This window comes from Oncorhynchus gorbuscha, linkage group LG05 (genome assembly GCF_021184085.1).
Source record: "Oncorhynchus gorbuscha isolate QuinsamMale2020 ecotype Even-year linkage group LG05, OgorEven_v1.0, whole genome shotgun sequence".
Classification (NCBI taxonomy): Eukaryota; Metazoa; Chordata; class Actinopteri; order Salmoniformes; family Salmonidae; genus Oncorhynchus; species Oncorhynchus gorbuscha.
The window spans coordinates 54388286-54460374 of NC_060177.1; the positions used below are offsets into that span (position 1 = coordinate 54388286).

Consider the following 72089-nt stretch of genomic DNA (forward strand, 5'->3'; position numbering starts at 1 on the left):
CTGACCTTCATGTCTTAAAGTAATGGACTGTTGTTTCTCTTTGCTCCCGAGTGGTGCAGTGGTCTAAGGGACTGCATCTCAGTGCAAAAAGCATCACTACAGTCCCTGGTTCTAATCTAGGCTCTATCACATCCGGCAGTGATTGGGAGTCCCATAGGGAGATGCACAATTGGCCCAGCGTCGCCCGGGTTTGGCCGTCATTGTAAATAAGAATTTGTTCTTAACCGACTTGCCAAGTTAAATGTTAAATTATTTGAGCTGTTCATGCCATCGTATGGACTTGGTCTTTTACCAAATAGGGCCATCTTCTGTATACCACCCCTACCTTGTCACAACACAATTGATTGGCTCATATGCATTAACGAAATTCGACAAATGAGCTTTTAACAAGGCACACCTGCTAATTGAAATGAAGCTGGTTGAGAGAATGCCAAGAGTGTGCAAAGCTGTCATCAAGGCAAAGGGTGACTACTTTGAACAATCTCAAATCTCAAATATATTTTGATTTGTTTAACACTCTTTTTGGTTACTACATGATTCCATGTGTTATTTCATAGTTTTGATGCTTTCGCTAATATTCTACAATGTAGAAAAAAGGTAAACCCTTGAAGGAGTAGTTGTGTCCGAACTTTTGACTGGTACTGTATGTGTGTGTGAAATTAGTTTTGATTTAGAATGGACCATAATCATGCACCCGTCTCGAAACAGGGGCAGCGGGAAAAAGATGCGTCATCTATGTACTTAGAGGGAACGGAGGACGCTTTTCACGTGGTTCATTTTCATGCCAGCCAGGTAGGCTATACTCCTGTTGTAAAGAGAAGCAATGTCCTTAATATTAGGCAAGTAGAGAAATAAATACAGTAGGCCTAGCCTATAGAAAGCCAAAGGGGATGCTCTTTTTAATAGAGGCCATGAAGTGTTTGACTAGATTTACCATTGATGTCGGAGTTTAAATTTAATTTTTTATTTATTTAACCTTTATTTAACCAGGTAGGCTAGTTGAGAACAAGTTCTCATTTGCAACCTGACCAAGATAAAGCATAGCAATTCGACACATACAACAACAGTTACACATGGAATAAACAAAACGTAGTGAATAATACAGTAGAACAAAATAAAACAAAAAGTCTATATACAGTGAGTGCAAATGAGGTAAGATAAGGGAGTTAAGGCAGTAAATAGGCCATGGTGGCAAAGTAATTACAATATAGCAATTAAACACTGGAATGGTAGATGTGCAGAAGATGAATGTGCAAGTAGAGATACTGGGGTGCAAAGGAGCAAGATAAATAAATACATACTGTATGGGGATGAGGTAGGTAGATAGATGGGCTGTTTACAGATGGGCTATGTACAGGTGCAGTGATCTGTGAGCTGCTCTGAGAGCTGGTACTTAAAGCTAGTGAGGGAGATCCGAGTCTCCAGCTTCAGAGAATTTTGCAGTTCGTTCCAGTCATTGGCAGCAGAGAACTGGAAGGAAAGACGACCAAAGGAGGAAATGGCTTTGGGGGTGACCAGTGAGATATACCTGCTGGAGCGCGTGCTACGAGTGGGTGCTGCTATGGTGACCAGTAAGCGGAGATAATACGGGGCTTTACCTAGCAGAGACTTGTAGATGACCTGTAGCCAGTGGGTTTGGCGACGAGTATGAAGCGAGGGCCAACCAACGAGAGCGTACAGGTCGCAATGGTGGGTAGTGTATGGGGCTTTGGTGACAAAACGGATGGCACTGTGATAGACTGCATCCAGTTTGTTGAGTAGAGTGTTGGAGCCTATTTTATAATGACATCACCAAAGTCAAGGATCGGTAGGATGGTTCGTTTTACGAGGGTATGTTTGGCAGCATGAGTAAAGGGTGCTTTGTTGAGATATAGGAAGCCAATTCTAGATTTCATTTTGGATTGGAGATGCTTACTGTGAGTCTGGAAGGATAGTTTACAGTCTAACCAGACACCTTGGTATTTATAGTTGTACACATATTCTAAGTCAGAGCCCCCCAGAGTAGTGATGCTGGACGGGCGAGCAGGTGCGGGCAGTGATCGGTCTACGTAACAGCCATTAGCTGATGCCGAAAAATTTAATAATTTGCCTACTTCACCTATTATTTTATTTTGGCATAAAAATGTTTTGTGTCGTTCCAGTAGTTAGCTACCCTGCTGCATGGCAAAAAAAATTATGAACTATTAAAAAGTGTAGATTTTTATTCTGTGTTGGACAAAAGTCTCTTCAGATAAAAATGTCTGCTAATGGGACCAAATACAATTATATTAGATACACCCTGTAACTTACAGGAACATAATGTTGAGTAAGGAACAGGCTGGGAGGTTTATCATACAACCAGTGTTGTGTTCATTAGGGCTCACGACATAAAACGTTTTAGAACTTTTCATAATGTAAAACTAAAATGTGCATTTCTTATAAAAACAAGTCCAGGTAGACCCTCCCTGTTTTAGCTAGTTATTTTTCCAATTCTGTGTCTAATAAACATGACCTAAATGAAGTGGGGAAATGATTAGGTTCACAACGACCATAAATGACCAACGGAGCCTAGCAGAAAAAAACGACAAAAAGATTAACAGATCAACCATTTGAATAAAATAATAATATTGAGTAATTCCATTAATATATAAATAACATAGTACTCTGATAAACTAATCAAATATTAGTTATCTTCAACAATGACCAAGAATACATTTTTGTTCATCCAAAGGGATCAATCAATTTTTATTTCAAATCAAAAGATAAATCATCAATACAACTACAGTAATTGTTCAAAAAGGTACAAACCCACATTGAGAATCTTTATTGGAATACAGTGCTGTATCCACCTCAGTATTCATTCTAGAACCGGATGTATCAACAGGTCTTTCTCAACCACTACAAAGTTGAGTCCCATAGCCTGTTTGTGACAGAGACAGACCGTGGTTACATAGACAGACCGTGGTTACATTTTGCAGCACCAACCATTGTCATGGACTCTGAGGGCGCTTACAACCTGAGTCGTGTTCATCAGAGCACGCGACAGAAAACATTTCAACACGTCATGCAATCTGTTCTCTTCCGTTTGGTGCCTAATGAGCATGACCTTGATGAAACGCATGCCGTTTGCTAAAGTGTCATGGACATGTCTTGAATGTGTGGCGGCTCGCAGGGATACAATAACATTTAAATGAAGTCCACCGAAAACATCTATCATATCGAAATTGTTACATGATCAAGGTCAATACAGTACCAACTCTGCTTGAATGCAATGACATAACCGTGCAATGTTGTGGAATAAAGCCCTGATAGTGCTGCTGTTTGTGAAAGTGCAATGGCCCCATAGTCTCATGTAGCAGTAAGATATGGGTCTTGTTTATTAGGGCACGCAATGAAAACAAAGTGTACCAAAAAAAACAAGTGTTTCCTATTGGACGAGATCAGGTGGTCCCTACCTGTTTAAGTCAGTTTTCTTACGTTTTGTGCCTAATAAACATGACCCCGATTTGATGTAATGTAGTGTGGAATGATTTGTCAGAACCTAAGTGAGTCAAAGGTACCTGTAAAAAAAAAAAATCTCTCACACGCACACACTACCTGAAACATTGATGACAGTTCAGCAACCTCTATTTCCTGTGGCACACAATGGCTGCATGTAGAATGGGGACATGACTTTCGCAACTATCAATTCAAGTGTTTGCACAATCCTGCTGTGTGCGCGCGTTCATGTGCGCATGTACCCTCACTTGGCAGATAGCAAACTTAACCCAGACAGTTTTCACATTATTGAGTGAGCTTTTAAGTTTATTTACAAACACACAGCCGAGAGTTGGTACGTTCATCAGCTTTCACCTGTGCATCGTTAATCTTGACGAGGAGGGGAACACGAAGGGAAACAGATTCACAAGGTTCCTCCTGCAACCTACACTGGAAAAGGGTACAATTATTTTGGCATCGATGCTTTGGTCACAAAATACCGACACATTATTTGTTTTCATTTTTTTTTAGTAAGGCCCAGTTGCTACTGTCGCCCTGACCACACGTCCCAGAACAGGAAAAAGGTAGGTTTGTTGTAGTTCTGTCATCAGACCTCCGACGTAGTCCCTTAAGAGGCACATATTTTCTTATAAATTATGTAACTGAGTGAGCAGGCTGGGGCAGAGGGGTGCCGCCCCCCCACACATCCCCTTCGCGGGATGTCCAGTCACCCTTTTAGCGAGCATGTTCTACAGCACAGTTGCTGCAGCACTTTCCTCTGGCACAGATTGTTCTTTTTTACGAGCACACAGAAACTGCCTTCCGCCCAAGACTCTTCATTTGCTTTCCACAGACCAGGAAGAAGAGACGGGGATGACGACACGCAGAACCGTGGGATTGGTCAGGAGAGAGGTCAGGTGACAGATTTTGATCCATCAGAGATGTGATGTTCATTGGAGGGGAAAGATTGCAGTCCAGCGTCAATGATTGGATCCATGTCAGAAAGTAAAAAATAAAATAAGACATTTTGGGAAAAATAGAAAAACATTTCAATCAATTTCAAACAGGGACAATTTAAAGTGATTTTTCATCAGAGATGACTTTGCACACAAAAAGTGGGTCGCCAGTCTGTTTTAACCTCAATTTGAAATAATGGACATTTAAACTTTTAGTGCGCTCAAAAACAAAGAGCGAGTCTTGAGTTGGTTACAAGCTGAAGTGGTTCATTACCAGAGAGTCAATAAAACACTTTCTCCTGGTCTCAGTGGGTCATGGACAGACTGGGGATGACACTTTGAATACAAATCAGAACATCTTAAGAAAGTTCTTGACCATCGAGATGCCACACATCCTGTTTTATCAACTACAGTACAAAAACACTCCAGTACAGTCGGTAGAGTCGTTTTACGAACCACCAATAAACCCATAAAAGCGGAAGGCAAAAATAGGGGCGGGGCTTTCTTTTCAACTATAGGGTCACGACTCACAAACACCATCATGTCTCGCAGGCAAATGGGCCCTGTTAGGCTAGGGCTGAAAAGGTTAGCTGCGTCACCAGGATGCCAAAAACATTTTAAAATGTGCACAATTTAGACAATAAATTGGGAGATTGGGATAGATTAGTGAATACATGAGCAAAAGATGCCGACTAAAAAAGGGCCGACTAAAAAAGGGCCGACTAAAAAAGGGCCGACTAAAAAAGGGCCGACTAAAAAAGGGCCGACTAAAAAAGGGCCGACTAAAAAAGGGCCTACTAAAAAAGGGCCTACTAAAAAAGGGCCTACTAAAAAAGGGCCTACTAAAAAGGGCCTACTAAAAAGGGCCTACTAAAAAAAAAAAGGGCCGACTAAAAAAGGGCCTACTAAAAAAGGGCCTACTAAAAAAGGGCCTACTAAAAAAGGGCCTACTAAAAAAGGGCCTACTAAAAAAGGGCCTACTAAAAAAGGGCCTACTAAAAAAGGGCCTACTAAAAAAGGGCCTACTAAAAAAGGGCCTACTAAAAAGGGCCTACTAAAAAAGGGCCTACTAAAAAGGGCCTACTAAAAAGGGCCTACTAAAAAGGGCCTACTAAAAAAGGGCCTACTAAAAAGGGGCCTACTAAAAAGGGCCTACTAAAAAAGGGCCTACTAAAAAGTGCCTACTAAAAAGGGCCTACTAAAAAAGGGCCTACTAAAAAGGGCCTACTAAAAAGGGCCTACTAAAAAGGGCCTACTAAAAAGGGCCTACTAAAAAGGGCCTACTAAAAAGGGCCTACTAAAAAGGGCCTACTAAAAAAGGGCCTACTAAAAAAGGGCCTACTAAAAAAGGGCCTACTAAAAAGGGAGGAGAGAATATGGAAAAGAGCGATAAGGAGAGAATGTGACAGATGAGGTGGGGGGAGGGGCAGATAGGAAGAAACCTAGATAACAGGGGAGAGCTAAGAAAGTCTACGGAAGTCTAAGGAAGCTGCGACCTGCGCAGTGACCAGCCACCGCTAGAACGAGCTCCTGAAATAAGAGAGTCTATGACATACATTAGAGGGGATTCTAGTACTCACCATCTTTGCAGATGGTGCTGACCACACACACTCCTGCCTCTAGGTTATAGCCGTTCACACAGGTGCTGCAGTTCGTCTCGCCGGGCCCTGTGCAGGAGTAGCAGCTGTGGTCACACCTGGGGGAGGGGGGCTAGAGCTAAAGTTTGGGCAATAGAAGGCACACTTTCCACAAAGCCTGTGAGTAGAGGTAGAGGATTAAAGGAGGAAACAGCCGGTTTAAGGGATCATAGATATAGGACAGATGTTTGAAAGATTAGAGGCCGGTTTGAGTCAGTTAAACATGCCAGGATAAACATGCCAGGATAAACATGCCAGGATAAACATGCCAGGATAAACATGCCAGGATAAACATGCCAGGATAAACATGCCAGGATAAACATGCCAGGATAAACATGCCAGGTTTGTAGGGAGGTGGTGTCAAAAGAGAGGAGGAAGAGGAAGGTGTGGAATTTGTGCGCGTCAATCCGACTCACTTCCTGCAGGACTTGTTGACGTCGCCATTGTCCAAGGTCTGCTCGGCCATGTAGTATCCCACGCTGCAGGTGGACACACAGCGCCACTCTTCCATTAAGTAGCTCTCTGCACACTTGATACACGCCTCCATCCCCGTGCCTGCGGAGAGACGGTGAGCATTGCAGAGACTTCACTTTGGGGAAAAAGATAGAAATGTACTTTGGGCAACTGAGTAGTAGTAGGCCCCATCTTTACTTTGTGAAAGGAGCGTCACCTGCACAGGTGGCACACACTTGGTGGCACGGCACGCAGGTCCTCCTGTGGCCATTATAGTAGGTCCCAGGGTCACAGGTCATCTGACATCTATTCCCCTGAAGACTGGAGAGAGCAATACACTGAATTACACAATCACACAACGCACCGCTCTAGCAACCAGTCTCTCTTTCTCCTACAATAGTCTGACACGATAAACAAAATCAGACACTATACATAGTCCAGTTGTTTTTATATCCCTCCTCTGGGACCCCCCACACATTTCAAAACATTTTGTTGTAGCCCTGAACTAACTCACCTGATTCGCCTTTTCAAGGGCTTGATGATTAGTTGACAAGTTGAATCAGGTGTGCTAGCTGTGGAATAGTTAAAATACTTGGAACGGCTAGAGAGGATTGTTCAGAAAAGTCTGTTCAAGAACAGCAGGTTCTAAACCTCATTTTGAGAAGTTGCTGTGAGGACATGTTTCTGTGGTGCACTGAGCTGAAAAACAGCTGGACTGGGTTATATTAGTTCCATTTCCCAGAAAGGATTTGGGTTTCTGTCCTCCCTCTTTCCTGTGAATGGTGAAGAGGAGTGACTGTCTGTGGTCTTGCGGCATTCGGAAGGATTACTGCACACGTTACCACCTCTGTCTCAGACAGCACTGAACACTAGCAGAAGCGACCCGAGTCAGGCTGGGTTCAAAGACCACAACGTTCTGAGAGGCTTCAAAGTGTTTTGCCCTCGATCTAACTGGAACGGTAATCAAGATGATCAAAAGCCACCAAAAACTCCACGAGACACGACAAAATGGATCACTGGACTGTTTGTGATTCGACTACTACTAGAAACCAGCAGCGAGGAAGGGGATGTTGAAAAGTGGGTTTGGCTTGGCGTACCTCATCCCTGGTTTGCATTCTGTGCAGATATTAGACGTGACGCACTTCTTGCAGATTTCGTTGCATCTCCTGCACATGTTGGAATCTGTAACACGAGAGAAGACAACGTCTAGTCACATAGGGACCAAAGAGGCATTGGGAGTGTTAGGAGGATTGGTGTGGGGGTCAGAGGTGAGTGAGGGAGTTCAAATCTGGGCCTCAAAGTTCTCAGCTCTGCTGGTTTTCATACTTCCCCTCTTCTCTGGGGCTGGTTCAATCAATCAAAATCAATCAACCGCTTACCAGGGAGAAAAGAAATCTGGAAGTTCTTCAGACTTCAAGGCCTATATTAGAATTGTGTGTGTGTGTGTGTATTAGGTGTGTGTGTGTGGAGACCTGGACTTGCCGTGGTCCAGATAGAAGCCGTCCACACAGCTGGCCACGCAGTTGTTGGAACCCTCGTTAAGGTGGAAGCCTGGCCTGCAGGTGGAGCACTGGTCGCTACGACTACCAACACATGTGTCACACAGAGACGAACACTTCTTACAGCGCTTCCTGTCGTCGCGGAAAAACCCGGAGGGGCACTCCGACACGCACGTCCTGCGGCGGAGAGAGGGAGGAAAGAGAGGAAAGATATGGATGGAGGGAGGGGAGGACACATAGAGGAGAAATATGCGTCGTTATCATTGCGGTTATCGGCTTACGGGAACAGGCTGGAGAAAAGAAACTGAGTGAGAGGCTGGATTTTTGCACTCTGACCACTGTGATAAATCCTCAATCCACACGATTCCAGAATAACAACCCCTCTCCCCCTGGGGGAGCAGACAAAGTTCACGGCCTGAAGTTAAACACATCATATGTTTGTGCGCGTAACGGCTTATATGGCTGAATTTGAGAGTGCGAGTGTGTGCGTTGGGAGTGTGCGTTTCAGTACGGTGAACAGGTGCATTCTTTTAACGCACACCTGCAGAGATGACTCCATAAACCTCCTTTGCAGCCTTCGCTCTCACACTGTTAAAAAAACATACAAAAAAACAAAAGGTGAAACCATGTGCTCCAAAATTTCTCTCCCACGTTGGCTTACCCTCCCCCGCCAAACCCACCCACACCAGTTTAGCGAGGTCATCAAAGAGAAACATAGGGATATAATTATGAGCATTAAAACGACCCCACCCCCTCCGTTCCTAAACCCCCACTCCAGCACTCCGGGGTTGGAAGTAGTGGGAAAACACTGTGTTCTTAAGAGGGCTAATGATGCCGTTTTACAGAACAGAGCAGCCAAGCCCTCACAGGCTGTCTTCCAGGTACCTGCAGGCTTCTTGTTTATTAGTGCACAGTGTTCGGCTGCTCGCAAAGACGACAACAGGTAATTACAGTGGACTTCAATCCCCACCTCCCACGATCACACCACTCAACCTCCCTCCTCCTCACATAGATATTTAGTTTCACAAAACGTTTTGTTTACGGTATGAACACCACCCTCGTCACGACTGCTCTCACTGTGTGTCAATGATCGGGGTCACCACACACTTCAAATCAGTGCAAATGAGTGAGAGAAGGGAGGTGAAACATTCGTAATACTGCAGTCTGACCAATGACTACCGCCTAAATCATGAACATGTTATCCGATGTTGGTGAAATGTTTTAAAGCGGTTTTTAAAATGGGGACAAGAGCGGAAGTCCCTCCCCGTTTCAATCCGTTTTCTTCAGTTGGTGTCTCATGAACATGACTGCAGGAGGAAGCCAGAACACGGACATGCTAACCTGGTGTTGTTCTTGAACTTGAGGAAGTAATGGAGGCAGTTGATGCACTGGTGAGGTCCAGGGCCTTCACAGCCGTTCTCGTTGCACTCACTGTCACAGAGCCCTGGAAAAGAAGATTTGTTAAACAGAGCATTATGGGTACTGTAGTTTCTCACGTTACAAGGGTGGAGACTTTATGAATGAGACAAACACAGACTAAAGGGAGGTGACTGGTATTCCATCCAGTGAGTGTGTAAGGTGTTCATTGTTGTGCTGAAGGCAGGAGAATGTTATGTCTAACGAGCGCATAAAAGTTGGGGGCGTTTATGTTCTGTTGCCATGGCTGTGTGCTGTGGCTTATCAAACAGGCTAATGAGTGTCAGCTGCCTCACTGTAACCTCAAATATGCTCACATTGGGCAGCAGGTAGCCTAGAGGTTAGAGTGTGGGGTCAGTAACCGAAAGGTTGTGCATCCCTAACTGTTCCAGAGTCGCCGTTGACGACAGCGGAGCCTGGCCGTGAACCCACTCTCCGGAGGTTTCTCCAATGCTTCCCACAGTTGTGTCAAAATGGCTGGATGTCCTTTGGGGGAGGGGGGTGGACCATTCTTGACACACACAACTGTTGAGTGTGAAAACCCAGCAGCATTGCGGTTCTTGACACATACCGGTGGCACTTCAATCTTTTGTCTTGCCCATTCACCCTCTGAACGGCACACATACACAATCCATGTGTCAATTGTCTCAAGGCTTAAACATCATTCTCTAACCTGTCGTCTCCTCCCCTTCATCTACACCGACTGAAGTGATTTAACAAGTGACATCAATAAGGGATCATAGCTCTCACCTGGATTCACCTGGTCAGTCTAAGTCATGGAAAGAGAAGGTTTTGTACTCAGTGTATAAGCACCCACCAAATTATTATTAGTATTTTATGAGAGAGGGAACCCACAGAGGTAAAGAGAACAGAGAAGAGGGAGATAACAGAAAGGGGTAGCAAGTGAAGGAGAGAACAGAGAAGAGGGAGATAACAGAAAGGGGTAGCAAGTGAAGGAGAGAACAGAGAAGAGGGAGATAACAGAAAGGGGTAGCAAGTGAAGGAGAGAACAGAGAAGAGGGAGATAACAGAAAGGGGTAGCAAGTGAAGGAGAGAACAGAGAAGAGGGAGATAACAGAAAGGGGTAGCAAGTGAAGGAGAGAACAGAGAAGAGGGAGATAACAGAAAGGGGTAGCAAGTGAAGGAGAGAACAGAGAAGAGGGAGATAACAGAAAGGGGTAGCAAGTGAAGGAGAGAACAGAGAAGAGGGAGATAACAGAAAGGGGTAGCAAGTGATGGAGAGAACAGAGAAGAGGGAGATAACAGAAAGGGGTAGCAAGTGAAGGAGAGAACAGAGAAGAGGGAGATAACAGAAAGGGGTAGCAAGTGATGGAGAGAACAGAGAAGAGGGAGATAACAGAAAGGGGTAGCAAGTGATGGAGAGAACAGAGAAGAGGGAGATAACAGAAAGGGGTAGCAAGTGAAGGAGAGAACAGAGAAGAGGGAGATAACAGAAAGGGGTAGCAAGTGATGGAGAGAACAGAGAAGAGGGAGATAACAGAAAGGGGTAGCAAGTGAAGGAGAGAACAGAGACAGAAAGATCAGATGGGTAGAAAGTAAAGGAGAGAGCAGAGCGAGAGGTGGGGAGAAAACAGAAAAACGTACAGAGATCTGCAAAGGGAAGCGGCTCAAGGTAGTGCGAGAGATGAACAATAAAGAGGTAGCAAACAGAGAGTCAGAGAACAGACAGAGCGGTAGAGAGAATCAAATGTTTATTCTGCATAGGTTCATTTGGTGTAAGTGCCTGGCCCTGATCCTTTTTCCTTCCTACTTAGTCTCTCCTCCGTTTGCTCCCCCCTTATCCTACTAAGTCTCCCTTATAACAGGATTCTGGTATTCTGTCCTCCATCTCTTTTTCCTTACAGTTCCTCCCTCCGCCATCTTCCCCACTCACCGTTGTACTCCTCAGTGAGCTCTTCGTCTGCAGGGGGCTCGGCCGAGCGGGGCTTGTCGCTGCGCATGGCGGAGTACGGGTGCACAGAGGTGCCATAAAGCACCAGGGACCACTCCTTCAGCTTGCCTGGGGGGGGTTGTGTCGGCCAGCACAGCAGACAGACGGACAAAGAGAGAGAGAAAGGACACATCAGTATACTGCGGTTATCTCGAGAATCCTTAAAAGAAAAAAGAGGCAATCCTAAGTCAAAAACAATAAAGTGGTCTCCCTGCCCCTGTTCCGGTAAAAAGCTTAGGGATGGGGCTGGATAAATGTAACCACTCTCAAATTCTAAAGACAGAGCTATGGATGCAAGGCCTGACCATCCATGATATCAAAAATGATAGTTTTAACCATAGTGTTGGTTTACATTTACATTGTTTACAAACATTGGAGGGAAACAAGCTCATATTTGGGGTTCTGTTGTGGTACGACAGTTGAACTAAGCTCATGAGGCAATTATGTTATATTCTTCACAAATCAATGGGCACATTTCATTAATTTCTAAATCCAAAAATGGATGCAGCAACAGCAGATTGCCCCTTTTTTAAAGCATATTTTCCATTGGTACGGTCACTCCTTTAGACAGGGTGGCTTCTCTAGTCTACTGTACCTGGGACTTTCTGGCTGCGGAGCTGCGAGGGAGAGTCATGGATCTCCAGGATCCAGTCCCCAGACGCCTTCTCCCCCCAGCAGTGAGTGGTCATAAACTCCCAGTTCTTAAAACCCTCCATGGAGTGGTCAAACAACCTAGAGGAAAGCACACAGGGACCACACTGTTCGACCACATTCAGACAACACACTGGAAAGACACAGAAGTAGAATGTTTCTTCCTTCCTGGGAAGCCACAGGAGCAGGCAGGCTTTAAAAAAATAATATTCCGGTCCAGTACGAACACACCTAGTTCAACTAATCAGCGGCTTAATGATTGGTCGAGTCAGTTGTGTTAGTGCCAGGACAAAACACTGGTGTGTAGAGTGCGAGAGGGAGCGGAATAGAACTGAAGGGGAGGTTCACCTGTTGGCGAGCAGCTGGGACTTGGTTCCCGAGGGCGAGGTGAGGTTGATAGACAGGTCGCCACGGCGTGGGTGCGTGATGGTGATGCGTACGACCACATGCTCCAGGTAGATGACATGGTGGTTGAAGTTGTCGATGCAGCCGGTGGCCTTGTACACGGAGCGCACCAGGTGCTCTGGGCGGATCGTCCTGCAGGCAGAGGGAAGCAACCAATCAGATGTCAGTGTCGGAGCAGTCACCCAATCAGAATCTAAATCTGACAAGATAGGAAGTGGAACTCAGAGTAAACGAGCCCGGTGCTACTCAGCTATCATGGAGTATTGATTCATCTCAACACTGGGTTATTGAGCACACACAATCAATCAATGTTCAAATATTTACTTTCAGGAGGCTCTAGTCTAGTTAATATTACTTCATTTAATTGGTCTGATTTTAATAGAATTCACAGCTGGGTCCGCAGTATATGGGCCATTAAAGAACAGACAGCAGAGTTCAGATGACCAAGTCAGAGGATGGTAGTGGGGATGGGTGACACCCCGTGTTTGCTGCTAAACACTACACCAGAATCCACACACACGTGTGTGTGTGTGTGTGTGTGTGTGTGTGTGTGTGTGTGTGTGTGTGTGTGTGTGTGTGTGTGTGTGTGTGTGTGTGTGTGTGTGTGTGTGTGTGTGTGTGTGTGTGTGTGTGTGTGTGTGTGTGTGTGTGTGTGTGTGTAGATCTGCATGCAAGCGTGCTTGGGGCAGTGGTGTACCCACAGTTTCAAGGGGGCCTGAGCAAGGTAACCTTCTACAATTCTACACATATTGCCATGTGGTTGAGAGACAAATTAACCGTTTTATAGCTAAATCTCTTGCTATTCTACACATTTTGCCATGACGCCGAGAGAAAATGTTGCCATTTTAAATCTAATTTCCTGTAATTCTACACAGATTGCCATGGGGCAGAGAGGGAGAGAAAAAACAGTTTTATAGCCAATCTCATGCTTTAAAACTGTAATTGCGGGGGCATGAGGTACGCTAGTGGCTTGGGTGGGGGGGCTGGGAGGAGGAGACAAACCCAGATTACGACTTCCCTGGCGGGCTACAGATTCTACATGTTTTTTTCTCCAATGCTCTAAGGAGGAGAAGGCCCAGACATTACCAAACGCAATGGAGGGGCCAGCCAAGGGGTGTCTCAGTGCAGAGACCTGTGGCTGGAAGATGACGACAGGAACAGCTCCAGAGCAAAAACAAACTGCACTGCCAAAAGCACCCTCCGTTCTTCCCGAAAAACCTGAGGGGCCACAGCCGGCGGTCCTCAACTCACATACGACACACACACTCTCTCAAACACACATAGCCAAAATGGGCTTCCCATAAGATTCCTATGGTCTGGCCAGCATGGGGCTGAGAGATAGGGAGCTCGACTGGGGAACTAGCATGAGGCAGATTGGTTCCATTCAAAGCCAGTAAACTAAACTGTGATTGGCTCTTTAATGTGTTCAACAGGAGCCCAATTAAACATCCAGCTGCAAAGGGAGAAAAAAAGCACAACAAAAAAACAAGCAGATCAAATTGTAAGGGAATGTAAAGATGATTGCAGGGTTTATTTAATTCAAACCATTTATTTAAAAAATGTCCTTTTTTTGTTACGACCAGCAAATTAAAGTTGTGAACAGACTCAAACCAAGAAAAAGTACCGGTTTATATCGTTCCTTTCTGTTCTGTTTTAAACCTTAAAATCGTTTAAAAACATTTTTTTTTAGCTCGACATTAAATTCACCAATCAGTGCGGATAGAGCAGTTTGCTGTGGAGCGGGTAAGTGATTTAATCTGTATAGTAAAGTTAAGAGAAAATAGTATTTTGCCATAACAGCATGGTTTAATCCTAATGAAAGACAAAAACACACTGTGCTGCCAGTCAAAGTGCAAGGCGCAAGATGCAACTGACATTTTGAGGGTGAGGAGAGAGGCTGGAGGAAGCTTGGCTTGAAGCGCTGGTCATCTTGTTATGACATGCATTATCTGAATTAGGCCCACATAATTATACATATGGAGGAGCGGCTTCTATAGAGGAACTTTTAATGTCTTTGAACTTCCGAGTTGGTTTAAAGTTGGACCAGAGCAAAAGGTCCGTTGTGTGTGCAGAGCAGACATAGAATTAAAAACACGTCTTACCTTTTCATAGTTAATAAATCCAACGTGAATCCCCAAAAAATCCAACTATAGTATCCTTAACTAGCATTGAAAAAGTAAATCCACTCTTCTCTAATTAAACATCTCTCCCTAATTTCTGAATTACTCTTGTAACCTATGCTTCAGAGGAGAGTGGCAGGGAGCCCTCGCACACACTCACTGGCTAAGATTTCCAGCGAGCAGGCAGATGCTAGACTACGTTTCTGAGTGAGAGCTTTGCATAGGCTTTTTGTTGCGATTTTTGTGGGACTGGAACAAAAAATTCCCAGAATGTAAAAGAAAGTTATTAACCTGTTCCCGTCCTATACTCTTCCGGAACAGAACCGTTATTTTTAAAGATCACTTTAGTTTTCGGTTCAGGTTCTGTTCCTCAAATAATTGTGTTCTCCAGTTTTATGTTCTTCTCGCTGAACCAATTCCAAGCCCTTCGACGATTGTGTGTGTGTTGTGTGTGCATTTTAGGGATGTGACAATTTTTAAAAAAAAGTCTAAACTTTAACAGTAATTTTTTATTCTCTAAACAAAAAGCATAAAATGACATGATTCACAATTCAGATATGGTCCCGCATATGACCACTAGGGGGTAGTTTTTAGAGGGCCCCTCCTCCATGTTCTCAGTTCTCAATATATGTGACTACATGTCCCACTCCTTATCAATGTGATGGTTCGTTGCAGTGACGTATGCCAGCATGTTCATAGATGTTAAACAACCATTGTTAACGCCACATACAGTGTTGGAGAGCTCTTGCTTTGTACTTGCAGAGCAATCAATCATTGTACAATTTCTCCATTAGGGCCGTCACGTTTTTTGACATGGCATCTTGTAGTCTGGTTCTAGATATGCCATTAGGTCATTTAGGCATACATCCTCTACCATTGACAATGGCTGCATATCAACAGCAATCAGTAATCAGCGCTGTGATTCTCACCCCGTCCCTCATTACACTGCTGCCAGCAACTGGTTGGGTCTCAAGGTGCCTCCCTTTCAGCGTTGCACTTGTTCTGTCACTGTAGCTCACTTCCACCTCTCAAAGTTTGCATTTCACCACCTTCTCATTTAACTTAAAGTATTGCCATACAGGACGTTGCTGCTGTCGCTTCCCTTTCTCACTCTGCCATTTTTCCAACTGTTAACGACAATAATAATTTGAAAGATGCATATTGCCTCCTACTACCGCATTGTTGCATTAGTTCATTTTTATTTTTTTGTCTTGATGATGATGGATGATCGGGAGTGGTTGGTAGTTTTGTGGTAACTGCACTGTGATTTTAATTGTAAAAATAAAATTAAAAAACTAACCTTTTCGGTTTCTTTCAAATTAATTCAAACGTCACAGCCCTAGTGTGTGTTCATGCATGCGTTTTGTGTGCGAGTTCATGCATGTGTTTTAATACTTGGCTGGCTCTGCTCAGTGTGCAGGAGGAGCTTTCAGAAATCCCATACATGTGGGTGCATGAAGAGTTTTTGGACAGAAACACACACATGAACACAACCCTTGGTTGCTGTTAAATATAACGTATTTCTCAATAGCTCTGAACAGATTACATTTGATTGGTTGGTTGATTGGGTAAGGACAGGTACACTAGGGAGGTGTTGGCTGTGTCGTACCTGATCTGGCGGTCGGCACTCTCCACACAGATGTGCTGGGCGGGGACCTGTTTCCATCGCTCCGCCTCCTTCACCATAGCCTCCGCGTCCATCAGGCCAAAGCCATACAGGTGGCTGACTGCAAGACACGCCCACCGTCAGTCAATCCACACAGCCAATCATAATTGTTCAAAACCACACATCGCTTCAATACATTTCACAGAACCATATACATTTCTAGTGTCTGTAAGAAGGATCCGCCCCAAAATGCGTTGCCTTAGTCTGAATAGTAAAAAAAAAAAATTCCCTGATCTAAACATCCCACCAAAAACAAAATGGTGACAGTTTACAAAAATGTATAACAACCTGAAATGTTTTCATGAGATAAGTATCCACTGCTCTTTTTATGACAGAGCTCGAGACATTTGTCCCAGAGGAATGGATATATACTTCCAGCAAATATCATAGCCCTGATTCAGGATTCTAGAGAATAAGTGAATGGATATATACTTCCAGAAAATATCATAGCCCTGATTCAGGATTCTAGAGAATTACGTGTTGACACAGAGGAGGAATGGATATATACTTCCAGAAAATATCATAGCCCTGATTCAGGATTCTAGAGAATTAAGTGTTGACACAGAGGAGGAATGGATATATACTTCCAGAAAATATCATAGCCCTGATTCAGGATTCTAGAGAATTAAGTGTTGACACAGAGGAGGAATGGATATATACTTCCAGAAAATATCATAGCCCTGATTCAGGATTCTAGAGAATTAAGTGTTGACACAGAGGAGGAATGGATATATACTTCCAGAAAATATCATAGCCCTGATTCAGGATTCTAGAGAATTAAGTGTTGACACAGAGGAGGAATGGATATATACTTCCAGAAAATATCATAGCCCTGATTCAGGATTCTAGAGAATTAAGTGTTGACACAGAGGAGGAATGGATATATACTTCCAGAAAATATCATAGCCCTGATTCAGGATTCTAGAGAATTAAGTGTTGACACAGAGGAGGAGTGGATATATACTTCCAGAAAATATCATAGCCCTGATTCAGGATTCTAGAGAATTAAGTGTTGACACAGAGGAGGAATGGATATATACTTCCAGAAAATATCATAGCCCTGATTCAGGATTCTAGAGAATTAAGTGTTGACACAGAGGAGGAGGAATGGAAAATATAATAGCTGATTCAGGATTCTAGAAAATATAATAGCCCTGATTCAGGATTCTAGAGAATTAAGTGTTGACACAGAGGAGGAGTGGATACTTATCATTTCAGCATTTTTCCCCCCCGCCTAATTTGAAACCAAAAAAATGTGTTAAGTAATAATTGTGCAAGGGCGTGGATACTTTCTCCGCCAGTTTTTATTCATGCCTTAGAACAGTGGTCACTAACCTTGTCTGAATCAAGATCACTTTTGAGTCAAAATGCAAGCCAAGATCTACCGCTCAGAAATAAATATACACAAATATATTTTTTTACATTATTTAAAAAACGTAAGCCTATGCAACATTAACCAATTAAAAACAGTTCTGTAGCAATGAGGTTTCGGATTGGCCAGCGTTAGTCCTATAGGTGCACTTGATTTGCTCTCTGGCCCTGCTGGGTAGGCAGAGTTCTACCTTCAGACACATGAAATGCTTAAAAATGGGAACACTTTGCCTTCCTGGTTCCAGGGCTGCTGAATCAACTGCACCTACCACCAACAGCACAAATCAAATAAAAACATAGGAACGCAAGGCTTTATTCATTGTTTTTTTTTACAGAAATATTTGGTGATCGACTAGGAATGCCTTCACGATCGACCGGTTGGTGACCACCGCCTTAGAACAACCAATCAAAACAGCCTTCCAACCAAAGCAGTATCACAGCAAAACATCAGTCAGTTAACCCAATCCACACAGCCAATCAAATAGTATTTCCCCATCCCTCCCTCTCTTTAAACCTCCGCTCTCCATTTCCTCTGGGTGAACTCCCCACCTCCTCCCTTTTCTCTCTCACTCGTTTTCCCAATCCTCTTTGAAACAGCCGCTTGGAGAAACTCCAGGACTGCAGTCTCAATCTCACACACTCACACTCCACAAACACACACACACACTTATGAAACGAAGTACTCCGCATGGAATCCCTGACAGGTAGTTGGCAGGCGGTGGGATGGTTTATGGTGAGTGACTGGGCTCAGAGTAAAGTGAAGGGTACGAAAGAGAGAGCGGAAAATGGGGTGAGTAGCTGAGGAAGGAGAGGAGGCGAGCAGTGTTAAGCACCGTTGTATCCAGCAGCGTTGGTCTTCCAGTCAGGGGCGTTGAGGTGGCCAGCTCGAGACGTCTTGACAATGATGTGCTGAACATCCCTCCATGACAACAGAGGACTGGAGGAGAAATCACAAAACACCACAGAAACATACAGGTAACCACCAATATGCACAGACTTAACATTGTGTGTGCGTGTAACGTCCATATGGTGCATGGGTGTTTGCGTGTAACAGAAAGAGAGCGGGAGAGTTCGGTATAGCAGATACAGTATGCCCATCCATCCACCTCCCTCCCAGCTCCAATCTCACGTGATAACCATTACAAGATGGCATCCATGTGTCCTTTGATGTAAAAATGGTGCTTTAAAAAAAATTATATATAAGTAGGTCACCAAGTTTCCTGGGAATCCCTTCATATGCTGTCCAGATGCTCCATTATTTTCTCCCGCTCTCATCTCTCCCTCATCCGCTGAGCACAGCATTTCGGAACATTCCGAGGCTGAAGGTTTTCCTAGACAAGAAACTAGTCCCCAAAGATATAGAGTGGGGTCTGAAATTATTGACACCCTTGATAAAGATGAGCAAAAATGACTGTATAGAATAAATAATTCAAATACTACAGTATATTATAGAAGTTGAACATGTTTGGGAAATTATATTAAAGCAATACAATTGCTCAGAGAAAGATATTTTGTTTAACAAGTAATACAAAAAAATGATCTCAAAAAAGGTAGGGGTCAAAATTATTGACACCCCCTTCCGATACCTCACCTTGTGAAGATAAAGTCACTGGGCCTTTAACTAAAATATTTGATGAGTTGGAGAACACATTGGGATCTTAGACCATTCCTCCATACAAAATCCTTCCAGATTGTTGATATCCTTCGTCCATGCTTATGGACGGCCCTCACAACCGGCCTTAATTGGGAGTCCCACAGGGTGGAGCACAATTGGCCCAGCATCGTCCGGGTTTGGCCGGTGTAGGCCATCATTGTAAATGATCATTTGTTCTCAACTGACTTGCCTAGTTAAATAAAGGTTACATTTTAAAAACCACAGGGTTTCAAGTCTGGAGACTGAGATGGCCACTGCAAAATGTTGATTTTGTGGCCAATTAACCATTTCTTTGTGGATTTTGATGTGTCTAGGGTTACTGCAGCCCTCATCCTCCACATACAACACCCGTTGTTCCAGTCACATTCTGTTAAAGGTCCCGAATGCACACACATCCCTGGGTCGCTCCTCTTTTCAGTTCGCTGCAGCTAACGACTGAAACAAGCTGCAACAAACACTCAAACTGGACAGTTTATCTCAATCTCTTGATTGAAAGACTCAATCATGGACACTTTTACTGACAGTTGTGGCTGCTTTGTGTGATGTATTGTTCTCTACCTTCTTGCCCTTTGTGCTGTTGTCTGTGCCCAGTTATGTTTGCACTGCTACCATGTGGTGTTGCTACCATGTTGTTGTCATGTTGGGTTGCTACCATGCTGTGTTGTAATGTGTTGCTGCCTTGCTATGTTGTTGTCTTAGGTCTCACTTTATGTAGTGTTGTGGTGTCTCTTGTCGTGATGTGTGTTTTGTCATATATATATATATATATAATTTTTTTTTAAAAATATTTTTTTATCCCAGCCCCAGTCCCCGCAGGAGGCCTTTTGGTAGGCATTGTAAATAAGAATTTGTTCTTAAACGAAATGCCTAGTTAAATAATAATAATAAAGTTGCTGGAAGATCCAGTTGTGCTCAAGTTTCAGCCTCCTGGCAGAGGCAACCAGGTTTTTGGATAAAATGTCCTTGTACTGCAGTTCATGAAAGTTCATGAGGCCGTTGACCTTAACTGCTCCAGGATCAGTGGAAATAAAATAGCCTCATAACATCAAAAATCCACCACCTTATTTTACAGTAGGTATGGGATTATTTTCTGTATAGGAATTGTCATTTTGATGCCAAACCCACCACTGATGTGAGAGGCCAAAGAGCTCTATTTTTCATGTCATCTGACCAAAACAACAGTTCCAATGCAAGTGCCAATGCTGTGTCGCTAACTCCAGGCATTTACATTTATACACTTTTTTTCACCTTTATTTGACTAGGCAAGTTAAGAACAAATTCTTATTTTCAATAACGGCCTAGGAACAGTGGGTTAACTGCCTTGTTCAGGGGCAGAATGACATATGTACCTTGTCAGCTCAGGGATTTGAACTTGCAACCTTTCGGTTACTAGTCTAACACTAACCACTAGGCTACGCTGCCGCCCCTGCCAATAAGGTGTCAATTTCAGACCCCACTGTATATACGCTCCCTTCCATATGTATTTTGACAGTAAAGCTAACATTTTAAATGTGGCTTTATATTCCAGCATTTTGGACTTGAGATCAATGTTTCATATGTGGCAACAACAGTACAGAATGTATTGAGGATATTTTCATACATATCCGTTTTACCGTTTAGAAATGAAAGTAATTTATGCATCTAGTCCCCCCCCTACTGAGTAGATAAATGTTTCTGAAAACTTCTAAATGATAAAAATCATGAATGAATCATGAATAATGGTGAGATGTCATTCAGAGGCTACAACAAAACACCATCACCAATAATAGGCGAGGGTAGCATTTTTTTTTTGAGGGAGGGGGGTAATGATCTTTGCGTCTCTAACCTTCCAACTCATCATTACTCACAATTAATTCCTAATTGTACATAATCATAGTAGCATCCACATGAAAGTAACAGTGTTCAGAAATATATACTCTTATTTACAATAAAAGTGACTCCAACATGGCGCAAGACATTTTTCACCATTCAGTTTCCTATTGGGCAAGAAGATCATCCAAAACACAAACCGCAAATGTATCCAACGAGTTTGTATCGTCACAAGCTTTTTGTGCAAGGAATATGGGACCAAATACTAAACTACTTAATACACTAGGTGAATTTGTCCAAATACTGACTTATTCAAAATGGCCAGACGAGACAAAGTGCTTTCATTTCTAAAACGGCAAAAACAGATATGTATGAAAATACCCGGGAAAAAAAAGTGACATTGTGTACTGCCTCCTAAGGAATTTATCATGGAATAGAGAAAACCTTCACGGCTAACCGCTGCCATTTATCATGGAATAGAGAAAACCTTCACGGCTAACCGCTGCCATCAACCTCTTGAACACTAGTGTTTCACTTCCCAGGAGTCATCCCTTCTCCTGCTCGCTGTCCAACACCCACTCGATTCACTACGTTTTCCAAAAAACTAATTGAGGTGAAAACCAGAACCAAAACCAGAAGCTGACGCATGGGCGTCAGTCACGGCATATCAATTCCACAAGGACAAGAGACTAGAAACAGACTCACAGGTCTAAGAAGGTATGTCTTCTGAAGGGAAAAGCAAAAGGTGTACCAACTCCTATTACCATCCGTGAAAACTCTGATTTATTGACAATTAAAACCAACCAATGTTCACCACTCCATCCATAATTCACATTCTATAAATGTTTCATTGTCATTAATGTTGTGCAATAACTAGGCCATCTAAAATCATTTGAACGCTGACGGGTAACTCACGCACACACACACAAACTGTTCCCACAGCTCGTTTGGTCCCCACAGATCCGACATCAAACCCTGCTGATGTCGGAGAGTCTCCTCTCATGTTCTGACTGAAGTGTAATTATGGTATAAACATACGGGTGTAATATGAGGCGGAGGGGGGGGGGGGTGAGATAAGCTGGCTTTCAAATGACAGAGCAGACCTGCTCTCAGCCCCTCTCGAAAATATGTTTATCAAAGTCGGCCAGCTCGCTTTCCTATACCAGATAACCACTGATACCATCAGCAGCGCTCAAAGAGTTGTGGCCAATCTGATCCGCTTGACGAGTGTGTGTGTGTGTGTGTGTGTGTGTGTGTGTGTGTGTGTGTGTGTGTGTGTGTGTGTGTGTGTGTGTGTGTGTGTGTGTGTGTGTGTGTGTGTGTGTGTGTGTGTGTGTGTGTGTGTGTGTGTGTGTGTGTGTGTGTGTGTGTGTGAGTGTGTGTGTGTGCGTGAGTGTGTGTGTGTGCGGGTGAGTGTGTGTGTGCGGGTGAGTGTGTGTGTGTGCGGGAGAGTGTGTGTGTGTGCGGGAGAGTGTGTGTGTGTGCGGGAGAGTGTGTGTGTGTGCGGGAGAGCGAGAGGGTGGAGGGGGTGCAGCAGAGAAAGAAAGAGCGGGAAAAAAAACGGGAGAGAATTGTGATAAGCAATGTGAGCAGTGGGATTGATTGACTGACTGGCTGAACTGAACTAACTGCAGTGCACAGGCAGAGTCGTGTGAATCCCTGAGTTAAGGTTAACGAGCTTACTTAGCCTCCAGGGCCAGTGCGATGATCCCAGCTGCCATAGGAGCAGACGCCGAGGTCCCTGTGTGGCTGTCTGTGCAGCGCTGCCGCAGATCTGTGGTGATCTACAGCGGGAGGGAGAAGAGGGGATGGAAAGAGAGGGGAGGCAGGGTTCAGTCCTGTGGATCAGGGGGAGATTGAGGCACACCTGAGACTGCACACATTCCAGCTTTGATATGCTGCCATGCTAGAGATGACACACACGCACTACCCTGCTGTTCCCGAAGGTACCCAGGAAATAATTTCCCAGTCAGAGGACCACAGGGAGTGGAAAGCAGGGAAATATTTTTTTGCAGGTGCCTCCTGAGTGGCGCAGCGATCTAAGTGTGTTGCGGCGTCACTACAGCCTGGGGTGTCATTACCGTCCGTGACCGGGAGTCCCATTGGGTTATCGCAGAATTGGCCCAGCGTCGTACAGGTTATGGGAGGGTTTGGCTGGGGGGAGAGGGGGGGCAGGCCAGGCGCCTGCAGGCTGACTTCGGTCATTAGTTGAACAGTGTTTCTTCCGACACATTGGTGCAGCTGGCTTCTGGGTCATTTTTTATTTCACCTTTATTTAACAAAGTAGGCTAGTTGAGAACAAGTTCTCATTTGCAACTGCGACCTGGCCAAGATAAAGCATAGCAATTCGACACATACAACAACACAGAGTTACACATGGAATAAACAAAACATAGTAAAATATACAGTAGAACAAAATAAAACAAAGTGCAAATGAGGTAAGATAAGGGAGTGAGGGCAATAAATAGGCCATGGTAGCGAAGTAATTACAATATAGCAATTAAACACTGGAATGGTAGATGCACAGAAGATGAATGTGCAAGTAGAGATACTGGGGTGCAAAGGAGCAAGATAAATAAATACATACTGTATGGGGATGAGGTAGGTAGATAGATGGGCTGTTTACAGATGGGCTATGTACAGGTGCAGTGATCTGTGAGCTTGTCTGACAGCTGGTGCTTAAAGCTAGTGAGGGAGATATGAGTCTCCAGCTTCAGAGAATTTTGCCGTTTGTTCCAGTCATTTGCAGCAAAGAACTGGAAGGAAAGACGAGCAAAGGAGGAATTGGCTTTGGGGGTGACCAGTGAGATATACCTGCTGGAGCACGTTCTACGAGTGTGTGCTGCTATGGTGACCAGTGAGCTGAGATAAGGCAGGGCTTTACCTAGCAGAGACTTGTAGATGACCTGTAGCCAGTGGGTTTGGCGACGAGTATGAAGCGAGGGCCAACCAACGAGAGCATACAGGCCGCAATGGTTGGTAAGTGTATGGGGCTTTGGTGAAAAAACGGATGGCACTGTGATAGACTGCATCCAGTCTGTTGAGTAGAGTGTTGGAGGCTATTTTATAGATGACATCGCCGAAGTCGAGGATCGGTAGGATGGTCAGTTTTACGAGGGTATGTTTGGCAGCATGAGTGAAGGTTGCTTTGTTGCGATATAGGAAGCCGATTCTAGATTTAATTTGGATTGGAGATGCTTAAAATGAGTCTGGAAGGAGAGTTTACAGTCTAACCAGACACCTAGGTATTTGTAGTTGTCCACGTATTCTAAGTCAGAGCCATCCAGAGTGGTGATGCTGGACGGGCGAGCCGGTGCGGGCAGTGATCGGTTGAATAGCATTCATTTAGTTTTACTTGCATTTAAGAGCAGTTGGAGGCCACGGAAGGAGAGTTTTAAGGCATTGAAGCTCGACTGGAGGTCAGTTAACAGTGTCCAAAGAGGGGCCAGAAGTATACAGAATGGTGTCGTCTGCGTAGAGGTGTATCAGAGAATCACCAGCAGCAAGAGCAACATCATTGATGTATACAGAGAAGAGAGTCGGCCCGAGGATTGAACCCTGTGGCACCCCCATAGAGACTGCCAGAGGTCTGGACAATAGGCCCTCCGATTTGACACACTGAACGATGTCTGAGAAGTAGTTGGAAAACCAGGCGAGGCAATCGTTTGAGAAACCAAGGCTGTCGAGTCTGCCAATAAGAATGTGGTGATTGACAGAGTCGAAAGCCTTGGCCAGGTCGATGAATACGGCTGCACAGGGGGGGGGCTTTACTTGTATTATTTTCTATGGCGGTTATGATGTCATTTAGAACCTTGAGCGTGGCTGAGGTGCACCCATGACCAGCTCTGATACCAGATTGCATAGCGGAGAAGGTACGGTGGGATTCAAAATGGTCGTTAACTCCGCTTTCGAAGACCCTAGAAAGAAAGGGTAGGATAGATATAGGTCTGTAGCAGTTTGGGTCTAGAGTGTCGCCCCCTTTGAAGAGGGGGGATGACCGCGGCAGCTTTCCAATCTTTGGGAATCTCAGACGATACAAAAGAGAGATTGAACAGGCTAGTAATAGGGGTTGCAACAATTTTGGCAGATCATTTTAGAAAGAGGGTCCAGATTGTCTAGCCCGGCTGATTTCTAGGGGTCCAGATTTTTCCGAACAACAGCTATCTGGATTTGGATGAAGCAGAAATGGTGGGGGCTTTAGAGGATTGCTGTGGAGGGTGCCGGGCAGTTGACCGGGGTAGGGGTAGCCAGGTGGAAAGCATGGCCAGCCGTAGAGAAATGCTTATTGAAATTCTCAATTATAGTGGATTTATCGGTGGTGATAGTGTTTCCTAGCCTCAGAGCAGTGGGCAGCAGGGAGGAGATGCTCTTATTCTCCATGGACCTTACAGTGTCCCAGAACTTTTTTGAGTTAGTACTACAGGATGCAAATTTCTGTTTGAAAAAGCTAGCCTTAGCTTTCCTAACTGCCTGTGTATATTTGTTCCCAACTTCCCTGAAAAGTTGCATATCACGGGGGCTGTTCGATGCTAATGCAGAACGCCACAGGATGTTTTTGTGCTGGTCAAGGGCAGATCGGTCTGGAGTGAACCAAGGACTATATCTATTCCAAGTTCTCAATTTTTTGAATGGTGCATGCTTATTTAAGATGGTGAGGAAGGCACTTTTAAAGAATAGCCAAGCATCATCTACTGACGGGATGAGGTCAATGTCATTCCAGGATATCCCAGCCAGGTCGATTAGAAAGGCCTGGTCTTAAAAATGTTTTAGGGAGTGTTTGACAGTGGTGAGGGGTGGTTCGTAGACCCATCGCGGATGCAGGCAATGAGGCAGTGATCGCTGAGATCTTGATTGAAAACAACAAAGGTTTATTTGGAGGGCGAGTTAGTTAGGATGACATCTATGAGGGTGCCTGTGTTTACGGATTTGGATTGTACCCGGTAGGTTCATTGATAATTTGTGTGAGATTGAGGGCATCAAGCTTGGATTGTAGGATAACAGGGGTGTTAAGCATGTCACAGTTTAGGTCACCTAGTAGCACGGGCTCAGAGGATAGATGGGGGGGCAATCAATTCACATATGTTATCGAGAACACAGCTGGGGGCAGAAGGAAGTCTATAGCAAGCGGCAACTGTGAGAGACTTGTTTCTGGAAAGGTGAGTTTTTAGAAGTAGAAGCTCGAATTCTTTGTGTACAGAATTGTATAGTAATACACAACTCTGTAGGCTTTCTTTGCAGTAGATTGCAACACCACCCCCTTTGGCAGTTCTATCTTGGCAGTAAATGTTATAGTTAGCAATGGCGATTTCAGGGTTTATGGTGGTTTTCCTAAGCCAGGATTCAGACATCCGGGTTGGCAGAGTGTGCTAAAGCAGTGAGTAAAACAAACTTAGGGAGTAGGCTTCTAATGTTAACATGCATGAAACCAAGACTTTTACGGTTACGGAAGTCAACCAATGAGAGCACCGGAGGGTGGAAGTGGAGCTAGACACTGCAGGACCTGGATTAACCTCTACATCACCAGAAGAACAGAGGAGAAGTAGGATTTTTTTTAAATCTGTTCCCATTGCATGGACTTAGTATATCAAGGGTGGGAGAGAGCTTAGCGTTTTGCACCAAATCCAGTCAGACACAATAAAAGCCATCAAAGGGATCCCTTGCTGACCAACCGTCCGGTCACTTCAAATCAAAAATCAAATCAAATGTATTTATATAGCCCTTCGTACATCAGCTGATATCTCAAAGTACTGTACAGAAACCCAGCCTAAAACCCCAAACAGCAAGCAATGCAGGTGTAGAAGCACGGTGGCTAGGAAAAACTCCCTAGAAAGGCCAAAACCTAGGAAGAAACCTAGAGAGGAACCAGGCTATGTGGGGTGGCCAGTCCTCTTCTGGCTGTGCCGGGTGGAGATTATAACAGAACATGGCCAACTTCAGAGGTGGAAGACCATCTACAGACGCCAACATATCCCGGTTGTTGGACTGAAGACACCAAAGGTAGAATGGGGAAACCAGCTTGTATCTGGGTCACAGTGATGGAGGGAGGCATGATTGAGAAAGCTGAGTCCTGCTGGTAGAGGATCTGGGGCTGTATTCATTAAGAGTCTCAGAGTAGGAGTGCTGATCTAGGATCAATTTGCCTTTTAGATCATAATAAATAAGATGCATATGCACAGGGAGGGACCTGATCCTTGATCAGCACTCCTACCCTGATATGCTTTACAAATACGGGCCCTGGAGTAGGACGTTGTGTGCATGACCGTGTGTGTTGAGGTGCTGGTCATTATTCTGCGTGAGTCTGGAGGCCAGCGCTGGCCTCGCTGGTTCTTAGGGACTGCTCTCTCTCCCTCTTTCTCTGCTTGGTCTCTAGAACCTCTATTGGGAAAACACTGCCAGACAAGCTGGGACAACAGTCACTGTCTGTCTGACTGTCTGCCCCAATGCCAGCGGTGGAGAGTAGGAGGGGGTTAGCCCAGGACACACAGCTTGACACCGACACACTGACCTCATTCACTCAGCCTTGGGTTCAAAAGCCATGTGCTTTAAAAACAACCAAAGCTTGTTTGTCCACACAGGAATCAGTTACGTGTTCGTGTGCCATCTAGTCGGCCTAAATGACAAAGCAGAATTAGCACATTAGTGCTCTCTCTCGCTCTCACACACATTACGTTAGTCCATCATATCCCATGACGACTTCCACTTCTGAGTTCACAGTGAAGTTTTTGGGTGACTGTCGAGTCCAATCCGAGATCCAAACTGTATCGCAGGCAGGGCCATGCGCAGTCCGTGTTGGCGAGGGTAGGTATGGTTATGTCTCCTGAGCTGTTTTGACTGTTTCTTTGTGCTCCTCTCCTCCTCTGAACACCGCTCTGGCAGAGCTGCCGTCAGGTGGAACGGTGGGCAGCGGCATCCTCCAGGTCTGTGGGTTTGATGGTGCACTTCCTCAGCGCTGCATCTGCCCCCCTACAGACCGCCGGCCGTACAGGATCTTCTGCAAACAAGCGCTCCACAAGACATTCTAATGACATGCCCAAGCCAGCAGTCGGTGTTTGAGTGACCGTGGCCTCCATACTTTTGCAGTTGGTCAAAGCCAGGTGATTCCCAGGATGCGCTGCAGGCATCTTACGTGGAGTCGCTCGAGCCGCTTGTTGTGGCGACTAAGTGACTCAGACTTCACAGCTGTAAACAAGAGTGGGGGTGCAGGCGGCTTGATAGACGGCGACTTGTGTGGAGGTGGAGATCCCCGTTTTGGAAGACCCTACGTCTGATTTTCCCGAAGGCAGCTGATGCTTAATCCTGTTTAGAATAGAGGTTGATGCTGCTGCCCAGGTATTTGATTGACGGGACTATTGCCAGTGATGTGGTCACTGGTGAAGACAGGCATGGTGGGTGGAGAGCTAGCTCTGTCTTGGTGGTGTTGATACAATCCCATCCTACTATAGACCCTCACAGCCGATACAAGGACGGACTGAAGGTCTTCCAGAGTGTGGGCCACAAGAGCTCTCTCACTCACACACACACACACACACACACACACACACACACACACACACACACACACACACACACACACACACACACACACACACACACACACACACACACACACACACACACACACACACACCTCAACTATCAGAAAGTCGTAGTTTGCTCATCCCTCTGCTGCTGTATGTTGTGGTAAGAATGGAGGGTCAGTCTCACTCACACACACTTACTATTTTGCGGTCGTAGTTCTCTCCGCTACTGTAGGTGGTGGTTAGGGTGGAGGAGCACTCCTCCAGGTACCAGGGCTTGCGTCCGCTCTCGGCGGTGCTGGAGATTGAGATAGTGTAGATGCTGTTGGTGTAGCCGTCACAGGAGCAGTGGTCCCGGCTCCGCCCGCCGTTCCCTGACGCCCACACAAAGATGGAGCCACGCCCCTTCCTTCCCTGGCAGGAAATCAAACCATTGTCAATTAGATCAGAGGCGGGATTTCCTGCCCGTGGGAACAACGGTTCTTCCGCCCATTGACGCTGTAATGGTAATAGCAGGTGCATGCAGCAGTGGCAGGGGAATGAGCACATGAATTACATTAGCCCAAATTACTTAATGGAGCAGCACTATCACACAGCTTCAGTAAGCGGAGATATTTACATAGAAATACAATTACTTGAGCGGGTATCCCCAATCAAATAAAGTCAATGATGCCAAAATGCCAAAATTCTATTTATATGGGTTTTTATTGGTGTATCATTGGCAGAGAAACTGGAGGGAGCCTACTGCTCTGTGAGCTCTGACTGTCACTCAAACACATCCACACACACAGAGGGGATAAAAGGTGGAGGGAATCACTTCAAAAAGGCCTCTGTCAGCCTGTGATAAGAGATAGAAGCGAGTGAGGAGAGAATCAGACAGGACGAAACGCTGACGGAAAACTGGGACCAGCTTTAAAGGGAGGGAGGGAGGGAGGGAGGGAGGGAGGGAGGGAGGGAGGGAGGGAGGGAGGGAGGGAGGGAGGGAGGGAGGGAAAGGGAGGGGCGAAAAAGAGAAGAGAAGCTGTGCGAGAAAGGAGGGGAGAGATACAGAGGGTGTGTGACAAACAGAGAGAGACAAAGAGAGCGAAAGAGCAGGTAGGGAGATGATGACTTATTGAAGCAAGAGGGAGACCGACAAAGACAGAACAAAACATTTTTAAAAACCAAAAAACGTTTACGAGACAATTAGCTCAAGTTTCCAAAGAGAGCGTGGGGGCTGGGTCTGGGGGACCTGCACCCTCTAACCTAACAACAGCAACACACACCTCTCCCTAACCGGTCAGTAATATCTCAAACATACGGGGGCCAACACATTTTCTCCACCCTTCCAACTGGTTACACAGTCTCCCCGCTCACTAGCCTGTCACATCCCCTTTTCTGTAGGCCAACCTGCCACGGTGCTGCCACACACACACACACACACACACCTCCAACCATCTGTCATAATAGTCCAATAGACTCTGTAGCTTCCACGCACAACAAAGACATACACTGAGAATACAAAACATTAAGAAAGCCTGCTCTTTCCATGACATAAACTGACCAGGTGAGTACTATGATCTCTTTACATTTATTACATTTTAACAGACAATCTTATCCAGAGCGATTTACAGGATCAATTAGGGTTTAAGTGCCTTGCTCAAGGGCACAGACAGACTTTTCCAGTCGGCTCTGGGATTCAAACCAGCGACCTTTCAGTCATCGGCCCAACACTCTTAACCGCTAGGCTACCTGCCGCCCTTATTGATGTCACTTTGTTAAATCCACTTCAAATCAGTGAAGATGAAAGGGAGGAGACAAGAGTAAAGAAAGATTTTTAAGCCTCGAGACAATTGAAACATGGATTGTGTATGTGTGCCATTCAGAGGGTGACTGGGCTAGATACAAAATGTAAGTGCCTTTGAGCGGGGGTATGGTAGTAGGTGCCAGGCACACCGGTTTGAATGTCAAGAACTGCTGGGTTTTTCCACGCTTCAACAGTTTTCCCCTGTGTATCAAGAATGGTCCCTCACCCAAAGGACATCCAGCCAACTTGACAACTATAAGAAAGCATTGGACGCAATATGGGCCAGCATCCCTGTGGAACGCTTTCGTCACCTTGTAGAGTCCCCGATGAATCGAAGCTGTTCTGAGGGCAAAGGGGGTGTTCCTAATGTTTTGAATACTCAGTGAACGTAACCCACCACCAAAATCTAACCATCGTTTGACTTTCTCTAGAATCAAAATGTAAGCAGCACGTCTGACTCAGCATGGAGAGGGCACTCTGACATCATCACAAGCGACCTTGTGAAGTCAACTCCCCTCCACTTAACCCCTGGGCTAAGCTCTTCCTTTGAGCCACTCCACAAAACGTCTCATGAATATGGATACAGCACATGAATACGCTAATCAGACCAAGCGCTTTAATACAAATGTCGAGAAGTGCCCCCGAGGCATTGAATACACTCTGGCCGCCGAGTTACAGCGTGCGTTTGTCCAAGTCAATGTGTATTCTTTGCACCAGTCTTCTTCTGAGAGCGAATTGGTGTTTTGATCGTGGGTATAAGTGTGTATACTTAATGTGCATGTCTACTGTGAGTGTGTGTGAGATGCACCATGCGGATGCCGTTCTCGAAGGCCTGCCTTGCCAGCGAGGCGGGGCCGTCCACGGTCTTGCCATCGTCATCAGGACCCCAACTGGCGCTGTAGATGTCAATGTGCTGCGGCTGCAGACTCAGAGACTTGGCCTCCACCATGTCTGTCACATCACCGTCCAGCATCCGCACCCCTGACACACACACACACACACACACACACACACACACACACACACACACACACACACACACACACACACACACACACACACACACACACACACACACACACACACAAAATTTAAAACACAGTACATTTAGCGCACACAGTTTACATCACACACTCAAGCACAGATACATAGCGTAAACCCAATGCTCACCCCCTATCCGTGCGTTGTAGGCAATTCCCACAGTGCAATGGGAGTTGTTAGCAGATGCAGCAACTTCCCCAGCACACCGTGTTCCATGCCTGGAGAGAGAGCAGGGACACTTTACTTTGCGCACATAAACACAGAAACACATTTCCACACTCCCACAAGCGCACATTTATAAAACTCACACAAATATGTAAACAGATACACTGAGGAACGCACAAACAGTCGGGATAGCGTCAGACACCCTGCACGTTCCCGGTAAAAGAAGCATGGCTGGAGAACTAAGTGGAGTTAGACTTAGTTCAAACTACGGCCTGGAGGAACAGGCCAACTCATGGCCAGTAGCAGGGGCTGAGTCTTGTCCAGTTGGGCATGCAATGGAGAACGTATTATAGTCCGTTTTCCTCAGTTTGGTGCGTAACGAACATGGCCCTGCTGTCAGAGGCAGCAGCAGCTGCACTGGGTTACATACAGCCCTCAAATATTTTCACAATGTGAACGAGACAAATGTTTTGCATGTCCCCGAGCCCTCAACAAACAAGGGTAACATTCCGCCACAGACTGCAAGCGACAATCGGCCAGGGTCAGTGACCAGAGCAAACAAACAAGAGTGTCTTTTAGGAGGAGGAAGAGGCAAACTCTCTCGCTCGGCACGACCAGCCCTCATGCCGAGAACATCTGGAACGAGCGGCCCAGAGTCGCCACTGACTGCTGTCATGGCAACCCCAGCATCTAACCCGTGGCAGGCAGACGACCACACCCTCGCTAGCTTATGGTTTCCACTGTACTGTATTCCATCACCTGGCTAGAACCTCCCTCCACAACACAGCTCTTCCCCTATAGCAGACAAATAGTAGGGAACATTCAAATCCTGTAGCTCCGTTTGGCATCCCACGGCTCCATGTTCTGCCTGTTTCCTGCGTCTCCTCTGCGCACGTGCGTGGAGTGTGAGCTCGTGTCGTCTGCTCTCAGCCCATCTCGGTTCCATGCCTGCTCCGCATCACTCTGAACCACACCGTCTGTAGGATGACTAAAATTCAATGTGAACAACACACTGACTGGATCAATCCTGAAGGTGATTCCTTGGTTCAGCCCACAGAAGTGGACTTCTTACACTATAGCAGAAATTCTATCACATGGAAATGTTCGAACTCAGCAGCGGATACGTTCCTCACACAGGAAATAAGCGGAAAGAACAGCTTGTTCTCCTCTGGGAAAAAACACACACACAAAGGTAACACACCACACAGCGGATGCAAGTTCAGTGTCCGTTTACTTTGAACATCTGCGAAACTGCTGGTTTAAAAGAAAGGGATGGCAGAGTGAACTGTAACCAATCCATTCTGGTCTCTTTGGTTGGTCTGGATCAGAAGTGGCGAGTCCTCGTTCTTCAAATCAGTACCATGTCATGAAATAAAGCTGGGGCAAATTGGAACTCCTACCACCACACTTGTGTACTCGCAAACGTATCGGAGAGGGACGTCTGGAGTGCATCAGCAGTTAGTTTGGGAGCTTTCATAAAACCTCTCACAAAATGGTGTTACCCTCTATGTTCGTATGATATCGGAGACTGGACATGTTGGGACAGTGCAAAGATGGAGAATCGGTCTGAAAAGCGTGTAGTGTGTAAGCTTTAGGTAGCAGGTACACACTAACAGCTGTGTCCCAGTATCCCCTCGAGCAGCAGACTGCCTAGAATAAAGCAATGAGTTGGGCCATGCATTCTAAGCGGTATGCTACTATGGACATTGGAACCTACCCATTATTGTGACAGACTTCTCAACAAACCCCAGTCAGAGGGGGACAGAGAGAGCGAGGGAGTGAGCCATTGCAGGCCCTGATCTGTCTAGAAAGCAGTGGGCTATTAAACCTCCTGTCTCTTTAAGAAAACAATCTACAACAGAGCACTGAGGGTTTGCCAAGGCATTTTGGCTAGAGGGTCCAAAAACACTCTGACAGCCAAACTGGCGCAGGACACAGGGCTCCCAGGCAGAGGAGAGTTCTCCACACACACACACACACACACAGTGGAGAGTGATACTGTGACACGGTATCTTACTTGTTCTCGTTGCTGGCATCGTAACGGGGCATGGGGTCCATGTCATTCCCGTTGACATCATAACTGGCTTGATTGTCCTGGAAACAGAGGAAATACCTTCACCATCATTTGTGTTCTTATGGCCGAGCAGCAGAAATCAGCCAATGGCTGAATATGCAAAACGCACACACCCACCCCATTCCAGCTCCCCCCCCCCCCACACACACACCCCCAAACACACACACCATTCCAAAACCCCACCCCACCCCACCCCACACACACACACCATTCCAAACCCCCCCCCCACACACACACCCCCCACTCCACCCCCCCACACACACACACACACACCCCATTCCAAAACCCCTACCCCATTCCAAAACCCGCACACACACACACCCCATTCCAAACCCCCCCCTCACACACACCCCATTCCAAAACCCCCACCCACCATTCCAAACCCCCCACACAACCACACCCCATTCCAAAACCCCACCCCACACACACACACACAACACACACCATTCCAAACCACCCAAACACAGACACCCCCACTCCAAACCCCCCCCCCCCCCACACACACACCCCCACTCCAACCCCACCCCCCACACACACACCATTCCAAACCACCCAAACACACACACACCCCCACTCCAACCCCCCCACGCACACACACACACACCCCATTCCAAACCACCCAAACACACACACCCCCACTCCAACCCCCCCCCCACACACACACACCCCCCACTCCAACCCCACCCCCACACACACACCATTCCAAACCACCCAAACACACACACACCCCCACCCAACCCCCCCACGCACACACACACACCCCATTCCAAAACCCCCCACACACACACCCCATTCCAAAAACCCCACCCACCATTCCAACCCCCCCCCCACACAACCACACCCCATTCCAAAACCCCACCCCACACCCCATTCCAACCCCCCCCCCACACACACCACACCCCATTCCAAACCCCCCACACACACACACCCCCCACTCCAACCCCCCCCAACACACACACACACACACCACACCACACCCCATTCCAAAACCCCCACCCCATTCCAAAACCCCCCCCACACACACCCCCATTCCAAAACCCCCACCCCATTCCAAAACCCCCACACACACACCCAATTCCAAACCCCCCACACTCCATTCCAAAAACCCTCCAAAAACCCCCCATTCCAAAACCCCCCACACCCCATTCCAAAACCCCCACCCCATTCCAAACCCCCCCCCCCCCACACCCCAATTCCAAAACCCCCACCCCATTCCAAACCCCCCCCACACACCCAATTCCAAAACCCCCACCCAATTCCAAACCCCATTCCACCCCCCCCCACACACACACACACACACACACACACACACACACACACACACACACACACACACCACACCCCCCATTCCAAAACCCCCACCCCATTCCAAAACCCCCCACACACCCAATTCCAAAACCCCCACCGCATTCCAAATCAACCCCCCCACACACACCCCCCATTCCAAACCCCCCACACCCCCCATTCACACACCCCCATTCCAAAACCCCCACCCCATTCCAACCCAACCCCCACACACACACCCCATTCCAAAACCCCCACACACACCCCATTCCAACCCCCCCACACACACACACCCCATTCCAAAACCCCCCACACCCCATTCCAAAACCCCCCCACACACACACACACACCCCATTCCAAAACCCCCCCACACACACACACACATTCCAAACCCCCCCATTCCAAAACCCCCCACACACACCATTCCAAAACCCCCCACACATTCCAAAACCCCCCACACACACCATTCCAAAACCCCCCACACACACATTCAAACCCCCACATTCCAAAACCCCCCACACACACACCATTCCAAAACCCCCCACCACACCATTCCAAAACCCCCACACACACACATTCCAAAACCCCCACACACACACACCATTCCAAAACCCCCACACACACACCATTCCAAAACCCCCACACACACACCATTCCAAAACCCCCACACACACACCATTCCAAAACCCCCACACACACACCATTCCAAAACCCCACACACACACACCATTCCAAAACCCCCACACACACACCATTCCAAAACCCCCACACACACACCATTCCAAAACCCCCCACACACACACACACACACACACGAGTGTAAAAACATTAGGAACACCTTCACTACAAGGTGTCGAAAGCATTCCACAGGGATGCTGGCTCGTGCTAACGCCAAAGCTTCCCAAAGTCAAGTTGAATGATGTCCTTTGGGTGGTGGAACATTCTTGAAACACACTGGGAAATGCTGAGCGTGAAAACGCCAGCTGCGTTGCAGTTAACACGTCTTCTGTATGGCACACACACACACAATCCATGACTCAATTGTCTCGAGGCTTAAAACTGATTATTTAACAGGTCTCCTCCCATTTTTCTACACTGATTTGGATTTAACAGTTGAAATCAATAACGGATCATAGCTGTCACCTGGAATCACCTGGTCTATGTCTGGGAAAGAGCAGGCACTCCTAATGTTCTGTACACTCGCTGGGGCGGCAGGGTAGCCTAGTGGTTAGAGCGTTGGACTAGTAACCTGCAAGGTTGCAAGTTCAAATCCCCGAGCTGACAAGGTACAAATCTGTCGTTCTGCCCCTGAACAGGCAGTTAACCCACTGTTCCTAGGCAGTCATTGAAAATAAGAATTTGTTCTTTAACTGACTTGCCTGGTTAAAAAAAAAAAAAAAAAAAACATGCACCCACAAACATACAGTACACACTCACGTAGTTCTGAATGAGGTCGGGGTGGTTCCTCTCTATGCCGTCATCCAGGATGGTGACCACCACGTCTTTCCCGGTGTAGCCCCTCTTCCACGCCCCCACTATGTTCATGTCTGACTGGCAGTTATGGATGTCATCGTTACAGTGCTGGAACACACACACACACACACACACACACACACACACACACACACACACACACACACACACACACACACACACACACACACACACACACACACACACACACACACACACACACACACGTCACTGGAATAGTGCTGAAACAAAACTAGCAAGCCACTTATGTGGTCATTATAATTCTAGAACAAAGAGCCACATCTGTGTTGTGTCGTTGTGCTGCTTGTTGCTAATTGGCTATCTGCCAAACATTTCACATTTCACTAGATAGATTTATCAACGTCTAACTTTTCTCCTCGCTTTACTTTTTTCATTCAACCTTTTTCACCCCGGAAAGCTTTATCTGGACGTGGTTCGTCAGGACCTCCACTAGCCGAAGCTAAGTCGTAACATTAACATGATGCCTTCCAATTGCAGTTGCTGTACTCATAATCTACAGGAGAAGGATCGCTTTACGGTGAGCATAGCCGTGTTGCAAGCACGGCTTCAGATGCAATCGTTGAACAAGGGTCACTTCAGTGTAGGAAAGGATGAAACCACGTCTGTGCCACCAGTAAGTACAGATAGTACAAATCCCCTCGCACGGTCACCGCAGCCGGACAATTTTCTCAAGGCTTCTGGAAAGAAATGCTGCCGGTATTCTCAACCGGTGTCGCTCATTCAGCTGACAGAATCTTTCAACCGGCCTCTCCTCCACCTGTTACGGGGTCTGAGCTGCCGAAGCATTCCACTATTAGCTCTGACAAATTGAAAACCCTAGTCATTGGCGACTCCATTACCCACAATATTAGACTGAAAAAGAACCATCCCTCGACGTTAAGGCTAATCTGAAGATGGCGCTGCCTAAGGATAAAACTGGCGAGTATAGAGAGTATAGGGATATTGTTATCCATGTAGGCACCAACGATGTTAGGATGAAACAGTCAGAGGTCACCAAGCGCAACATAGCTTCAGCGTGTAAATTAGCTAGAAACATGTGTCGGCACCGAGTAATTGTCTTTTGCTTCCTCCCAGTTAGGGGGAGTGATGAGCTCTACAGCAGAGTCTCACAACTGGAATGCTGAGGAGTGACGGACTCCATCCTAGCTGGAGGGGTGCTCTTATCTATGACAAACGAGACAAGGCTCTAACTCCTCTAGCTCCACAATGAGATAGCCAGCCTGCCAGGTTAGTGGAGTCTGCCACTAGCAGTCAGCTCAGCTATCCCCATGGAGACAGTGTCTGTGCCTCAATCTAGGTTGAGCAAAACAAAACATGGCAGTGTTCGCCTCAGCAATCTCTCTGGAATAAAGATCTCCTCCATTCCTGTCATCATTGAAAGAGATTGTGATATCTCACATCTTAAAATAGGGTTACTTAGTGTTAGATCCCTCACTTCCAAGGCAGTTATAGTCAATTAACTAATTACTGATCATAATCTTGATGTGATTGGCATGACTAAAACATGGCTCAAGAGTGACCAATTTGCTGTGTTAAATGAAGTCTCTCCTCCTGGTTACACTAGTGACCATATCCCTGGCAAATCTCGCAAAGGCGGATGTGTTGCTAACATTTACGACAGCAAATTTCAACTTAAACAAAACATATTACTGCCTTTTTGTCTTTTGAGCTTCGAGTCATGAAATCTATGCAGCCAACTCAATCACTTTTTATAGATACGGTTTACAGGCCTCCTGGGCCATACATAGCGTTCCTCAATGAGTTCCCTGAATTCTTATCGGACCTTGTAGTCATGCCAGATAATTTTCAGATTTTTGGTGACCGTAACATTCACGTGGGTCCACAGACCCACTCTTAAAGGCTTTCGGAGCCATCATCGACTCAGTGGGGTTTGTCCAACATGTCTCCGGACCTATTCATTGCCATAGTCATACCCTGGATCAAAAGACGTGCTATAAAATTCTCTGACAACCCAGAGATTCCCTTCCAGACTCCACCTACCCAAGGACGTTGGGGTAGACAAATCGGTTAACCACCTAACTGCATAATACTGTAGATGCAGTCGCACCCCTACAAACAAAAAACATTTGTCACAAGACATTTTCTCCCTGGTATACAGAAAATACCCAAGCCCTGAAGCAAGCTTCCAGAAAATACCCAAGCACTGAAGCAAGCTTCCAGTAAATACCCAAGCACTGAAGCAAGCTTCCAGAAAATTGGAACGGCAATGGCGCTCCACCAAACAGGAAGTCTTCCAAGTAGCTTGGAAAGACAGTATCGAAGAGCCCTCACTGCTGCTCCATCATCCTATATTTCCAACCTAATTGAGGAGAATAAGAACAATCCAACATTTATTTTTGATACTGTCCACATCTAACTAAAAAGAAGCATTAGACAAGAGAGGATGGCATTCACTTCAGCAGTAATACATTCATGAACTTCTTCAATGAAAAGTTCATGATCGTTAAAAAGCAAATTACGGACTCCTCTTTGAATCTGCATATTTCTCCAAAGCTCAGTGGTCCAGAGTCTGCACAGAACTGCCAGGACCTAGGATCAATTAAAGTTATTTAATCCTGTAACTCTTGACACATACATGAAAACAGTCATTCACCTTATGACATCCAGTGGAACAACCACTTTACAATAGTGCTCTAAACCTTCAATTCCTTAAAGCTGCATACTGGACCCCATTCCAACTAAACTACTGAAAGAGCTGCTTCCTGCACTTGGCCACCATCTTGTAGCTAACTGGAAGCCAGTGGAGAGAGGAGCGGAGGAGAGAACTTGGGAAGGTGAGTTGAGTATAATAAACTTGGGAAGGTTGAACACTAGACGGGCTGCGTCTATGGCTCCCTATCCACCGGATTTGTACAAAACTCACTGAAAGCGGCAGTAATAAAGCCTTTCCTGAAAAAGCCATACCTTGACCCCCCCGCCCCCCCCAAAAAAAATATAAAAATAAAATATGTATATGAAATGCTTCAGTCTGCTTTTAGACCCCGCCATAGCACAGACTGCACACGTGAAGGTGGTAAATTACCTTTTAAATGGCGTCAGACCAAGGCTCTGCATCTGTCCTCATGCTCCTAGGCCTTAGTGACACCATCGACCACCATATTATTTTTACGAGATTAGAAACCCCAATTGGACCACACGGACAAGTTTTGCCTGGTTTAGATCTTATCTGTCAGAAAGATATCGGTTTGTCTCTGTGGATGTTTTGTCCTCTGACAAATCAATTGTAAGTTTTGGCGTTCCTCTAGCTTCTGTTTTTAGGACCACCATTGTTTTCACTATATATTCTACCTCTTGGTGATGACATTATGTTTCCGAATGACAACTTTCCCTGCTATGAGGATGATACACATGTACATTTCGATGGAAGATGGTGAAGCCCCAACATTGCCAACCCTGGAAGCCTGTGTTTCAGACACAAGGAAGTGGATGGCGGCAAATGTTTTACTTTTAAACTCAGACAAAACAGAGATGCTAATTCTAGGTCCCAAGAAACAAAGAGATCTGCTGTTGAAATTGACAATCTTGATAGTTGTACAGTTGTCTCAAATAAAACTGAAGGAACTTGGCGTTACTCTGGACCCTGATTTCTCTTTTGACAAACATATCAATAATATATCAAGGACAGCTTTTTTCCATCTTCATAACCTTGCAAAAATCTGCAACCTTTTGTCCAAAAACGATGCATTTTAGCTAATCCATGCCCTTTTCACTTTCCTGATTAGACTACTGCAATGGTCTACTCTCCAGCTAAAGCACTAAATAAACTTCAGTTAGTGCTAAACACGGCTGCTAGAATCCTGACTAGAAGCAAACAATTTGATCATATTACTCCAGTGCTAGCCTCCCTACACTGGCTTCCTGTTAAGAGTAGGGATGATTTTTAGGTTTGACTGCTAACCTACAAAGCACTACATGGGCTTACACATACGCTATGTTCACAAGACGCATGCCTCCTTATTGTCCCTAGAATTTCTACACAAACAGCTGGAGGCAGGGCTTTCTCCTGTAGAGCTCATTTTTTATGGAATGGTGTGCCTATCCATGTGAGAGATAAATGTCGAGACAGAGTCTAAGTCTTTACTGAAGACTTGTCTCACTCGGTCCTATGATTGAGTGTAGCCTGTCCCAGGGATGCGAAGGTGAACGGCAAGGCACTGGAGCAACGAATCGCCCTTACCTTCTCTGCCTGGCCGGCTCCCCTCTCTCCACTGGGATTCTCTGCCTCTAACCCTATTAAGGGGCTGACACTGACTTAATAGTGCTCTTCCATTCTGTCCCTAGGAAGGGTGCGTCACTTGAGTGGGTTGAGTCACAGACGTGATCTTCCTGTCCAGTTTTGCGATTTCTCGGGCTCGTGCGGTGGAGGAGACCTACACAGCCTCGTCTCAGGGTAGTAAGTTGATGATATTCCTCTAGTGCTGTGGGGGCTGTGCTTTGGCAAAGTGGGTGGGGTTATTTCCTGCCTGATTGATACCCCCAGACAGGATTTCAGCCTCCAGTATCTGTTCTGCAATAGTCTATCTGCCCGGGGGCTAGGGTCAGTCGGTCTTATCTGGTGTCCTGTGTGAATTTAAGTATGGTCCCTCTAATTCTCTCTCTCCCTCCACTCCCGGGGGACCTGAGCCCTAGCATCATGCCTCAGGACTACCTGGCCTGATAACTCCTGGCTGTCCCCAGTCCACCTGGTTGTGCTGCTACTCCAGTTTAAACCTTTGCTTGCGGCTACGGAACCCTGACCTGTTCACCGGGCGTGCTACCTTGTCCCGGACCTTTCTCTACTACACCTGCAGTCTCGACTTCAGAATGCTCGGCTATGAAAAGCCAACTGACATTTACTTCTGAGGTACTGACCTGTTGCACCCTCTACAAACACTGTGATTATTATTATCTGACCCTGCTGGTCATCTATGAACGTTTGAACATCTTGAAGAACAATCTGGCCATGTACTCTTATAATCTCCACCCGGCACAGCCAGAAGAGGACTCAGAGCCTGGTTGCCCTCTAGGTTTCTGCATTGCTTGCTGAGTTTCTGTATGGCACTTTGTGACCCCTGCTGATGTAAACAGGGCCTTATAAATACATTTGATTGGTTGATTGATTCCATAGACATAGGTCCTATTCGAATCCTTTGAAAATGCAACTTTCCCTCCTCCGTTCTTTGAAGAAATTATCGATCTGACATTTTTTGGACTGGTGAAAGCTATGAACTGGAATTCTTGCTTTAACCTGTCCAATCATGCTAGATCAGTTATTAGTCCAAGGAGGAGAGGAAGGAATGGAAGCATTTTAACCGTTTTTAAATAGGTCCAGAGATGGATGGAGAAAGTCAGTTGTAGACTAAAGTCCAGGTGAACAAACGTCGGACGTGAACATGGACAAAGACCAGTCAATCTCATACCTAAACAGGAAACACTCATGACGGACTATAACCGATTATGAAACTGGACAGATAAGTGGAAGCTCGAAAGTCAAAGTACTGGCATTATCTTTGCCAAGTTAACCATTGACAGAACCCAGAAGAAGAGAAAAAGACCGGAGTGTTGACCAACTGCACAAAACGTAGGGGAGCCATGATTTGTATGTGAATGTGACTAGCAGCCACGAGTGAGTGAAGTATTCTGTCTGTGTAGAGCTGCATAGCTTGTGCAGTCTAGACGGAGCCATCTCACACTGCTGTATGCATTTAAATCCTCTCGGTGTCATTAGAAAAGGTGTGAGAAGATGTCTAGACATTAGCCACGCTACACCCTTAGCCGCACTACACCCAAGATTCACTCTCACACACAGCCTGTAGAGCCTCCATTAAGTGGGTCAGGGTGGTGGTGAGTCCGGTGACCCTTGACCCTGAGCCCTGGGGTTTGGCCTGATCTGCATACTCACGATGTACCACATACTGTTCCACTTGGCGTCGTTGAAGAAGATGGACTGGGCGGGGCTAGTCTGGGCGGGGCTGGAGAGAGGGCGAGGGGCCGCCTTGTAATCCCTCTTGATCCGCCTCTTCACCACCTGCTGCTGAATCCACTCCACCTAAAGGAGAGGGCATACCATTGGACAGTGAGTAAAAACAATATCAAACAACAAATCGCTGAACAGGAACACAAAGGGATTACGGACAAGCATGTTTTGAGTGGACAATGGGAGATGGAGGAATATGCGTGGAGAAATACACGAACAAAGTAAAACACTGGCAGACAGACAAGTGCGCACACACACACACACACACACACATCACAGATCACAGATCACATCAAATCTCTCAAACCTAGTGGATTTATTTCACAGAATTCCTTGGCTCATCTCAGAAGTTTGGGAGCATTGGGTAGGATTTTTTTTTCTATTTCTAGAAGAAAATGGACAATGGACAAGGAAAATCTCAAACATGGCCAGATTAGAGCCCTATACTTGATATGTAGCTACATAAATGACTGCTGCATCTCACCTTTGCACAAGGGTGGTGAAGTAGACACTCATATCAGTGGGAAAAATCTGTCAGTCTCTCCAGAGAGCGGAGGGGAGAAACAAAATAAAAATGGAGAAAAGAGAGCGTTGGGGTAGACCAAGAAAAACACAGGCAGAAAGATAGAGGGGGGGGGGGGCGACATCTAGGATGTAGTTGTGAAGTCTAAAATGGAAAGAAACAAAAAAATACAAGTGTAATAGTGATGGAGGGGCGATCAGACTGGTGCGAAGACAAGACAGCATGGAACAAGTCTCTGCTCATTTTACTCTGTCATTAACATCAGGTTCAAAGTAACTGTTTCCACACCTCACTGAGCTCAGAACAGCAGAGCCATCAGTGTGTGTGTCTGTCTGTCTCTCCGTCTGCCTGCCTACGTCCGTGTGTTCGTGCATGACGAGTGGTAAGCCTTATGCAACGGGTCCTCAGACAGTCACCTGGACAGGAGGTCTGACCCCAGCAGCCAGTCATCCATTAGCTCCGCCACTGACTTGAGAGTGCACTAAGAAGGAGAGGAACCGGATCTGAACTCTCCTTCAGATGGTGAACTGGACTGGGAGCTTTTGAAATACGACTGCTTCTGTTTTGCCCCTTAAGGGTTTGCAGGTGGCTCGCTCTCTCAATCGCAGTCTCTGCCTCTCTCACTGACTGGGTTAGTAACCAAGGGCAACCAGGATCCAAAAGGGCCAGCCGTACAGCAAGAGTGCCAGTTGAAGTCAGAGGTTTGTAATGCATACTTCCTTCGTTTCTCGCTTCCTTGGTGGGATCACTGATCTGACTTGAACCTTTAGGTAGAAGTGATGAGGTCCTTGCCTATCCAAATCTGTTATAAATCAGTGATTACTTTGAGGAAGTCTCGTATTTCTCAGTTGTTAGAGCATGGCGCGTTCCTATGCCAGGGTTGTGGGTTTGAAAATGCATCCACTCACTACTGTAAGTCGCTTTGGATGAGAGCGTCTGCTAAATAAAAGCAGATATACATATTTTTTTCAATGGGGTAAAAGGTCCCCAGGGTGAGGTCACACTCAATGACCTCTTCTCCAAGCCACGGAGACATGCGTGCCAACAGGTAGACCGCACAACGCACACACACAAACAAGGCGTGCCTGCTACACCCATCGGACTCTCACACAAACACACAGAGATGACTGGCATTACACAACTAAGCAGAACAATGTGATTAGTTAAATAACTGACTGCACAGACTGAGTCCAGAGCACCCGTGATAGAGTCCTGCCCAAAATGAGACTGGCATCAGAATGATAGGACACTTATCCCTGAACAGACAGACTCCCAGCTGACATCATTTACACATCTCCTTCCTGTCAACCCCTCACACAGAAGAGAAACCAGAGGAAGAAGACAGATATATATATAGTCTCTCTCTCTCTCTCTCTCTCTCTCTCTCTCTCTCTCTCTCTCTCTCTCTCTCTCTCTCTCTCTCTCTCTCTCTCTCTCTCTCTCTCTCTCTCTCTCTCTCTCTCTCTCTCTCTCTCTCTCTCTCTCTCTCTCTCTCTCTCTCTCTCTCTCTCTCTCTCTCTCTCTCTCTCTCTCTCTCTCTCTCTCTCTCTCTCTCTCTCTCTCTCTCTCTCTCTCTCTCTCTCTCGATGACCCATCTGGGGGGCCCACGAACACTGAGGCGGCGACGGTGACAAGCTTACCTTGGGCTCCATCGAGATGAAGCTGTGGCCACCGCGACTGGACAGCGTCGACCTTTTGATGGTCCTGCTGTGAAAGAAGTGATAGTGGTCCTTCAGGTCGCCAATCTGCCGAGGAAAACACAAGCCATCAGTCTACAGTAAACACACTGGTTGCATCCGAACTGGTGTGAATTAGGTTGTAATTTCAGATGCATTCACAGGTTATGTACCAAGAAGACATCAGGAGGTGGCATCATGAATGTAAATGAGACAGAAATATAAAACATTTATTTATTTGTCCCTCGAGTAAAAAAACAGCAACCGAGGTTGACAGGAAACACAAACCTAAACAAGACAGACAGACAGACACACAGAAGTCTGTGTTTTTACTGATCATTTTGTTTAGCAATTATTAAGTGATTAATAACACATCACTCTGTTACCAAATCCCAAAATCTGCAACAGAATGTGGCCAATTCAATTGCAGTCAATGTGAAATCATAGTCAGTAGAGAACAGTAAAGTATCGTTAAATACAGCACAGTAGAGTTCAGTATGATGTAATATACTAATGGACTGTGCTGTCGAAAACATATGAAACATAGACATCTACAATTGGTACAGATTTGGTCCTGTCTGGACCAAACAAATTTGGTCTTGCTTGGGGGCGGAGCTTGATCGTGCTTCTACACCTGCATTGCTTGCTGTTTGGGGTTTTAGGCTGGGTTTCTGTACAGCACTTTGAGATATCATTTACATTACATTTAAGTCATTTAGCAGACGCTCTTATCCAGAGCGACTATCAGCTGATGTAGGAAGGGCTATATAAATGGATTTGATTTGATGTGTACCTTTTCAGACACATCACCATGAAGAGAATGACATTCATATGCATTTCTGTTTAATGCAGATCAAGGATCCATGATGCAATTCTGTTACCAGGTGTTGATCCACTTCGCTTACTGTAGTTCAATACCCCAAAATTGATTTTTCAAACTCAAGGTATCATTGCTGACACCCCATTCTTTCTGCAGACATCTTTGAAACTTAATTTTGTATTAGATATTTAACAAAGTTGAAGTCCCAAAGGTGTTCGATGGGGTTGAGGTCAGGGCTCTTTGCAGACCAGTCAAGTTCTTTCACACCAATCTCACCATCCATTTCAGTATGGACCTCGCTTTGTGCACAGTGGCATTGTCATGCTGAAACAGGAAAGAGCCTTCCCCAAACTGTTGCCACATAGTTGGAAGCACAGAATAATCTAGAATGTCATTGTATGCTGTAGCCTTAATATTTCCCTTCACTGGAACTAAGTGGCCTAGCCCGAACCAGACCATTATTCCTCCTCCACCAACCTTTACAGTTTCCCCTATGCATTGGGGCAGGTAGAGTTCTCCTGGCATCCGCCAAACCCAGATTCATCCATCGGACTGCCAGATGAGGAAGTGTTGATTCATCACTCCAGAGAACACGTTTCCACCGCTACAGAGTCCAATGGCGGCGAGCTTTACACCACTCCAGCTGATGCTTGGCATTGTGCATGGTGATGTTAGGCTTGTGTGCGGCTGCTTGGCCATGGAAACCCATTTCATTTAGCTCCCGACAAACAGTTATTGCTCTGACGTTGCTTCCATAGTGTTGCAACTGAGGACAGACACACGGTTGGACAGGAGGCATCCCTATGACGGTGCCACGTTGAAAGTCACTGAGCTCTTCAGTACGGAACATTCTACTGCCAATGATTGTCTATGGAGTGGGCATGGCTGTGTGCTAGATTTTATACACCTATCAGCAACGGGTTTGGCTGAAATAGCAGAATACACTCATTTGAAGAACTGTCCACGTACTTTTGGTCATGTAGTATATCTACCTATCTCGTATCCCTGCACATCAACTCACTACGGGTACCTAGTGTATAGCGAAGTTATCGTTACTCATTGCGTATCTATTACGAAGCGTTGAACATTTTCTTGTTTATCCCGATTTTCTTTCTCTCTGCATTGTTGGGAAGGACCATAAGCATTTCACTGCTAGTCCACACATGTTGTTTACGAAGCATGTGACGAATACAATTCCAAACATTTGATTTGAAATGTGATTTTATCAGGCAGACCCTTATTACTTTGAACCATGAAATACTCGGCAGTAACTGTTGCGTGTGGGGGCACCTGTTATTCCACCGCTGTGGAGCCTAATGACTACACTCCCCCTTCATTCAGTCATTGTATGTCCCGGTTGTGATAGGCTGATCCCCGCCACACACAACCACAAACACACACACACACCAGATACTATCCGGGGTTCAAGTTTCACGTTTTAATCAAGGCACATAAGAATGAAGGTAGCGCGTTCGGGCTGGCCCTGTGGGAGGACTCTCCACTGTGTCCCCGGGCCCGGTGGCTAACCTTGACAATTGAACTTCAATCCGAGTGACGAAACACCACGGTTCAATATCAATATCAAAATACGTTTTATTTATCAAAACAAAAACACTAGTGCAGGATTTGATTTTGAAAGTCATTTTGAAAGTGATTTGAAAAACATATACAACTTTTTGAGAAGAACCACAAACATACCTGTCCCATATTCTTATAGCCATATTTGCCCGCTATCCGATCAGCGATGTCGTGTCCCCCGTTTATCCGTACAGCCCAATGGTTGGTGTAAATCCGAGCTTTGCACGGGACAGACGTAAAACCGAGCAAGAGCGCCAGGATGCACATCAAGACTATTCTCAAAGCGGCGTTCCAAACCATCTTCCACTACTTTCCCCCCCCCAGAGCCTCCCGTGTGTCCTCCTTCCGACTAGGCAAACAACCAAACTTCTCTTCTCGCCGCAGGCAGTGCAAGCAAGGTTAACGTATAACTGTTCGCTCCACATAGACTACACGCAAGGAAAAAAAAACGGAAACCGAAAATGCCTCAAAAGCCCGTTAGACGGTCCTGTTCTGTGTTCTCCGCATGCATGGAGAGTTCGAAGTTTGCGTATTTCTCCGTAGCAGCAGTGAGGATAATATGACTGAATCTATGGTCTGAATAGTGCTCTGGGTTAATTCCTTTCACCCAGAACTCGGATGTTGGTTCTCATTCTCCCTTTACAGTGGCGGAAAAAAACGAGCGACACTCTGAAGAGTAAGAACGGCTAATGCTGCGTTCGTAACCAAGTGGGAGATGGAAATGTACCAATTGAATTAGTAAAAAAAACAGTTGGATACTTTCATGTGTTTTGAACTCGTTGAGAAACGCCGATGGGCTATGGCCAACGAACTGCGTCAACTATGAACTAAAAGTACAACTATCATGCTTATATACAGTGCTCTGGATTGTAACACATATAGTTAAAAAAACATATTAATATATTGCTTTGTATAAATAATGTTTTGTTACGTTTAACCGCCGAAAATGCTGTTATCGAGGTCTTTTCCTTAGTAGGTGAGGTCAGCATTTGTGGGAGAAGTCTGAGCTCAGGGATGATAGACGAGTTTCCCCACTAGTAATTACCAATTGGAGGGCCGTTCAAATAAACGTATTCGAGTCATATGTTGTAAATCCCACTTTCCACTTGGTTACAAATGCAGCATAACCCTTGGTGCTGCCAGAGCTCTGCTGGGTCTTAAAGGCACACCCAATTAGATCTCAAGATGGTCTATCAGATACTGTATCTATGACTGAGAGACAGTATTTGTCCGTTTGAATAGGCCCTCTAAAGGCGATTGTTATTTGCTAAATGCTTGATATGTCAGAATATTGCAGGTGGGGTTAGTGTGATTTGGAACAATGTGACAGACTGTTACTTTGTAGGCCTAACTATTTAAATTGTTACAAATTATTCCTGCACACAAAATAGGGAAAACAACATTTTACGCACTGGGCTGGGATTATTAGGCCTATAGCTTAAAAGATAAGATGGAAATGGTGAAAATCCCCAGTGTAGATTGTTATCATGAATATCCCAAGCAAGTAATAACTAATTATTGCTGCCACCTCTCTCATCAGTGTTCCGCTTCGTTAAAGATGTTGCACAGTAGACTACAATCCACCAACATTTGTCACGGTAGTAGGCTAATGGTGTTATTATTGAGGTTGGCGTTATTTGTCGGCCAATTTGAGGCCTACTGATTGCTAGGTTTTTTGTTTTCGTAGCAGTGGCTTGGAGTAACTCCGCAGCAAGCTAGGGACAGTGCACACAGAAAATCTGTGTTCCGCCTCAAACACAAGTAGCAAATCAGCATAATTGCTCTAATTGCGGCCAATTTCTTGGTGAATGGACCCCGCTGTCAAATCTAACAACAAGCGGGGGACAAGAATATCTCACGGTCCTCCAAAATGAGATGAAAGGAACCAAAAACACCCCATGACCGCGAGCATTCAGTGCAGAGACGGACTTGTAATCTAAAGTATTGAAAGGAGAAAAAACAAGCAATGATTTGAGAACGAAATCAACTACCCAGCTCACGACCCCCCCCCCCCATTCTCTGTGCGGCCTCACTGCTGTGGGGCCAAATCCAGCCCCCTATTTGGGAATGAACCGTGTGAACCCCACAAAACATCTTTGTCGACAGCATCTGAGAGAGTAGTAGCGAGTGACAACAAACATCGGCATTCCTGCGTACATTCCTGCTTGAGTTCATTGAAATGTTCGAGGTCGAGCCTACATCTACCATTGAGAAGCCACTATTAGCCTATTTTGAACCATCGTGTGACACGGTACTAGTTGAGCTGGATAGAAACATGAAGTATGAGGCAAGAGAGTTATAACAGCCTATATAACCTAAATATATTATCTTAACATAAGGGAGGCTTGGGGGTCTTTAGTTGGGGCCCATTATTGGGCTTTCCCTGTCGGGAATAGGCCTCCTCAGTTTTATCCACCTGTACAATTTGGAAGATTTTTTTAAAAAAGTGCCACCTCAAAAATACAAAGGCGGGTGAGGGCCAATCGTATTGCACAACAGATCAAACATTGGTCATCCTACTACAGCAGCATACAGGGCCAGAGTGAGTCATTCCTGAGAGGCAGTAGCCTCGTACTACCATGACGACCTTGCAAGCTTACGTTCTGTTTCGCTACACAGATTCAGTGATTCATTGGTGACGTGAAACGAGAGTGCAGCAGTGAGGCTGGTAGTGGATCAGACGAGAGAAGCAGAGTCCTGCTGGAAACCAGAAGCATGAGTTAATTACCAAGTGGCCAAGATTATACACATTCATAATGACCAAGACAAATCAGGGATGGAGATAGCGTTTTAATAGAAAGGACTATTAAAACGGTCCGTCTCACGCTACCTCTCTCTATCCGGACCTTTCTTTCTTCTTTCCTCTCGCTTGCACTCTCCTTCCCCACTCTCTCTCTCTGGGTTGTCTTCCAGAAAGCGAGATTTGACTTTGACCTCTGACCCAAGAGCTGTGTAGACTTCTGTAGTTGAGCACAATGGCACCAGCCACTCACCCTCCCTCGCCCTGTCTCGGAATACGGAGCTCTACATTGTGGGCCACAAGATTCTTCTTTGTTTTGTTGAAATATAATATATACAGTGGGGCAAAAAAAAGTATTTAGTCAGCCACCAATTGTGCAAGTTCTCCCACTTAAAAAGATGAGAGGCCTGTTATTCTCATCATACGTACACTTCAACTATGACAGACAATTAGAAGAAAAAAATTCAGAAAATCACATTGTAGGATTTGTAATTAATTTATTTGCAAATTATGGTGGAAAATAAGTATTTGGTCACCTACAAACAAGCAAGATTTCTGGCTCTCACAGGCCTGTAACTTCTTCTTTACCTTTATTCGTTACCTTTATTAATGGCACCGGTTTGAACTTGTTATCAGTATAAAAGACACCTGTCCACAACCTCAAACAGTCACACTCCAAACTCCACTATGGCCAAGACCAAAGAGCTGTCAAAGGACACCAGAAACAAAATTGTACACCTGCACCAGGCTGGGAAGACTGAATCTGCAATAGGTAAGCAGCTTGGTTTGAATAAATCAACTGTGGGAGCAATTATTAGGACATGTTAGACATACAAGACCACTGATAATCTCCCTCGATCTGGGGCTCCATGCAAGATCTCACCCCGTGGGGTCAAAATGATCACAAGAACGATGAGCAAAAATCCCAGAACCACACGGGGGGACCTAGTGAATGACCTGCAGAGAGCTGGGACCAAAGTAACAAAGCCTACCATCAGTAACACACTACGCCGCCAGGGAATCAAATCCTGCAGTGCCAGACGTGTCCCCCTGCTTAAGCCAGTACATGTCCAGGCCCGTCTGAAGTTTGCTAGAGAGCATTTGTATGATCCAGAAGAAGATTGGGAGAATATCATATGGTCAGATGAAACCAAAATATAACATTTTGGTAAAAACTCAATTTGTCGTGTTTGGAGGACAAAGAATGCTGAGTTGCATCCAAAGAACACCATACCTACTGTGAAGCATGGGGTGGAAACACGCTTTGGGGCTGTTTTTCTGCAAAGGGACCAGGACGACTGATCCGTGTAAAGGAAAGAATGAATGGGGCCATGTATTGTGAGATTTTGAGTGAAAACCTCCTTCCATCAGCAAGTGCATTGAAGATGAAACATGGCTGGGTCTTTCAGCATGACAATGATCCCAAACACACCGCCCGGGCAATGAAGGAGTGGCTTCGTAAGAAGCATTTCAAGGTCCTGGAGTGGCCAAGCCAGTCTCCAGATCTCAACCCCATAGAAAATCTTTGGAGGGAGTTGAAAGTCCATGTTGCCCAGCAACAGCCCCAAAACATCACTGCTCTAGAGGGGATCTGCATGGAGGAATGGGCCAAAATACCAGCAACAGTGTGTGAAAACCTTGTGAAGACTTACAGAAAACGTTTGACCTCTGCCATTGCCAACAAAGGGTATGTAACAAAGTATTGAGATAAACTTTTGTTATTGACCAAATACTTATTTTCCACCATAATTTGCAAATAAACTCATTAAAAATCCCACAATGTGATTTTCCTGGATTTCTTTTCTCATTTTGTCTGTCATAGTTGAAGTGTACCTATGATGAAAATGACATGGCTCTCATCTTTTTAAGTGGGAGAACATGCACAATTGGTGGCTGACTAAATACTTTTTTGCCCCACTGTATATATGGATACATACTGCACTACTACTTTCTATCATGTAGTTTAGAGAACAATGTCTGCACGTACACATAATTAGGGTACTTGTATATGGTAAGACAATAGTATGGGTCATTCCACGAAATGAGTGTCTTTTGCGTCCATTTAATACTTTAAGTAGAAATTGTGCACCAATATAGAATTAAGAGTCTGTTATATTCAATGAGGTGGCCTTATTATATACCACATGGGCTGCGTTTACACAGGCAGCCTAATTCTGATATTTTTTTCACTAATTGGTCTTTTGACCAATCAGATCAGCTCTGAAAAATATCTGTGAAAAGATCTGATTAGTCAAAAGCCCAATTAGTGTAAAAACATCTGAATTGGGCTGTCTGTGTAAACACAGTCATGGATAATTAAATAAATCAGTTTTTATAAAGCCCTAGTTATTTCGTTGCTTTGACAAAGTCAGTTCTGAAGATGATTTATTTCATGTGATTAGTGATTAATTTAACGACAAAATCTGACAGTGTTACGTGAACTGAACTATTTATTATTAATATACATTTTATACACTGCTCAAAAAAATAAAGGGAACACTTAAACTTCACAATGTAACTAAGTCAATCACACTTCTGTGAAATCAAACTGTCCACTTCGAAAGCAACACTGATTGACAAATTTCACATGCTGTTGTGCAAATGGAATAGACAACAGGTGGAAATTATAGGCAATTGGCAAGACACCCCCAATAAAGGAGTGGTTCTGCAGGTGGTGACTACAGACCACTTCTCTGTTCCTATGCTTCCTGGCTAATGTTTTGGTCACTTTTGAATGCTGGCGGTGCTTTCACTCTAGTGGTAGCATGAGACGGAGTCTACAACCCACACAAGTGGCTCAGGTAGTGCAGCTCATCCAGGATGGAACATCAATGCGAGCTGTGGCAAGAAGGTTTGCTGTGTCTGTCAGTGTAGTGTCCAGAGCATGGAGGGGCTACCAGGAGACAGGCCAGTACATCAGGAGACGTGGAGGAGGCCGTAGGAGGGCAACAACCCAGCAGCAGGACAGCTACCTCCGCCTTTGTGCAAGGAGGAGCAGGAGGAGCACTGCCAGAGCCCTGCAAAATGACCTCCAGAAGTCCACAAATGTGCATGTGTCTGCTTAAACGGTCAGAAACAGACTCCATGAGGGTGGTATGAGGGCCCGACATCCACAGGTGGGGGTTGTGCTTAAAGCCCAACACAGTGCAGGATGTTTGGCATTTGCCAGAGAACACCAAGATTGGCAAATTCGTCACTAGCGCCCTGTGCTCTTCACAGATGAAAGCAGGTTCACACTGAGCACATGTGACAGACGTGACAGAGTCTGGAGACGCCGTGGAGAATGTTCTGCTGCCTGCAACATCCTCCAGCATGACCGGTTTGGCAGTGGGTCAGTCATGGTGTGGGGTGGCATTTCTTTGGGGGGCCGCACAGTCCTCCATGTGCTCGCCAGAGGTAGCCTGACTGCTATTAGGTACCAAGATGAGATCCTCAGACCCCTTGTGAGACCATATGCTGGTGCGGTTGGCCCTGGGTTCCTCCTAATGAAAGACAATACTAGACCTCATGTGGCTGGAGTGTGTCAGCAGTTCATGCAAGAGGAAGGCATTGATGCTATGGACTGGCCCGCCCGTTCCCCAGACCTGAATCCAATTGAGCACATCTGGGACATCATGTCTCGCTCCATCCACCAACGTCACAGCAAATCATTAAAATCCAGACAGAAAATATTTACACAAGAAGCAATCTAATATCACACAGTCAAACTCTGTCGTTTAGTTAAGTTGCACCACAGACTGTCCAGGAGTTGGCGGATTCTTTAGTCCAGGTCTGGGAGGAGATCCCTCAGACCATCCGCCACCTCATCAGGAGCATGCCCAGGCATTGTAGGGAGGTCATACAGGCACGTGGAGGCCACACACACTACTGAGCCTCATTTTAACTTGTTTTAAGGACATTACATCAAAGTTGGATCAGCCTGTAGTGTGGTTTTCCACTTTAATTTTGAGTGTGACTCCAAATCCAGACCTCCCATGGGTTGATATCTAGGGTGTTATTTTAGTGTTCCCTTTATTTTTTTGAGCAGTATATATATATATATATATATATATATTCAATGTTTATTCAAAAATAAACATTGAACATCTAATAGTCCAATCAGTGTAAAAGCAGGTGAGCTGGTTATACTCTTGGCCATTTTCTGGTGGAGAACTGATCGAACATAACACATCCCTGTTACCCATAGATAGACAGGCTAGAAATGTTCCCCCTCCCTGTTGCACACATACAGTGCATTCGGAATGTATTCAGACCCCTTGACTTTTTCCACAGTTTGTTACGTTACAGCCTTATTCTAAAATGGATGAAATTGTTTTTATCCATTTTCTCTGAATGTCTTTGAGTGGCCCAGCCAGAGACCGGACTTGAACCCAATCAGCTGTGCAGTGACGCTCCCTATCCAACCTGACAGAGCTTGAGAGGATCTGCAGAGAATAATGATAGAAACTCCCCAAATACAGGTGTGCCAAGCACTTATCATACACAAGAAGACGAGGCTGTAATTGCTGTCAAAGGTGCTTCAACAAAGTACTGAGTAAAGGGTCTGAATACTTATGTAAATAAAGGCATTTGTTTTATATTTTTTAATAAAGTAGCAAAACATTTCTAAAACCCTGTTTTCACTTTGTCATTGTGGGGTAGTGTGTAGATTGATGAAAAAAGTGTATCCATTTTAGAATGAAACTTAACAAAATGTGGAAAAAGTCCAGGGGTCTGAATACTTTCCAAATGCACTGTAAGTATCCATTTCCTTTGAAACAAAGGGATTTATAGCCGATTTAAGATTAAATCATCAATCCTGTCACTGTCCTTGTCATCCGTAATCTTTGGGACGTCCCTACCCCACTGAAGTTGAAATGTAAAATGGTTAAGGTAAGGGTTAGTGTTAGGTAAAGGTTATGATTAGTGGTTAGGGTGGCGGCGTCCCAGAGATCCCAGATAGCATCAACCACCCTGTTAGAGTGCCTGTAACTTTATTTGGCACTTCAAAAATATATTATATTAATTCAACATCTTGAGAAGGGAAGACATGTTTTTGATTATTAAGTTGATGACCATGTTAAAATTGGGTGAAATTAAGTTCTGTTCCACATCTCAAAAGGCACCGGATTGGTGGAATGACCCATATACATTCCATAAGACATTGAGTTATATTCAATGGGTATATCCAACAGCAGGAAATGTTACGTGGTTATAATAGATGTTACCTCAAAGGTAATGATACTGTATCTTATAGAAGCTCAGCTTTATCTTTATAATGAGTACAACAGATTAGCAGTAGCATTAGAATCAGCATGTTTAATGTTCCAATTTTGTTGAGCAATTTTAAGTAGACTATGGTGAATATCAGGTGGAAAATCCCTCTAGTCATACCAATAATTACACCATTCTAATGCTTTATGACTAGAAGGGTTCAAGTGCACATTTTATTATAAGCGTACAGAATCAGGATCTGGCCTAAAACAGGCACCTAATAAAAGTCCTAATTCCAAGACCCCTTTGCGCCCTCCAGTGGAGAACAACCACATTACAGAGAAGGTATTTTTGGTAGTCTGGGGTAGGATTCTCCTGTTAAAAGTCCATGAAGTGTACCACCTGTGTATTCTCATCATGAGTGATGCTCCATAGACCTGTGTGTGCTTCTCTCGTTCCCTCTCTCTCATGCCGAGCTGCCGTATGGCATGGGAACAAACCACTAGCTGGAAACTACAGTAAGCCTGAATTCAGAAATATTTACACCCTTGACTTTTTCCACATTTTGCTCCAGCCTGAATTCACTGGTCCACACACACAATAACCCATAATGTCAAAGTGGAATTGTTAAAAATAATTAATAAATTAAATTACAAATTAAATACAAATGAAAAGCTGAAATGACTTGAGTCTATACGTATTCAACCCCTTTGTTATGGCAAGCCTAAATAAATTCAGAAGTAAACATTTGCTTAACAAGTAAGGATGTAGAATAAGTTGCATGGACTCACCGTGTACAATAAGTGTTGAACATGATTTCTGAATGACTACCTCATCTCTGTAACCTACATATACAATTCTCTGTAAGGTTCCTCAGCCAAGTAGTGAATTTCAAACACAGATTCAACCACAAAGACCAGGGAGGTTTTCCAATGCCTCAAAAAGAAGGGCAGTTCTTACACTTTGGATGGGGTATCAATACACCCAGTTACACAAAGATACAGGCATCCTTCCTAACTCAGCTGCCGGAGAGGAAAGAAACCGCTCAGGGATTTCACCATGAGGCCAATGGTGACTTTAAAACAGTTCCAGAGTTCAACGGCTGTGATATGAGAAAACTGAGGATGGATCAACAACATTTAAAAAAGGAAGCCTGCACAAAAAGGCACTAAAGTGTGTGTACACACACACACACACACACACACACACACACACACACACACACACACACACACACACCAAAAAAAGTGCCAAAGCCATTCACTTTCTGTCCTGAATACAAAGTGTTATGTTTGGGGCAAATCAAATACATCACATTACAGAGTACCACTCTCCATATTTTCAAGCATAGTGGTGGCTGCATCAAATAAAATGTTATTGGTTGCATACACATATTTAGCAGATGTTATTGCTGGTGTGGCGAAATACTGTCGCTCCAACAGTGCAGTAATATCTAATAATACATACAAATCTATAAGTAAAATAATTCAAATTAAGAAAAATAGAAATATTAGGACAAGCAATGTCAGAGTCCGGAGTACATACAGTTGAAGTTGGAAGTTTACATACACTTAGGTTGAAGTCATTAAAACTCATTTTTCAACCACTCCACACATTTCTTGTTAACAGACTATAGTTTTGGCAATTCTGTTAGGACATCTACTTTGTGCATGACACAAGTGATTTTTTCCAACAATTGTTTACAGACAGATTATTTCACATATAATTCACTGTATCACAATTTCAGTGGGTCAGAAGTTTACATACAATAAATTGACTGTGCCTTTAAGCAGTTTGGAAAATGTTATGGCTTTAGAAGCTTCTGATCGGCTAATTGACATAATTTGAGTCAATTGGAGGTGTACCTGTGGAAGTATTTCAAGGCCTACCTTCAAACTCAGTGCCTCTTCACTTGACATCATGGGAAAATCCAAAGAAATCAGCAAAGACTAAATAAAAACAATTGCAGGTCTCCACAAGTCTGGTTCATCCTTGGGAGCAATTTCCAAATGCCTGAAGGTACCATGTTCATCTGTACAAACAATAGTACGGAAGTATAAACACCATGGGACCACGCAGCCGTCATAAAGCTCAGGGAGGAGACGTGTTCTGTCTCCTAGAGATGAACGGTCTTTGGTGCAAAAAAGTGCAAATCAATCCCAGAACAGCAGCAAAGGACCTTGTGAAGATGCTGGAGGAAACAGGTCAAAAGTATCCATATCCATGGATGGCCGCTCAGCAGGGAAGAAGCCACTGCTCAAAAACCGCCATAAAAAAGCCAAACGCCTGAAGGTACCATGTTCTAAAAGAACATGTCTGAGGTCTTGGCTGATTTCTTTTGATTTTCCCGTGATGTCAAGCAAAGAGGCACTGAGTTTGAAGGTAGTCCTTGAAATACATCCACAGGTACACCTCCAATTGACTCAAATGATGTCAACTAGCCTATCAGAAACTTCTAAAGTAAAAACATAATTTTCCGGAATTTTCCAAGCTGTTTACAGACACAGTCAGTGTATGTAAACGTCTGACCCACTGGAATTCTGAAACAGTGAATTATATGTGAAATAATCTGTCTATAAACAATTGTTGGAACAATCACTTGTGTCATGTACAAAGTAGATGTCCTAACAGACTTGCCAAAACTAGTTTGTTAATTAACAAGAAATTTGTGGAGTGGTTGAAAAATGAGTTTTAATGTCTCCAACCTAAGTGTATGTAAACTTCCGACTTCAACTGTATACACAGTGCATTTGGAAAGTGTTCACTCCCCTAGACTCTTTCCACATTATGTTACAGCCTTATTCTAAAATTATTGTCATCAATCTACACACCATACCCCAGAATGACAAAGCGAAATCTGTTTCTTAACAGAAATAATCTTATTTACATAAGTATTCAGACTCGAAATTGAGCTCAGGTGCATCTGGTTTCCATTGATCATCCTTGAGATGTTTCTACAACTTGGGAGTCCACCTGTGGTAAATTCAATTGATTTGACATGACTTAGAAAAGAACACCTATCTATAGAGAAGGTCCCACAGTTGACAGTGCATGTCAGAGCAAAAACCAAGCCATGAGGTCGAAGGAATTGTCCGTAGAGCTCTGAGACAGGATTGTGTCGAGGCACAGATCTGGGGAAGGGTACCAAAACATTTCTGCAGCATTGAAGTTCCCCAAGAACAGTGTCCTCCATTCTTAAATGGAAGAAGTTTGGAACCACCAAAACTCATCCTAGAGCTGGTCGCCAGGCCAAACTGAGTAATCGGGGGAGACGGGCCTTGGTCAGGGAGGTGACCAAGAACCCGAAGGTCACTCTGACAGAGCTCCAGAGTTCCTCTGTGGAGATTGGGCAATCTTCCAGAAGGACAACCATCTCTGCAGCACTCCACCAATCAGGCCTTTATGGTATAGTGGCCAGACTGAAGCCACTCTTCAGTAAAAAGCACGACTTGGAGCTTGTCAAATGTACCTAAAGTCCTCTCAGACCATGACAAACAAGATTCTCTGGCCTGATGAACCCAAGATTGAACTCTTTGGCCGGAATGCGAAGCATCACGTCCGGAGTAAACCTGGCACCCTCCCTACAGTGAAACATGGTGGTGGCAGCATCATGAGGCTGTGGGTATGTTTTTCAGTGGCAGGGACTGCGAGACTAGTTTAGATCAAGGGAAAGATGAACAGAGCAAAGCACAGAGAGATCCATTATGAAAATCTGCTCCAGAGCACTTAGGACCTCAGGCTGGGGAGAAGGTTCACCTTCCAACAGGAGAACGACCCTAAGCACACAGCCAAGGCAATGCAGAAGTGGCTACAGGACGGAGCCCTGACCTGAACACGCATCACCGGAGAGACCTGAAAATAGCTGCGCAGTGACGATCCCCATCCAACCTGACTGAGCTTGAGAGGATCTGTAGAGATGAATGGGAGAAACTCTGAACACAGGTGCGCCAAGCATGTAGCGTCATACCCAAGAAGACTCTAGGCTGTAATCACTGCCAAAGGTGCTTCAACAAAATTCTGAGTCCAGGTTCTGAACACTTATGTAAATGTGATGTTTAAGGCTAATTTCTCTTTTTGACATTTGCAAACATAACTTTAAAAAATAATTATTTGTCATTGGAGTATTGTGTGTAGATTAATGAAGACATTTTTTACAAATAATTTTAGAATAAGGCTGTAATTTACAATGTGAAAAAAGTCAAGTGGTCTGAAACAGCGCATTCTGAAAGTTGTGTATATATATGAGATGTATAGACATTGTGGACAGTATGTTATTGGTATGCTTTTAATCGCTAAGGACTAGGGAGTTAAGACAAAAGAAAATGGAATGGAGCATCTACTTAAAAATCTAAATGTCAAGACCTGAAAATGGTTGTCTAGTAAATGACTAATATCTAATTTGACAGCACTTGAAGAATTTTGAAAAGAATAATGGGAAAATGTTGCACAATCCAGGTGTGTAAAGCTCTTAGCGACTTACCCAGAAAGACTCAGCCGTAATCACTGCCAAAGATGCTTCTACCACGTATTGACTCGGGGGTGTGAATACTTAAATTAAATACAGCGAAATATAATTGACTTACAATACATTTTTCATTTATTGTTTTCATTATGGGATATTATGGGATATTCTCAGATGGCTGAGAATGTAATATTTAATCAATTTTGAATTCATGCTGTACCAAAATGTGTAATAAGTCAAGGGTCATGAATATTTTGAAGGCATTATAGGCATATGCTTACACACAATGTATCACAGCCTACAAGCTAACGTAGTTTGTAAGGTACAAACCTATATTACTAGCATTATGTATAATATAAACATAGCAGCCAACGTTCAAGCAGCAATTGTTAAGATTAAGGTTGCGTACGCAGTTGACCGTTCTTTCTACACTGATTAAAAAAATAATAAACATGTAAAGTGCTGGTCCCATGTTTCATGAGCTGAAATAAAAGATCCCAGAAATATTCCATACGCACAAAAAGCTGCTCTCTCTCAAATGTGTTTACATCCGTTAGCGAGCATTTCACCTTTGACAAGATAATCCATCCACCTACCTGACAGGTGTGGCATGTCAAGAAGCTGATTAAACGGCATTATCATTACACAGGTGCACCTTGTGTTGGGTACAATAAAAAGGCCACTAAAATGTGTTGTTTTGTCACGCCACAGATGTCTCAAATTGAGGGAGCGTGCAACTGTCATGCTGACTGCAGGAATGCTCAGAGTTCTGCTTGACTATTTAAAATGTTCATTTCTCCACCATAACCCACCAACTTATTTTTAGATAGTTTGGCAGTACATCCAACCAGTCTACAACCGCAGACCACATGTAACCATGCCAGCCCAGGACCTCCACATCCGGCTTCTTCACCCGCGGGATCGTCTATGACCAGCTACCCAGACAGCTGATGAAACGGAGTAGTATTTGTCTAATATTACCACAATTTTTTTGTTTAACATTTATTTAACAAGGCAAGTCAGTTAATAACAAAATCTTATTGACAATGTCGGCCTACCGGGGAACAGTGGGTTAACTGCCTTGTTCAGCGGCAGAACGACAGATTTTTTACCTTGTCAGCTCGGGATGCGATCCAGCAAACTTTCGGTGTACTGGCCCAATGTTCTAACCACTAGGCTACCTAAAGGCCCTTTTGAGTAGATACATTTGGATTGGGGAGCCAGGCCTAGCCAGTGGGTGGGCTTATGCCCTCTCAGGCGAGGGGCACAGTTGAACCCCTGCCCAGTATGTGAAATCCATAGATTAGAGCCCAATTAATGTATTTAAAATGGACTGATTTCCTTCTATGTACTCCGTAAAATGGTTAAAATTGCTGAGTTGATATTTTTTTGCGATTAGAGATGCAGCTGTAAAGGGTACAACTTGAGCATCTCCAGAGATTTTGCTAGGGTTTCTGAGGATGCGTATTGTGCATGTTAAGCCAATGTGAAATTAAATGGCTGCCAAGTTAGCTGTGCGCTCACTAGTGTCCGCCCTTCTGCAAGTGACATCTGTGCTGGTTCAGTGGTATGGACGATGCTTGAGTAAGGTGTCGTGGTATATCTGGTCAATTAGAGCTCTGGTAAAAAAAAAAAAAAGGAACAACACGACACACACACACACACACACATTTATGACAACATCCAAGACCAGCCTGCCTCGACAATAGTCCCTTACAGACAAAGAACTTCTGCGCAACACAAAGTTACAGCGCAGAACTTTTATTTAGAGGTAAACGATGGTTAAAATTACTTTAAAATATAAAATTTGAATGGGCAAGTCTTTGAGGGGGATCAATGCTGGGAGGGCACAGAGGCGTCCCCCCCTCCCCAGAGCCCCCCCCACCAGAAACAGAAAACAGGGAAGAGATCTACAGCTACAAAATTTAAATGGAGTTTTAAAAGAGCGTCAAAATAAGTGGGATTAGCGGAGTCACTCAGATGTGTATAAAAAAGGAGACAAATGCAGTTTGTTAATGTGAAAACCCTCCATCTGAGAGGTCCTCATTTCATCAGTGGTAAAGCTCTTTACATTTCTCTATAGGAGTTCAGATTTTGCTGTAACGTCTTCCTGCAGTTTTGAAAAAGTGAACAAAAACGTCCTTCAAAAATAAAAATGCAGCCACCACATTTCTTGTTCTACTATTACATATACAGTATATATATTTATATATATAAATACATACATAAATATCTTACATGTACAACCAATTTGAAAAAGGGAAAAGAAAGAAAATGTAAGGACTTTTGGGGGTGAGGGAAGTTGGAGAAGGAGGGTTATGTTTGGGCAGTGTGTTTGTGTTTAGCTTCACACACAGAGCCTTAAGGATGAGTAGGACAGACTCCCCTAGGTGCCACCACAGTGCCCTTCAGTTGGCCCAGTAAGGGCTGCCATAGCTGGACTTGTTGCCCTGGCTCTTCTGCTGCATGCTGCTGGACTGGTTGCGCTGACCCGGACCACCCTGCAGGGGGAGGGGCGAGAGGGCGCACACATACACCCAAGTCAATAGGGCGGGTTTCAATTGACCCACGTTTATTCGGCTAAAACATGTGTAAAGGAAACGACAGCTATAGGAGAAACATTCTACAAGATGAACCTTTTTATCCGTCCGACAAGTGGATTTTTAATTTTGGTCCAACTTCACTGCGAGAAAATGCTGGGAACTGTTTTGGGTAAATGATTGACAAATAGTTGTCGGGCACGCGATGTCATCATGTAACTATAAAGCTCCACTCCACATTCAATTCTAAATGCCTACTGCTTGCTAAATCAATTTTACAACTATAAAAATAGTGTTCCTTGCAGGACAGTGATTATCTAGACTTTCAAGAATACCTGAATTGTGTCGACCTTGCTTTTCTGGTTGGGCTGGATGCAGGTTTCACCATCCAATTATTTAAAGACTAGTCTACAGGAGCGCTAGTTGAGCCATGGAGGCATGGTACAGCTCCCCAGAAGACCATGCATATGGTGTTCATTAACAGCATGTGGAGAATACAAGTCTACGGTGTTACCTGTCCATCTTGGGCGAGGTGATGGTGCAGCATCTGGGAGTGGGGCTGCTGGTGGGCAGGCAGGATGTGGAGGAAGGGGGCTGGGGCGTAACCGGGGGCACCACCGGGGTTCAGGGGGCCTGTGCCCCCCAGGGCAGACGGCAGGCTGAAGGGAGGGGGGGTTCCCGTATGGAAGCCCTGCTTATCAAAAGCCTGGGGGCAGAAGACCATTAATATTATGTCATGACTGAGTAGAATCCGGAACCTATCCTTATGATTCAATTCTGTGGTACTGAGGGTTGTGTGCTCCTCGATCAGACAAGCTTTGCCATTAACCACAATTAATCCAACCAGCCGTTTAAATTGAAGTCTATTCGTTATTCTCAGACATGACTTAGCTGAAACGCCCAACAGCAACAACTGAACACCAGGTGTGGACCGACTCACCTGTGTCTTGCTGTACATTGAAGCACCCATTTCAGGCACCCCTCCACTGCTGCCCGAGCCGGACAAACCTGGAGCTGTGAGCGAGAGGACACATCAAACATGTCAGTTTGACCCTGTGAGGTGGCACGGCGCAGTAGGCAATGTTCAACATTTCTAGTGAGGGGGTTCACCATTTCAAGAGTTAGTAGTGAGTGAGGTAGTATTTCTTAGTAGTGAGGAAGGTGTTTCAGAACAGTAGTAGTAAATCACGGCGGATAACAGTGAAGGAGGCGGGGAGGGGGAGGGGGTGCGTCCTGGGGCAGCCGAGTTCATTGAGTGTACCTTTCCCTGAGCCGCTGCCAGCTGATTTGGCCTGTGACTGGGCAGAGCCTCCGTACCCTCCCTTACTGTACTCCCCCGCGTGGCCCTGAGACAGGTCGTCAAAAGCTGAGAGAGGAATGGAAGAGGACCAGGAGGACCGAGTGAAGTGGAGGGGGGAGAGTAAAAAAAAAAAAAAAAAAAAAAAAAAAGACAGCAGAGGAGGAAGGGGGAGAAGAACCGAGAGAGAGAAGCAATAAGGTAACTGGCTAGAATAGCATGTGAACAGCGACTATATCCGGCAGAGAGTGGGGTGGGGCGGGGGGGGGGGGGGGGGGCATGCTCGCTAAGCAAGATCTCCCTCTCAGCCACGCACACAACAGACACACACGGTCTGATTTCAGGTCATCCTCTCACACATACCTGTTCCATAAGTGTGCTGGCCGTAGCTGGGCTGATGCTGTTGGTGGTACTGGCTGGAGGGGTTCCCCAGGCCCATGTTGGGCTGCTTGGCCGAGGCCGGAGGCACAAAGACGGTGGGGCCATACTGGAAGGCGTTGGGCACCCCGGGCATGCCAGCATAGTAGGGCAGGCCGGTGTAGCCGTAGCCCGGAGGCAGAGGGGGGTTGAGGAAGGCCTGGTTCTGGTTCTGCTGGCCCCCTGGCCTTGGCTCTGAGCTTGGGGGGGCTGCGAGGATGGGCCCTGTGAAAGGCTGGTGGGGGGAGCCGGGGATGACGAATCCCCTCGGCCAAACTTGGTCGCTTCACCTAAACAAGAGAGGAGAGATGGTGATCGATATGAAAAAAAAAGGCAAACGCATAGGAGGGAATGAGAGCCAAAATGGGTTTATGTTCCTGGGAATTTATCTATAATTGTTTTTTTTTTAATGTGTAGTATTATTTTTTTAACTTATACTTTATTTGAAAGCTAATCGAGTACGGAAAACAAAAATCTAGTTTTCTAAACCGAAAAAATTAAAAACTAGCCTTCGTATCCAATCAACTAGCTAAATGTTTTGATTCGAATACTAGCCACTTCTCTTATCTCCTGGATAGAAGGCCGGACCAAAGACTAAGAAATGGCAGCGACTTTCCTCCACTACAAGGATTCCTCAGAAGTTTTAGATTTTTGATTATTTTATAACCCTGTGCAAGTAGCTCAACAGCCAGATCTTCCGGAAAACATGCAGACCGCAAAGACAACGAGGCGGCAGGAAACTGATCAGCAAATTAAAAGTCTAGTGTGGGCACTCGCAATGCGAGCAGTACAAGCACAACGGAGTTGGACAATACATTTTACTTGCCAGTTCTGCAGGCTATTGACGTCATCCACTCCAGTCCATACAGAGCACAGTGGACCAACCAAAATGCAATGACTCCATTTCCACCAACGCCTCAAAACGTTTTACACTCTACAATACATAAAACAAGTCTCCTCTTCTGTATGAGTACATGACAATGATATGCCTCACTGAAAGAATGTAGCAGCTCCACCTGGATACAAATGCATGTAAAAAAAGTGCACAGCCATTTTAAACCCACAGATTGCTGCTCATTCAGGCTATTGAGTGCCTTGGTTTTAAAATGTAAACAACCAAAATCCTATTCTTGTTTACTGCCTCCCCAAGACAAGCACCTCCTACCTCGGTTTTCTTAACTATAATCAAAAATATAAAACGCAACATGCAACAATTTCAAAGATTTTACAGAGTTAGTTCATAGAAGGAAATCAATCAATTGAAATAAATTCCTTAGGCTCTAATCTATGGATTTCACTTTACTGTGCAGGGGCACAGCCATGGGTGGACAGACTTGGAAGCTAAGCCCACCAACTAAGAATCCAAGCCCAGCCAATCAAAAGTCTTTATTACAGACAGAAATACTCCTCAGCACCCCTCAGATCATCCTGCAGGCAAAGAAGCTGGATGTGGAGGTCTGGGCTGGCGTGGTTACACACGGTCTGCGGTTGTGAGGCCGGAGATGGTGCGGTTTGCACAACGCATCACAGGGGGCAAACTACCTGGCCTCCAAGACACCTGCAGCACCCGATGTCACAGGAAGGCCAAAATTATGATCAAGGTCAACAACCACCCAAGCCACGGCCTGTTCACTTCACTACCATCCAGAAGGCGAGGTCAGTACAGGTAAATCAAAGCTGGGACAGAGAGATTGAAAAACAGCTTCTATCTCAAAGCCATCAGACTGTTAAACAGCCATCACTAGCACAGAGAGGCTGCTGCCTACATACAGACTTGACCACTTTAATAAATGGAACACTAGTCACTTTAACATTATTAAAGTGGCATTGTTTAAAGTATCTTACATTACTCATCTCATATGTATATACTGCACCTTATACCATCTATTGCACCTTGCCTATGCCGCTGGGCCATCTCTCTCTCACACACACACAATCCCTTCCCTCCACAGGCACACACACAGCAGGGTAGCCTAGTGGTTAGAGCGTTGGACGAGTAACCGAAAGGTTGCAAGTTTGAATCCCAGAGCTGACAATTTAACCCACTGTTCCTATGCAGTCATTGAAAATAAGACTTTGTTCTTAACGGACTTGCCTAGTTTTTATATATATATAAAAACTAGGCAAGTCTGTTAAGAACAAAGTCTTATTATATTATATATATATATACAAACACATTCTTAATCCATCTCTTTAGATGTGTGTAGTTGTTGGGAATTGTTAGATATTACTGGACTATCAGAACTAGAAGCAGAAGCATTTCGCTACACTCGCATTAACATCTGTTAACCATGTTTGTGATCAATAAGATTTGATTAGTTGATGTACTGACAAATTCTCTAAAATAGCGGAGGCAGCTTATGGTAGAGAAATGAACATTACAATTCTCTGGCAACAGCTCTGTCGGACAATCCTGTAGTCAGCATGCAAATTGCACACTCCCTCACAACTTGAGACATCTGTGGCATTGTGTTGTGTGATAAAACTATGCACATTTTAGAGAGGCCTTAATAAAATGTATCGTCTCGGGCACCTGTGTAACGATCGCGCTGTTTAATCAACTTCTTGATACGCCACACCTGTCAGGTGGATGGATTATCATGACAAAGGATAAATGCTCACAAACAGGGATGTATGTGTGCACAAACAAATGTGTGCACAATGAGCAAAATAAAACGTGTGTATGTAAGGAAATTCCAGCTCATGAAACATTGGTCCAACACTTGTTGCACGTTGCATTTATATTTTTGTTCAATAGATTAACCTCTATGCCACACCCTCGCCAACACACATCTGGAAGACTAACATCCATGTTGACTCACACAAGTGCTCTGTGGCTGCAGACTTTACTTGCTGAACTTTGTGCAACAGGTAAATGCTCCCACCCACAACCGCGGACAACACACAAAACGGACCTTATTATCACTGGCCATGTCACCGACTTGGCTGTCATCGAGCGAGGCGTCTCTGACCGCAAGGTTGGCGACACACTGACCGCTCCAACTCCTCCCCACCAACTAAAGGGCACCATTAAATTCCGCGACCTGAGGAAACTCAACCCATTCCTCTTTCAGGAACACATCCAGCCAACCTTTGAGAGTCTGACTGTAGTGAGCGGGCCCTTGAAGAGCGGGCCCAATCTGTATAACAGCGCTCTCACTTATACCCGGAACGTGCCAACGCTCGCCTCCTTGGTTCACACAGTCCCCCACCACAGATCCCAATCACAGATCTATTGTCTGGGGCTAAGTAAACCTCACCTTTCATGTAATAACGTCATGACCATCATATTAGGGAAAGAGGATCATTTTGTACATGTACTGGGAGTTTAACCAATCCCTTGGTTAGGGGATCCCCAGGATCATTTTGTACATGTACTGAGAGTTTAACCAATCCCTTGGTTAGGGGATCCCCAGGATCATTTTGTACAGGTACTGGGAGTTTAACCAATCCCTTGGTTAGGGGATCCCCAGGATCATTTTGTACATGTACTGGGAGTTTAACCAATCCCTTGGTTAGGGGATCCCCAGGATCATTTTGTACAGGTACTGGGAGTTTAACCAATCCCTTGGATAGGGGATCCCCAGGATCATTTTTATGTAGGACTGAGCAGCTCAGTTCCTGGTGACTTTTAAAACATCTTATGAAGGGACATTCTACTCCAAAAACAAAAATAAATTAATGCAGACACCACCCAAAATATAATTTCCACCTCTAGAAATGTGCCCAACATGCCAAACTTGTTAATTCATTGTAACATATTGGACCATGTGCACATAGCCTATGCGTGATCTATAATATCAAATGTGCTATGAGCAATAAGCATTATCACCTGTAGCCCAACTGATGAAGCATCATGGCTATAAAATGTACATAGGCTGAAGCATATCTGCAATTACCCCATTGGACACTACATCCTGATTGTTATTATAAACATAAATCATCATTCACTTTAAAATATATATATATTTTTTGGTTATACTGTTTTTCAGCAACGCTGCTCTCAAAACGGTTTTCCCGTGATCCCATTAAGAATGGTTGTGCATTGGACTGCTTGTCCAATGGCTCTCGCAAGGAATATTTAGCTAGGATAGAACACACAAGCCGACTAGGTAAATAGGTCAACTATTCTACTACGGGGTTGTCTGATTTTGTTTTAATAACATTACAAAAACAGTAGCACTGGAAAGTGCCACCCTGAGTGATAAAGCACAGGCTTTGAATGACTTCGCCGCCGCTACAGGAGGGTACACACCGCTGTCTGAGGTGAGCGCATTATAACATTTAACTCCCATCTTAACATCGGACGGTCATTAACCAATCACGCGTGTCAGTTCAGTGCACATTCATTTGGTGGGAACATATTCATTTCGTAGAACAGACACGCTTCTGGCTATTAGGAGAAGTCACCTCCAAACGCTCTCCCTGACCATGCACCTCCTTCATTGGGAACTTTTTTTTTTCTTTTCTTAAATACCGGCCATAAAAGCCACTTCTACAGACTATTTTTCACAGTCCTAGTGTATTTAACACCCATCCCACTACTGCCATTTTACCTGCCTTCATCCTAAATGCATGTTATTTTTATTGTCTAATGTTTTCCCCCCCACAGTAGAGTTGAGATAATTTCTATATCGCTTTTTGTGAGTTAAATGTATTCTTAAATAGGAAGTATGAATCGTTCCATCGCGGGATGGGGCTGAATCAGCCATTTGTTCAATTCATTAGAGGAGATGGGAGATTCAGTCATTGAGGTGGTCCACATATTAACATTCAGCTATGTGCTTGTAACCATCATCATCTCCATATTACGGTGAACACACAAGAAATGGTTCTGGCCCCAGAGATTCGTGCATTTGTAAACAAGTGTGCAACAAGTGTTACCTGAGTATGGATTGTTGGCGAGCCCATCTCTGCCAGGCATCGTTGCCGGTGTACCAGGGAATGTGACTCCATAGTAGTCCTACAGAGGGATGGAGAAACACACCAGGTTATACGAGAGACGGAAGGAGAGAAAACTAACATCGCCAAATAAATCCGATTCCACACAGGAGATGGGAGATTGTCATTTAGGTGGTCCACATATTAGGATTCAGCTATGTGCTTGTAACAACCATCATCATCTCCATATTAAGACGGGCACAGACAGACAATATTAATCATTAACATGCATTTATGCCTGGTCTATTAAAACCACATCTAAACCAGAGACCATACGAGAGTCCATCTGGGCAAACAGAAATGTGTGCTGCATTGCTCTTCATCGACACAAGTGATGTTCCATGTGTGAAAGGTCACTCACCATAGGCAGACGAGACTGAAGCATCTGCAGGTCCTCATAGCCATAGATCTGCTTTAGAGCAGGACAAAGACCAAATGAAAACAGGTCCGTTGATACCTCAACTGAAATAGTCAACCACAACTCGCTAAGCAAGAACCAATGGCGGACTAGAGTAAAAGACGAGAGCGAAATGGATGGGAATTCATGGGGAAAAAAAAGAGGGGAAAAAACAGCGCAAAGGCGCGCAAGAGGAAAAAGAGGGGTAGCGTAGTTACCGGGTATGCAGGAAGCAGGCCTCCAGGGCCCATAATGTACTGGTTGGCCAACAGAGGGGGCACTCCTTGGGCCAGGTTAGGGGGGGGTTTGCCTGTGGAACATCAGAATAAGAGGGGAAGAGGAGTCAAAAATTACACTGGTCACAACGGTCAAATAAGCAGAGGGAGTAGGACAGGGTCTCCCCAAACTCTGTCCCCGGGATCCCAAAGGGTGCCCGGTTTGTTTTTATCTAACACCACACAGCCGATTCAAATGATCAACACTTGATTACTTGGTTATTATAATCAGCTGTGTAGTGCTAGGGCAAAAAAACAAAATGTGCACCCCTTGGGGTTCCGGGGACAGAGTTTGGGAAACCCTGGAGGGGAACCATTAAGTGACCGTAACAAACCTATGTGTGACGGCAGGGTTCTCCTGGACTCACCCGAGGTGGTGGTCAGCAGAGGTTGGGCGGTGCGCCCGGCGGGTGAGAGGGCGGCGTTGCCAGTCAGACCAAGTCCTCCGGGGCCGTGCATCATGCCATTGGAGCTGCTAACAGCGGCGTTGATCGAAGGGCTTGAGGAGGAGAAGGCGTGGAGACTGCTGTTCTCCTCACTGGTCATCTGTATTATAAGGTGGGGGAAGAGTTAGCCCGACAGAAGCTTAGCTTTAAAAATTGGTCGCCCTTTTACTCTCCAGCGTCTGTGCTTATTTAAGATCAGTCCCTCGGCGATCAACAACCATAGACACACACCGTCTACTAAGTGTTTTACGTTAGCCCAAGAAGAAGAGGTGGTGCTTACCGTGAGGGAGGAGCTAGTGGAGAGGGCAGATCCTGAAGAGTATGTACTGGTCACATGACTGGAGAAAGAGCAGCAGAGAAAACAGGTAACGTTAACCCAATGAGTCCCACCGTAAAGCAAGTGCATTTGACCTCTAAACCCCTTTTAACCCCCTAGAATCTCCCCCCAAAAAAAATTTAAGCTAGAGATATATATTTTTTGCATTTGATTCGTCTCAATCTACCGACGTCGCACTGTGGCAGAGCTAGAGCAGTGTTCAACTACAAAATCTGTAGTGTCTGAACGGTTTGGTCTCCAAACTTATGACCCCCTCTATGTAAAGACTATTCTCACGAACACGTGTTCTTCGTTTTGCTCTACGACCCACACAAGCGTCTTGGGACTCGTCTGAAGTCGGTACAGCGGACCTGCCAACTTGTCTGTAGCGTCCGAACAGTTTGGGATGCACACTAATATGACCACTCTGAGAAGGTGACTCACGCATGTTGGTTTTGTTTTAGGAACCCACAGGCCTCATCTAAAAAAACATATGAATTGAAGTATAATGGAGACTGTTTAGTGCCAAAAGAGGAAAGGTTAAACCCATAAAAAAATATATTTAAAAGATCCACATACACCACCGGCTTTGACACACCTACTCATAAGGGCTTTTCTTTATTTTTACTATTTTCTACATTGCAGAATAATAGTGAAGACATCAAAACTATGAAATAACACACATGGAATCATGTAGTAAACCCCCCCCCACCCCAAAAAAAGTGTTAAACAAATCAAAATAGATTTTATATTTGAGATTCTTCAAAATAGACACCCTTTGCCTTGACAGCTGTGCACACTCTTTGCATTCTCTCAACCAGCTTCACCTGGAATGCTTTTCCAACAGTCTTGAAGAAGTTCCTACATACGCTGAGCACTTGTTGGCTGCTTTTTCCTTCATTATGCGGTCCGACTCATCCCAATTTGGTTGAAGTTGGAAGATTGTTGAGGCCAGGTCATCTGATGCAACTCTCCTTCATGGTAAAATAGCCCTTACACAGCCTGGACAATGTGTTGGGCCATTGTCCTGTTGAAAAACAAATGATAGCCCCACTAAGCCCAAACAAGATGGGATGGCGTATCGCTGCAGAATGCTGTGGTAGCCATGCTGGTTAAGTGTGTCTTGGAGTGTCACCAGCAAAACACACCCACGCTATACGGTGGGATTTACACATGCAGAGATCACCCCTTCACCACACGCAGGTCAGAACCAAAAATCTCAAATTTGACCAAAAGACATCTCAGACTGGCAAATAAAAAGAAAAGATTAAGATTGTTATTTTTCCTGCCAGTCAGATATGGCTTTTTCTTTGCAGCTCTGCCTAGAAAGCAAGCATCCCGGAGTCCCCTGTTTACGTTGAGAATGGTGTTTTGCAGGTACTATTTAATGAAGCTGCCAGTTGAGGACTTGTGACACGTCGGTTTCTCAAACTAGACACTAATGTACTTGTCCTCTTGCTCAGTTGTGCTCCCACTCTTTCTATTCTGGTTAGAGCCAGTTTGTGCTGTTCTGTAAAGGGAGTAGTACCCAGCGTTGATCTTCAGTTTCTTGGCAATTTCTCGCATGGAATAGCCTTCATTTCTGAGAACAAGAATAGACTGACGAGTTTCAGAAGAAAGGACTTTGTTTCTGGCCATTTTGAGCCTGTAATCGAACCCACAAATGCTGATGCTCCAGATACTCAACTAGTATAAAGGACCGTTTTATTGCTTCTTTAAAACAGCAGAACAGTTTTCAGCTGTGCTAACATAATTGCAAAAGCATTTTCCAATGATCATTTAGCCTTTTAAAATTATAAACTTGGATTAGCTAACAATGTGCCATTGGGACAAAGGAGTGATGGTTGCTGATAATGGGCCTCCTTTGTAGATATACTGTAAAAAAAAAAAAAAAGAAAGTTTCCAGCTACAATAGTAATTTACAACATTAATGTCTACACTGTATTTCTGATCAAGTTGATGTTATTTTAAAATGGACACATTTTTGTTGCTTGTCTTTGAAAAACAAGGACATTTCTAAGTGACCCCAAACTTTTGAACGGTCGTGTATATATACTGTATTTCA

At 45.0% G+C, this 72089-nt stretch overlaps 2 protein-coding genes across 2 annotated transcripts in view; both read right to left on the reverse strand.

Moving 5' to 3' along the window:
* Window positions 1-2693: 2693 nt before the first annotated feature.
* On the reverse strand, window positions 2694-47684 carry LOC124036070 (proprotein convertase subtilisin/kexin type 5-like). The gene is made up of 21 exons (XM_046350195.1): window positions 47121-47684; window positions 44567-44671; window positions 42329-42475; window positions 36349-36492; window positions 33571-33647; window positions 31518-31606; window positions 31156-31328; window positions 28763-28975; window positions 22728-22828; window positions 18415-18518; window positions 16154-16271; window positions 12368-12556; window positions 11964-12100; window positions 11312-11437; window positions 9343-9445; window positions 7985-8178; window positions 7600-7684; window positions 6720-6823; window positions 6466-6604; window positions 5993-6108; window positions 2694-4299 (listed from the first exon to the last, which is right to left on the reverse strand). The coding sequence occupies exons 1-21, from the start codon at window positions 47298-47300 to the stop codon at window positions 4184-4186; spliced, it is 2760 nt and encodes a 919-aa protein (XP_046206151.1). The 5' UTR covers window positions 47301-47684; the 3' UTR covers window positions 2694-4183.
* Window positions 47685-61140: 13456 nt separating this feature from the next.
* LOC124036071 (ubiquitin-associated protein 2-like) overlaps window positions 61141-72089 on the reverse strand; it is a 14029-nt gene continuing 3080 nt past the window's right edge. Inside the window, 11 exon segments of the mRNA XM_046350197.1 lie at window positions 61141-61896; window positions 62450-62641; window positions 62876-62949; window positions 63197-63301; window positions 63596-63812; window positions 63815-63939; window positions 68534-68612; window positions 68952-68999; window positions 69206-69297; window positions 69631-69808; window positions 69989-70046. Of these exon segments, the coding sequence (XP_046206153.1) occupies window positions 61804-61896; window positions 62450-62641; window positions 62876-62949; window positions 63197-63301; window positions 63596-63812; window positions 63815-63939; window positions 68534-68612; window positions 68952-68999; window positions 69206-69297; window positions 69631-69808; window positions 69989-70046 (1261 nt within the window). The 3' untranslated portion in view covers window positions 61141-61803.

Bases quoted from the DNA above. Each gene is read 5' to 3' on its own strand.
- LOC124036070 (XM_046350195.1), bottom strand. From the start codon at position 47,300: ATGGTTTGGAACGCCGCTTTGAGAATAGTCTTGATGTGCATCCTGGCG. The intron at 16,272-18,414 runs GTGCTTAACACT...CGTGTCTTGCAG, and splicing joins CAACGCTGCTGGATACAACG to TCAGCCACCTGTATGGCTTT. The intron at 6,605-6,719 runs GTGACGCTCCTT...GTCTCTCCGCAG, and splicing joins AGTGTGTGCCACCTGTGCAG to GCACGGGGATGGAGGCGTGT.